Source organism: Sceloporus occidentalis, unplaced genomic scaffold, assembly GCF_023333645.1.
Source record: "Sceloporus occidentalis isolate IW3139 unplaced genomic scaffold, rSceOcc1.0.p SCAF_9, whole genome shotgun sequence".
Taxonomy (NCBI): Eukaryota; Metazoa; Chordata; class Lepidosauria; order Squamata; family Phrynosomatidae; genus Sceloporus; species Sceloporus occidentalis.
In genome coordinates this window covers 3905679-3966688 of record NW_028316989.1, presented here as the reverse complement: position 1 = coordinate 3966688, position 61010 = coordinate 3905679, and the positions used below count along the sequence as shown (strand labels likewise).

The following is a 61010-nucleotide window of genomic DNA, read 5'->3' as shown; positions in this document are numbered from 1 at the left end:
ACAAAAGAAACAAGGAGCTGCTGGGACTGTTTGCTTAACCTTTTAACTGAAAGACCCGCAGCAGGCTGGGAAACTAGACCGAACAGGTTGAAGAACAAAGCTGAACTCTGTAGGAGAGAATGTTTGTTCTACGGAGTAAACTGCCAGGGAACCTTTTCCCGTTTCACCTCCCCGAATGGGGCTGTGAGACCTAAATATCCTAAAGGCAGTTGATCCCATCTGATCTTGGACACTAATAATAATTTAATAATAATAATTTGTTTTATTTATATACCGCTATTCCAAAGATCATAGCGGTGAACAGCAAGTAAGCTAATTAGCAAGTAAGCTAATTTGCCCCCAACAGTCTGGGTACTCATTTTAGCGACCTCGGAAGGATGCAAGCCTGAGTCGAGCTTGGGCCCTTTTGCTGGTCTTGAACTCGCAACCTTGTGGTTTTGAGTGAATGGCTGCAGTACAGGCATTTAACCACTGCGCCACCAGGGCTCCTTTTGCGCCACCAGGGCTCCACTAAGTAAGGTCTGCTCTGGACAGCGCTTGAATGGAAGAGCACCAACAAATATCAAGTGCTATAGGCTGTATTTCAGAGGAAAGGATTGGCAAAACCACCTTTGAGGATGCCGTGCCTAAGAAAACCCTCATGGGGCCACCATAAGAGGAAGGGAATTCATACAGTCACCATAATAGGCACCTTGAAGGTATGATGCAGACACAATAGGGTTGCCCGCCATCTTTTGTCTCCAAAACCTCTAATGCCTCTTTAACATATGAAGAATTTCAGGCATTTAAAAAAATGAAAACGGATGGACAAAGTACTCCTTCCCGCAACATTAAATGGGGAATACTTTGTGTATTCCTGCATTGCAAGGGGCTGGACTGGGTGGCCCTTGTGTATTCTTCCATGATTTTATGATTTTTTTGCCCTAGGAACACTCCTTTCTCTTCCAATTGGGGAAGTGTCCAAGTGTGTTGTGGAATCTGGCATCCTACATCGCCCAGTCAGCTTGTCTGTAGACTTACCTCTAGGATCTCAGCCAGTGACCCATCCACCCATGATAGATACTGCATTGCAACTGAGGAGACCTGGGGAGAAGATGCCAAACCGCTGACCACCCCCTCCATTCACTACACCAATAAGCTAAGTGACAAATGCATCCATCACCTTTGTGCAATGCCCCAGGAGTGCATGAGAAGTGCAGGCATACTCACCGTGAACACAAATCCGGTGGGATTTTCTTCCCTTACTTCCAACATTGGCAGCTGACTAAGGGGATCAAACAGTGGTTCATCCAGTGCTGTTCTTGGCATCTCTGAAGCCACAGTTCCCAGCTGCCAACACCTTTGGGAAAGGCTTCCCTCAACCACCCCATTCTCTATGCAGGCCTCTTCTGTTCCCCCGACTCTTCATCTTGAACATGGTTGGCAAAGGAAGAAGAAAACATAACCAAGACCTCTTAGGGCAGGCTAAAGCATGTTGACCTCTAGGGGCTTATTCAGACCATGAAAACAATCTGGGTTGAATCCGCAGACTGAAAATATTTCATAAAAATATACATTTCAAAAAGCAAGTCTTGATTTTGCCACTTTATATAAGGGACACCATTTTACCACAACATTGTACATAATGGGACTTAAGCGTCCATGGATTTTGGTATCCACAGAGGGTCCTGGAACCAAACCTCAGAGGATACCATGAGCCCACTCTATATTAAAATGGTGCCCCCTGATATGAAATGGTAAAATCAAGATTTGCTTTTTGGAATTTATATATATTTTCCCAATATTTTCAAGCCATGGATAGTGGGATCCGTGGATACAGAGAGCCAACTGTATGTCTATAAACTGTATTTGTGTTTGCTGTTGTGCTGTGCCTCCAGGGTAAAACAATTGAGGATGACTGTCTCAGAGACATGTCTTGAAATAGTGCTAACATACAGTTTGGCTGAGTTTCTTTCAAAAATCTACTTAACTTTCAAGTTTGCTTAGAGAAGTACCTGGCTTACGACCATAGACACTGTATGTTTGGGATGGACAATTCAAGTGGCTATCAAATTCCATTCCACTTATGAAACAGGGGTGCCATCTTCCAGACACAAAGAAAAGAACAGATATTGCCCGCAATTTGGCAGAGCTTGTGGTGATGCCCTCATTTGGACTACCTTTCAAGCGAATCCCTGCCCTCCTCTGGCACAACCACCTTTTGTTTTCAGCTTGTTCCCTAGAACAGGTAACGTGAGTCACCTGGACTTTGCCCTTTGCCTCTGAAACACAAACTGCCAACCTTGCCAGTCCCAGTTAGGCATAGCTGAGCAAAAAAGCTATTGCATGGCCAAGGAGAGAGACAAATGTTTGCGTAACAAAAGATGAGCAGGCCAGCCCTCTTTCCCATGCTCAGTTCCGGCAACAAGTTATGCATTTACTAAAGGGGTGGGCAAGTGTGGAAGGCTAGCAGGCTGCATTAAAGAGGCAGCAGGGCATGGTGGTTTGAGCATTGGACCATGTTTCTGGAGATCAGGGTTCAGTTCCCTGCTTGGTCATGGAAACCCACTGGGTGACCTCGGGCGAGTCTTGAACACTGGCTGCAAATCTCCTAAAAATATATTTAGTTCCTACTGGGGGGAAAACTGATCAGATTTAGCCTTATGAACTGCATGGAAGATCACTTGGGAAGGAGACAAGAGGAGACATCTCAGCAAGTCAAGTCCCAAGACACTATGGGGCAGATCAGCATATAACAACCCCATCTGCCCAGGTCAAGGTTCCTATAGTATCCTAAGACAGACTTATTTGGGCTCCCAAGGCACGAACTCTCACAAGCACCTCTGCCCATCCATGTCAATACAAGCAAAAGGATATAAAATGTAATCATTAACAACTTGCTGCCTTTTCCAGACATGTTAAACCTGCTGCCCAAGGTACCTGTTTCACCTTGCACAGTGAGAGCCACATCTATTTCTGAGCATAATGTACTCCCCCACTGACAATCACTGAAGTAGGTTTGTTTGTTTTTTATGGTAAGCCCAGTAAACAGTTAATGGGCATCCTTCTAAGACAGCTCCTCCAGAGTATCTTATGCCATCAGTTTTTAGCTGATGAGATGAAGATTCTGAAGTGGGTCACAGCTGTGGCACGACCACCATTCATTTTTTAAAAGTAGAATTAAAAAGGAGAGCAGAAAAGCAGTAAATACATAATGAAAACATATTGTCCTAGTCTGGATGCTAGGCCTGAAAAGAGCAATGCTACTGCCCTGGAGAAACTAAAGGAGGCAGCCAGTGCACGACAACTTGATTGTGGGATGGCACAGTATTACAACCCATGGAAGGAATGCTCCCCAGAAGCATTTTACAGATGCCCAAATTGTGGAATTGTAAGTTGTAAGGGGAGAAAAAAATACACAACCCAAATGCTGTTATTAGCAGCCGCTATAAACACTTGCAGCTTTCTGATATGCAATACATTGTTCGTTCATCTAGTATTGTCTACTTTGATGGGTGGTTTGTGGTTCTTTAAGGACTCACTCCTTTGGACAAATCTGATTTTTTAAAAGACTCGTTGTATATTACTATATTCAATCGTCTAAAGGGAACAGTAACAGATTCCCAACCTGGATCTAGCATCAGCCTATACAGTAATCAAACATCACTTACAAAGCAGCTGTGCCCTCTGCTGGTAACATTATAAGGCAGTTGGTAGAGGCTCCAAAGGTGCTGCATAGAAACATAAGAGCTGGAAGAAATCTCAAAGGTCACCCAGCTTCTGTTTAAAAACCTCCAAAGAAGGAGACTCCACCACACTCCAAGGCACAATAGTTCACTGTCAAACAATTCTTACCTTCAGGATGATGTTCCTAATGTTTAGGTGGAAACCCTTCCGTAGTTTGAACCAATCGCTCTGTGTCCTGGTCTCTGGAGCATCCGAAAACAAGCTTGCTCCATCCTGAACATGACAGCCCTTCAAATATTTACACATAGCTATCGTGTCACCTCTTAACCCTCTCTTCTCCAGGCTAAATATACCCAACCCCCTAAGATGCTCCTCATAGGGAATGGTTTCTAGCCCTTTCACCATTTTGGTCACCCCCCTCGGTCCATGCTCACAGCCTTCTTGAATTATAATGCCCAGAACTGGACACATACACTGTACTGTATACAGGGAACAGTGAATTAACTAAATGCCACCCTTCAAATGACAGCCAGTCTCAGTGTTGTACTAGGACCAGGGTTTGAATCCTTTTTCAACCATGGAAGCCCATTGGGTGACTTTGGGCAAGTCACACACTCTCAGCCTGAAGAAGGCAAAGGCAAAATTCTCTCTGAACAAATTTGGCTAAGAAACCCTTGTGATAGGGTCAACACAACTCTTTAAATACAAACCACCCTCTTCCCTGATCTTTCTATCAGTCAAAGATGCCAAACATGTGAGGTTAAAACAACTGATCAAGCTTTGCAATGAGCTGCCATTAAATATTTGCAATCATATCTATGAAAACTCAAACCTGGTTTGGTTACTGAGGTGTTACTCTGCAGGGATTCCCAATGAAATACCTATGTTTCATCTCTCTCCCTCAATTCTGAGCTTTACTTTCTTTCATAATGTCACCCCAGATAAAGAGAATTTTAAAATGAAAAGGAAGTAGGCCCTGTTAAATAAGAGAACAAAACAAACAACACACAAGGGGTTTAACTCTTCTATGTGAACAAATGCACTCTGCTGCCCTTTCACCATCCCCAAAAATGACACTGGAGCCACAAAACTGTTGTTTTAATTTTTTAACTTTTTTTTCTTAAAGATGACTTTCCAATTTACATTAAGACAGTTCTAACAAATTCGTTCCTTGTTCACAAAAGAGAAATTATATTAAATAATTTCTGCCAATAAATAACATTGTTTTTTCACCATTCTTCTTTAAACATAACTAAAAGGAGAGCAAGAAAAAAGAAAGGAGGCAGTCTCCAGGCAATGGGCAAACATCACTTCAGAACCAAGAACCTCAGTCCTCACCACACATTCCCAGGGGATGCCATTCCACCTTGTTGGGGATGAGCCCAGCTGGCAAGGTGCTCCGAAGTCGGTAGTGGAATCGAGTGAGATTAGCTAAAGCCGGGGAGAGGTGAGTGGGCTGCAGCATCACAGCAGGGCAGGTTCTCTTCAAGGAGGTGACAGCACCTTTGTTCCTGAAGTTTGGAAGACCCATTGTGGACTCCCCTCCTTGTTACATGCACCTTGCTTTTTTTCCTTGTCATGCAAGATAAAAGAAAAGGCTGCTTATAGGCAACCTCACAGTTAAGGGGAGAGTTAATATTTGGGTACTCCATAGACTGGTGGGCTGTTCCTTGGCGGTATGCTTTTATTTTTGCTGCTTTCGTTGCTCAAGATTGTCCCTGGAATCAAAACAAACACGCACCCGCACACAATGACAAGGGAGAATGGAGGAGAACAGGTGGGAAGAGGGGCAGAGAAAAGGTCCCTGCAGGCATTCATATCTCGTGCTCAGCTGGTTTTTCAGAAGATGACATTGGTGGCCAACCCCACTGTGTTCCTTCTGCCCTTGTTTCTGTTGGGATATAAAAGAAATCTAATGTTTCAGCCTCCAAAGCCAAGTGGCTCTGAACAGCCAATTGTCCTCTTTACATCTTCACCACAAGAGAACAGGACTTGCATGCCACCGTTGGGTTAAGAACGGCTCCTTTCATTGTGCTGACTTCGTAATTTTGTTATCTTCTGCGTCTCTTTCTCTTAGCAACGGTTAAGAGATCAGAAAAAGCTAAGCAACCATGTGGTCCTTTCTCTTAACCCTGATCTTCTCGTGTACAAATACTGGACAGATTGTCCATGGTCAACACCAGCTTCATAATTTAAGACTGGCAAGAAGCCTTAGAGAAACTGGTGCTATGAACATGCCAGAAGAGGGCAGCCATGACTGACAATTCTCTCCTAGGTCTGGGGGAAAAAACAGGCCAAAGGAAGCAAGAAGCTTCAATGTTGAATATTAAAAGCTGGTTTCAATACTGCCTTTTTCAAAGTGTATGGATGGGAGGGAGGGAGGAAGTGTCTTAAAGGAATGTAAGTGGCTGGCAAGACTGTTCCCTTTCCGAGATGAAGGCCTGTCCCTTGCCACACTTTAACTCTCTTTCAGTGAAAACAAAGCCAGTTAAGAACACGTTACAGAATCAGCGTTAGCTAATTTGGGGAATAATTAACACCCACACTCCCATCAAACCATGCCACTGTTCAGTCTGCCGCCTGCCCACCAACATGGCATGCTGTGCTGAGGAAACACTGCCAGCATTCCCTTTGCAACTGGCACCTGCCCTGGCCCCCAAGAGCCATATTGCCATTGTATGCAGAACCTGGAACACCCTTTTATTTCAGGGTATCAGAATATTCTATCTTTAAAGGAAGCAGGAAGAACAAAAAACCCAGTAGGTCCTGTCTGTGGATGTGAAGAGGCAAATGTGCCTCAAAACAGCATCTCATTTGAACAGCTGTTCTTAATGAGAGCAGAGCCTCTCTGACAGATGAGGGGACCCTTTGGCACTGCCATTTCAGCATTCAGGCTGCTCTCCTCTCATTCATGAGCACGATGCCATAAAAATGAGTGGGGATGAGGGGCTGAATCGTTCCAGATCAACTGGGTAAAGCCATCACAAATGGAAATTAGCACTGGCTTTAAAACCACTATTTTACTCAATAGGAGAAAAAACTGGAGAACAAAGAGATGCAAGAGACAGAAGAGTTGCCCAGCTAGTTTGCAAGCATGGGATAAGAATCCAACATTTCAGAACCTGAATGTCTCCACCTCTGTTTAATACAGAAGATTGCGTGCAAAGTTGCAACTGTGTTTAGAAGGAAAAAAGAGAGGCCATTATAAAAATCACCATTATAAAAATCAAAAATTCTCCAAGGCGACAAGAGGAGACAACAATCAGATTTCTTCTTAGGAAGATACTGCCAAAGACAACAGAAGACTCTACTACTTCTTACACAAGGCTCAGAATTTCATGGATGAGATTCTGTCAACATGATTGTCATAGCCTTGCTGTACCTTCCAGAAATATATGGAGACTTCCACACACATCTGGGCTTCCTTGCATATTTACATAGTCTATAATGCCTACCCCCTTGGGAGGGCCTTTACTTGAATGTTATGTAAAGACAACAATTAAGCCCAGCCACTTGAATAAACACTTCTATACATTTCTGGAAGCCTCCTGAGAGCAAACACCAAGTGAATGGCAGTAGCTATGTCACGTAAACAAGGTGTGAACTACCTTTTACTCTGAGTGATCCAGAACTGGATGTGGCTCTCAAAGTGGAGGTCTTTAGCTAAAGTCTTGCTAGACTGGAAGCAACACAAGATCTCCCTTGCAAAAGAATTATTCCTATCACCACTGTTGTTCTGTGAGAAGAAGTGGTCTTGTTAATTCCAACAGAAGCCGTGAGAGGCATGTACAGGTTCAACATAAATAAAGTCTTCATCTTCAAGAGGAACACATCTTCACATTGCCTCAAAAGCAGATCAGGTAAAATGAATGGCTTAAATGCATAGCTGCCAAATTGCACCAGCTCTAAAATGCAGGAAAAATTCCTAATTCTCAAAAGGGAGGTTTCTGAACAGGAAAAAGCCTAAATCCAAACAGAAGGACAGCTGCATAACAACCAGGAGGCATTTCTTTGGAAGAGAGCTCTTACAGATGCCTTGATTCTTGCATTTGCTTAACCCACAAAGATACAAGAGGCTACAGAAGGAACAGCTTAGGGAAGACTGATTCAACTCTTCACATAGAGGGAACTCATCTTCAGTGGACAGTTCAGCTGCTGTTCTTTGGCACATTCTGAGACCATCTCTTTGCTCTCCAACTCAGACATGCAACCATTATACTTCATAGAACAAAGACCTGCTGGCCAACCATAATTTCTTCTCCCCAATTCCCTCCACTCCATTCTGCAGAGGTTTCCCTGTGCAATGTCATTTGGTTATTAACTCATGTTTAGAAAGTACAGAATTTATCATAACTGCTCTGCAAAGCTTTGCCATTTTAACTTTTCCCTGCCACACCCATCATCCGTAATGCCCTCCTTACAGAATAAGCACATCAATAATTTCCACAGGTCACATCAAAGACAACTCCAGGTCCTCATCAGTATAGCTCAGGTTGGGCTTTTACAATTCTTAGTAAATAACAAGGCTGAGGTATTTTGTTACTCAATTTACTATGCTTTTTCCCACATGCTCAAGAGAAATATGGAAAGGTCTTCCATTTGGGATGAGATAAACCAAGATGTGCCATCTTAAATCTTGGAATGCTGCATCACTGACATAGTTATACTTGCAATGGGTATTGCAGCAATTCCTGCAGTAAATATAAAATATGAAGGGCAGACTGGTGCCTCCAAAGACACAGTGAACATGTGCAAGAGAGCTAGAGCCCAATAAGACTTCCAGGCATGGATGAGCTGCGTTCAGGGATCTGTGCCTGTCTGCAAACACTCTTTCCACATACAGCATGAAGCAACGATTGCTTTTAAGACTGTAGTAAGCTGAGATAAGCAAGTGGTGTCTTCTGCTCCACAGCAAATCATAGTGGGTTTCCAGGTCCAACCTGTGAAAATATTCTGCCTTCTCAAACTCTTGATGTCAAGTGAAGATCCTCTGAACATGGAAACTCAGTCCATACTTGCTGGTCAAAATAATAACAACTCTGGAATCATATGGACAGCAACTTTCCCAACTGCTTTGAAGGTCTGGATAATCCACAGGTTGTTTACTTTGACAATGCACTTGAGATGACTGAGAAGCCTTCTATATTCAGCCCAAGATAACATAATTCCAAGCAGAAGTCAAGCACAGAGCTGCTTTCAGGCCAGATGTTTCTTGTTCTGCCGTATGGAGACCATCAACTACTACTTTTCCATAAGATATCTGGACTTCCTGCCTGTATTTATGGCATTTGCATGCCACCACAGGCCAGTCATGCAGGTTGGACAATACAGAAAAAAGAAATCCTACCGATGGAGTAATGTCTACACAGAAACACTGTACTTTCTTCCTATGCCTTATAGTGCCCACATTACTCATAATTCTATAGCATTCAACTGGGAATGCAGGAGGGTCCTATGTCGACAAATGGCAGAACTTTATGCCAGAGCTCCCATTACAGAGCTATTGTAAAGTGTTAAGGAAGGGAAGATGTAGGCTGAAGGACGTGGGCATCCTCCACCTCATACAGCTTTGCATGCTAAAAGCATGACTCTATGATAATTTGGGGAAGATTGCTTCTGTATTAGAAAAGCAGAAATAAATCCCACCTGTGTGATGTTGAAGCATGTTAAATTGAGCTATGTTTTTATAAAAATATGAGAGATATGAAATCAAAGGAGTGATGCTTTCAGATGAATGGAGACTGCAGGCGTGCGTACTTAAAAGTCCACCTATTGTGTTATTCCAAGAGAGTTCATTTATCCAATGAAATTGGATTCCTGAAGGAAAAACAATGTGAATATTTATAGGGACAGAGGGAAAAGCAGGAAGATTCTCATTCCTCAGTTCCAACGACATCTCTAGAGCTGGACAAACTATCTGCAATGCAATGTTTGCTCCTGACACGGGGTTACCAAAAGGAAAGAGTTTACCAACTGTCCTATACAACGTGCCTTTAATGGAAAATCAACTGCTGGAGCATCAGATGCAGTGGGAAATAGAAAAGGGGGGGAGGCATCAAAACCTGGTAGAAGAAAAAAGTTGTTTTCAAAGTTAAAGATGCCACTTTAAAAACAAAGAGGGTAACTTAAAATGGTTCCAAATAAATCAGACACCAGAATTGCCCTGGGCTGCTAGACTCCCTCCCTCCCTCCATCCCACCCCACCCCAGGCTTCTTTCCCTATCAGCAGGGGCTGGCCATCTGTACAGAACAACATTTTATATAAGCACTAGTTATTTAGACCCATTCCTAAATTTAAAAAAAAAGATGACTTTTTATATATTGAACATAAAATTTAAAAAACTTACAAAATGGTCACCTCTCTTACAGAATGGATGCAAACTGGGATTATGGATGCGCCTCCAGGCTAGGTTGGTTTCTCCCCCCCACCCCACCCTGAACCCCCACTTTCATAATAAATAAATAAAATCCATTAAGTTTTGGATCCTTTACTGGGTGCTTGAACTGTTACTGGGTTTTCTTCCCTGTCCCATTCTTTTCCGCAGAGTTTGTTGAGGTTAAGTTCACCGGCCCATCTGGGTGCTTGGCATCCTTGCGTGGCGGCATGCGCTCATTTACGCGGTCCAGCCCCCTGGCTTCTTCAAAGCTGCGGATCTTGTGCTGTGGCGAAAATCCGCGGATGGCTAGAGTAGGGCAGAAGGAATGGGGGAAAAGAAATTGGAGGTATTTCTGAACTGAACTACTATGTTCACACATGCCACGCTGCTGCTCAGCAGAGTCGTGGCTAGAGAGCATATGTCTGACTTTAGAAAAGAGTAGAGGTTTTGTTTTAACCATGGGGTACTATATGCTGTTACAACTGCTGATAAAAAAATGTATTTCTTTAACAGAAGCTGATAACCTCCTGGTTGTTGTTCTCCTGCAGAGCTCAGGAAAGTTACTTTTCTTAACTGCAACTCCCAAAATCACCAGTCAACAGGGCAAACAGCCACACTGGCTGAGGGCACTGTGAGTTCTACTCCAATTACAATTTTGCCAAATTTGGTTCCTCATCCTTTCATAATTAAAGAGGTTTTGGAAGGTGAATATCTGCTTAGGATGATCAAAGAGATCCAACTGGCTTTTAGATCACTTTTATTGGATCAGAAGCAACCATGGGACAAAAGATATATATATGTACCACCATGGCAACTGTTTCTCCTTCAAGCCAAATCCAACTCTCAAAACCAGGGGGCCTGTCCCCAACCCAAATTACTTCTGGGCAAGAGTGCTCCCGTAAAGGAATGTTCACTAAGTACCCTGGAGAATCAAGTCAGGGAAAGTCAGACACATGCTCAATAATGGGGGCATTAATGCTGTGAAACATCAGGACAGCTTTGAAAACTGGGGAAAAAACATAAATCAAATAATAGTGAACTAAATCAAAGTCATGTACTTCAGGACAACACCATACACACCCTCACTCCCACACAAAACACACCATGAAAAGGGAAAATGAACAATTTTTTAGATAAACAACAGTACAAAAACATTAAAAACAAAAATCTTGCATGATCAGGAACTGCATATAGAGGGAAGCATCAGGTGTGGCGAAGCCCTTTATCCCTTTGATAGAGCCTTACAGTTCTCACATATCAGCTAGAGGACCAAATACAAAACACTCCTTCAGCAGACTGATTTTGACAGATTATTCTGTCAGGAGACTGAGACACACTTCTAGCCTCTGCAAAGGGCTGGCTATACTTCTGTGGCAAGTTGGCATATTAATTGCTACCATCTCCTGTTGTGATTTCTGCCTGAGATCTAGGAATGCTGTTGCCCTTTTGGAGATAATGGTTTAGATGGGCTAATGGTCTGACAATTTAAGCCAGGGCCATCCATAGCATAGGCTAAATGATCTGATCACTGTTTCATAAAATGCATGATTAACTTCTCAAAAAGGCAGTAACTTTCATAGATCTCAGGCAGAAATAACAAGACACCATTTACCATGATGGTTGGAAGATTCTGTGAACTACAGGACAAAAAGGAAGAGTGTGTTTCTGAGCTGTGTATGGAATGCCATTCCAGAGCACAAAAACTAACACTGCTTCTGGAATGACAGGAGCCCTCTGAACTGTGCCAGCCCCGGCGGATGCAAAGTTTGTCCACTGTGTTTGAATCAGCAGCAGTTCAGTTCCACTAATCCAGCATCCTCAGAAATAGTTCAACAGTTGTATCCAATCCCACATAGTAGTCTTGAAGTCAACAGAGAATGGAAGGCTTGGTGTGCAGAAAAAGGGAAGCCACAGCATGGAGCATTACACCTCTGGGGCTGTTTGAGACTTCCTACTTTCCCTAGTTCTAACAGTGAGATGAAGGTCAGCCATTAGTGTTTACAGTAACAGAGCAGACAGTTGGCAGGGTGCTTTTGTCCTCTTACTTCAATTGACCTAAAGAGTGAAGGGTGTTCACCAGGCCAGAGCCTCTTTCTCTTCAGCCCTGTGATGCAAGAAATAAAAAGCTTTGTACTGTTGACAGTAAGTTCAGGGTAGGGTGGGGCAGAAAGACCAGAAAACACACAAATCATCACAATTCTCACAAGATTCTAGCCATACCTTCCCGTGCCTCTACCGCTTCTACTGTGGCTGTAATACAGAAGGAACAGTGGCATGCAAAAATGAAGACAGAAAAGAGTGAGTGAACTTAACATTACCATGGTTGTTTTGAAATCTACAACCCTCCCAGTCCCAACAGAGGAGGACTGTGAAGATGACCAGCCAGCAGAGAAGGATGGCAACAGGACAGAGAGACGGAAGGGAACTTATGATGGGTTGCTAAATGGCACTGCATCATGACCCATGGAAACAGAACAGAGAATGACAAAAGCTGGGTTTTTCAAGACTGGGGCACCCAACAGTTGTCTTGGAGGAAGCCTCTTCCATGTCTGGGCAGGGAATAGCAGCACCCATCATCTTACACTACTGCATTTCATCAACAGCCACAGCTGTAAGTCAGCTAAGCAGCATTTCCCAGAAGGATGTCTAAGGGGAAGGAGATTTGCTTAACATCAGCCTTAATCCCAATCTTGGCAATGCAAAAGTAAAGCAGGGAATAGCATCAGCTAAACCTAAAGTGCTCTTCTACAACCACAGGAGAGCTTGGGCAGCAAGAGGCCTGCTTCCTCCAACAGCTTAACACCAAATCAATTCCACTTCCCAAACGGGCATTACTTTCAAATAACCCACCATGAGTATGAACAAATGCTTTCATCTTTTGCCACAAGAAAGCATTTGCTATGGCTTTGCAATTGGAGTCCCAATAAGACAAATAGTTTTGTATGTAATGATTATTTTTACCTGCACATAGATCTATATCATGTACAAGACCTGTTAAGCAGTCTTTTGGGCTGGAGCCTGTCTTTGAAGCACCTGACATTAACTCTCCCAGAGATGTTCTTACAGCTACTCCAGAAGCAATGCTAAAAAATTATTTAGGACCACTTCAGCAGAGTGTCTTTTTCTGAATTCTGAGGCCTTGCTTTGAAAGACAGAAGTTTAGATTAATGCAACCACTACTTTAGTATGTGCAAAGTAAGTGCATGACCTCCCTAAGAAAAGCATGGCCATACAGACCACACATCCAGGCTGACAGCTGCTCAGGCATATATTATCTACACAATACAGACAGTTGATCTCACCTTCAAAATTGTGTTAAAAATCCAGTGCTCCAGGGTGGCATTCCTAATTCCAGTACACTCCATCTGTTTGGGATTGCAGCTCCCACCAATCCTCATTACTAGCCATACTGACTGGGCTGCTGGGAGTTGGAGTCCAAGGCATCTGGAGTATACTAGCTTGGGAAAAGTTGCTCTAGGGAATGAGATGAAGGGGCAAATACTTAGCTGGACAACCAAAGTTGCCTCTGTAGTCCACTGAACTGAAATCAAAACACTAGAGCGAAGGAATGAACCCTTCCAGAAGGACCCAGCTGCAAATCATTCTGGTTTGCAGAAGAACAGCAAAAGGGTCATCAATCAGAAACTGTAAAAATCTGAGATAATTATAACCTTTCTTGGGTGAGGATGTTTTCTGCAAAGCATCACACTGCATGGATCTGTGTCTAATCATCCTCATGACTGTTTTAAAGAACACTGACCCATGCCAGATTGCTTCCAATATTGGAGATATCTACAGACTGCCTTTAAGGGCTATGCTGACATCACATACTCTTCCTGGGCACTGGGAGATCAGCTTGAAATCTCTAGTGTTTTATACATGATTGAGCTTAGCTCCTACTCAGCACTGTAATGTTGAAGATAAGCATATTCTCTGCACCTGAGTAAAGCAGCCCTGGTGAACAGCTCTTTAATTCTTGGGCCATAATAAAGAGGGCATGGTTTTTATATTCTGTAGTAGGGATAGAGCCAGGTTACAATACTAGGACTGCTGGAGTTCACAAAGGGAATTCTTCCTTCCCAGAGCAAAGACTAGATAAGCCTTTGGCCTGATTTGGCATGGCTCTTTGTATGTTTTGAAAGGCAGAAAGGAGATATTCCAATTGGCACACTGGGACAAGTTGCTATGTTATATAAATCCTTGTACCTCGTTCAAGAAGTATAATCTTTTGGTCAGCCTAAGAGTCTGCTGAGTTTAGATGTCAACAATGAACAAGTACATGGCAACAAGTACCCTAGCATCAGCAGGAAGAGTAAGAATTGCATCTCCTTCTGCAAGCCATCCTGAACCAGAATTCTTGAAAGGTGAACAAGGAGAGGTCCATGACCTTCTCTAGCATACTTTCTCAAATTGGCTTTGGGGTTTTGTTTTTGCTAATTCTCTTTGGCCAGTGGTGAGCAGTACTCCAAAAGAAGAATGCTTGTCTCATATCCCTCAACTTATGGGTTTAAGATTCACTGCAGGCTTGAATTTGTAAAAAATTAGTGTCTGGTCCTGATGGAAGTGTTGTGCTGCTCCTCTTCCCAATTTCTTCCTTTCAGAGTGGAGATTCTCTCTTGTTTTTGAAAAATGCATTGTAAATATCTGTGTAATTCATGGTTAATTTCATCAGCATCTCTCAACAGATGTGAAACCTGGCTATGACACGACAGTAAAAAATGGGAGAGAGAAGGTCTAGGTAGGATCAGAAATTACCTAATATTTTGCTATCTGTTGTACCACTGTAAAGGTTTAAGAGTGCAATTGTTTCAACTTAGGTTTTTAACTATTGGTGTTTCCTCATCAATCCTGTAGTTCTAAGAGGAAGGTGCATGCATAAGGAGGGAATGAGAAGTGTACAGGATAATTTCTTGATTCATAAAGGACAATACTGAATGACATAAAAGGCATGAAAGGTGAGGGTCTGGACACACATTACACCCCAAAAGAACCCATTTGGGAACCACACAGAACCAGCACAGATATTAATGCTAATTAAGTACGCAGCAATATAATCGAGAACTCTCAGCTGTTAGCTTTCAACGTTAACACAAAGAACAGATGGACTTAGTACAGAGGGGATTAAAAAAAGCAGACTGATGATATGCTCTTAAACAGAAGCAGAAGTCTAAAGGGCAACTGCTGTTAAGGAGAAGGAATCAGAAGAGTTATTTAAAAAAACTGAGCCCAGCAATACTACCCATTCTTTAAGCATCAATTCTCAATGGGATCAGTAGCTATGACAGCATGATACAAATACTTTGGGTGAAATGCCTTCCTCAAGTACCCTTGTTAGGTTTTTACTGCATCAGTCTAAATGGTCTCAGCTTCTACTCTCTATTATTATATCTCTGTCTTTTATTTAGGGCCACCTTTGGAACATCAGAGAATTAGTCCTGAGATGTCATCAACAAGTTCACATTGCCACTTGAGATCCCATTTCACTTGTGGCAGAACTCTGGCATTGCTAAGGGAAGGGTACCTTCAGCTACTCTCCGAAATCTGGAGGATCTTTTAAGGTATGTCACAGGGACAAATTCACATATTTGGCCTTCTTACCCTGACAGAATATTTTTGAGACACAGGGCTTGGTTTCTCACAAACTTACCTGTCTGTAGAGTCTGCTTTCCCCCTGAGAGGACTCCCATGGGCAAAGTACCTGTGGGAGTCAGGCCTTTGAGCGTCAGCACGCTCTCACTCTCCTCCCTGAAAAAGAGGCAAAATGACCAGTTTATACCTAAGCACAGAAACAAAGAGCAGCTTAGAACTGCACCATACCATATGGTAACTAAGGTGGGCATGTAAATATCTTGTTTTCATTGATCTGCATTCAGAAGGCTGATATATGTGACATGTTTGCAAATACACAAGTCCTATATCCACACACAGAGCTGGGACTGGCTATAAATCTTAATCAAGTACATGCTTAATGGCCAGGCCTGCTTGTATGCAAGGAAGACACTATACCTCTTCACACAGCTCAGATTTAGTTCCTGGCACCTCTGATTACAGGGGCGGTGGATGTGGAAATGTAATGTGTAGCCCTGCAAAGTTCCACCAATCCTAGGTGGCATATCTAATGGTGTGAAATGCTAGGAACAGCAAACTGAAAACATCTGGAGAGCCACACTTTGCTCTTCCTTGAATTAAAAGGATCGGGTAGCACATAATAAGAAAGATTTCTCTCTGCTTCATCCCCTGGAAAGTTGAGGCCAATCAAAGAAGGCAATATTAGATTAGCTAAACAAACATTTTGATGTAGTATAAGGTAGTTTCCTATATTTATTTCCCCACAGTGAATAGAACAGACTTAACAGGCAAATCTGTCAGAGGCATATTTCAGCCATTCTCCCGCCTCCCCAAGTTGGGTTCGGAGTTTACCTGAAAGCTAATTTAGGACAAGGATCATAAGATATCTAAGTAAAGAAAAGGAATATTTAGCATTTATGCATACCACATTTCATATGCCTGAGGCCACCTAATGAGTATGTGGCAAATAGCAGCTGCATAGCAGCTTCTTTTATATACCACTTCACACAGCATTAAAACAGTCTAAGCGGTTTGCAACTGTAAGCTAATTGCCCCCAACAAGCTGGACAGTCATTTTAGTGACTTTGGAAAGATGCCAGGCTGAGTCGACTCTGAGATCCTGGCTGGGATTGAACTCACAACCTTGTGGTTTGTGAGGGAGTGGCTGCAGTGTTGCGTCACCAGGCGAAATTGGATCCAGGAACTGCCAAGATGACAAGCTTCCTTCTTCCTCTAGTGTTGGTTCATAGATAGCCCCCCCCCCCCCCCAATAATCCATTTGGCAAAAGGCTGTAATCTTCTCCACTTTCCAGCCAACATTTCCAAGAAAGCACAAACTTACCGAAGGACGGAAAAGACTCGTGCCATCTTCCCAATGGCCCTGATCTTATTCCTGATGATCTCTTTACGGGCATTTGTGCCTCCTTAAGGAAAGAAGAATCAAAAAGGTTTAAAAGGATGAGGCATGAAAACGCGTACAGCTCAGGCGATGCCATTATGAAGCATCTGCTTGACTCTAGGAAAGAGAAATCAGATTACAACTTCACAGCTAAAGTCCATCAGTCACAATCATGGAAAGGTAATGATCAGAATGGAAAAGGGAGCAGGTGACGGACAGAATGATACACAGACAAGAAGTCTAAATGGAGTGGGGGTACGGGCGGGTGGGGATAAGTAGGACCACCAGAAGTAGTAAGACAAGTGTTGCTCAGAAGCAGCAGAACTCTTGCCCCCGAAATGGGTTTGACCGCATTACACATGGGATGTAATATGAATGACTCAGCCAGAGAGACACAGTTTGGCAAGGCAAGAACACATATAAAAACTGACAAGACCAAGTGAGGGTGAAGACATCAGGATGCTGGGCTGTGCTTGCAGAAAGGAGAGCAGTCACACAAGCACCACATTTGGCACAGACCCAGACAAAGAAATGGCTGGAACCGTGTGGCTTTGCTCAAGCCCATAACTTTGTACAATGCACTCTGGGGAAGTATTCTCCCGTTGACTACACAGGCCAAAAATGGACTGAAAATCATGGAGGTGTTGGGGGGCTCAACTGTAAACTGAAAGACACATACATTTCCTCTCAGCTTATTTTTTGTTTTGTTTTATTTTGTTTTGCATTGTTTTGTTTTCAATGGACCAACTATGTATTAAGAACAGGACAAGCCAAACTGGAGATCTGACATGCACCAATGGATCAGCCATGCATAAGGTGGCTGCATTCAAAAGTCAAGAGAAACGTGACCCCCGCCACTCCCGCCATCGTTTAGGTTCCTGGTGGAACACAAGAGGGTTAAAAAAAGAAACAAAACCAAACGCACCACGTTCATGTTAAAACTGAAGGGGGAGAAGGGGGGAAATGGCGAGACTTTCCAACTAGTCAGCTATTCAAAATCCACTCCAAGGAAATCTGGTGGCACAGGCAGTGAGAATTAAGCTTTTAGCAAATTCTAGCTGGGTACCTTTCGGATAGCTTGAAATGTAGTTATCTTCAGGGAGAAGAGACACCAAGTAAACAAGGAGATGAAGATAGAGATAGAAGAAACAAATTTAATTTCCACGGGAGGGAGGAAAAACATTTTTTTTAAATGCAATGGGACAAGAAGGATTTGTAGATAGTTCTCTTCCGCACTTGTATCATGCTCACTTGGCTAAGTCTTCCTCTCTTTTTCTGTTACTCTAGCCACCAAACTCCGGGTGGACAATCTACTTGCTTCCCTGCTGCATCACATAAAGATTACTAATGGGGCTCTGGGCTGGGGGATGAGTTGGTTTTATTTCTGAAGACTATGCATAAATGATGAAAAAGCCAATCCAATGACCAGTGACTGAAAAGCTGATCTGATTTTCAGATCTTACTGCAAGATCGCTTTTTCACTGATCTTACAGTAAAAAATAAATAAATATTTTTTGCATTGATTAATAGCATCCATGCCAGCTAAACAGTGCCAAAAAGCCCCAAAACATATTACAACGGCAATGAAGAAAATTGGCCTTCAGCTTCAGCCATTAAGGAGTTGTGTTGCCCTAAAAAACAAAACAAAAGACAAAAGCTCCCTGCAAACCCAGGTGTTGCAACTTGAAAGACTGCCTACATGCAAGAGTCTTTCTGGGAGTTGGGACAGTAGAGCAGAGCTGCAAGGATCCATAGCTATGGGACTCCTGTAAGTGCTTCAAGTTGTTTTCTGCAGAAGCCAAAACAAGCCCCCAGAAGCATGATAACCCTATACTCATCTTGCTCTGATTATCACAGGTATATATAGTTCCCGATGACAAGCTCCCTGCGCCATGTCCAGACTACTTCTGGGAGAAACGTTTGTTAGTATTTTTTTAAAAGGTGCATAGCCACACCTGTACTCATGGTACACTTTTCCTTAGATGTGAAAGTTATTGGTCCAAAGGTTTTTGTACTATCTGATTCAATCAGTTTTACAACTCCTATCAATTTGAGAGTAGAAAGCAGTACCAATTACAAATGACAAAAATGAGCAAAGAGGCTCCCAACCGAATCATGCTTCCCTCTTCCTAACTCTCCCATACATCTTCATCACATCTGCAAAAATATCAAGCCATTGGTGCTGGATCAGGAAAACTGCGAGGAGGAGGATGAAGAAGAGGAGTGGTTGGCTCTAGCTGTACTAAAGAAACAATAACCTATAAATAGCCAAAGATGGTGAGCTTCAGCTATGAATGAAAAAGATGGCAATAAAACGGTGCTAAGAACAAGGCTATACATCCAGAACTGAATGTCAATTTCGTTGGATTTCCTTGAAAACCCAAAACCTAGCCACACCCTTCAAATGTAAAAAAAGTATTTTTTTACCGTCCAATGTTTCATCTCCATCTGAAATAAGCTCATCATCAGAACAGATGTTGAGGATGTTAACCAGCATCTCTGTAACTGCAGGAAGTAGTGAGAAATGGGAATAGTGATTAATAACCACACTATACATGAAGAAGCTGCACAGTACATAAATGGGCTGGTTCATACAGAGTTATAATGCTAGATGAACCACTGTGATCACAGGCTCCCTTCAGCCCTGCAACTTGTTCCAATTTAAGAAATAAATTTCTCTTCAGCAGAAACCAGCATTTGCCACTGCATCTGAATTGAGAAGATACATTTGCCTTCCAAATCAGGACTGCAGACTCACTTCAAGCTGTGATTTGCGAACTTGATTTGGAGGGCAAACACAGGGCACAGATTGCAGTCAGATGCAACAAAAATGATGTGTTGTGCTGCAGAATTAATTCAATTAACTAGAGAAGTGGAGGAAAGAGTGTGAGAAGACAACCTGGATAGCAAAAGGCATGGTTTGGTGTGAGGAACGAACCAGGCCAATTTGTCAGTTCTTATGGTGTCTACTGATTGTCCAAGTATCAAAATGCAAGCTATAAGTACTGTGTTACAATTCACATTCAAAACAGCTGAAATTAAATTTAAATTAGGTAAAACCTGTTAAAAGGTTAGAAACACTATCTAGGCCTCCATCTCGCAAATGCTTGAACCGAAAACCCTAGCTGTATTATCCAGCTGAAGTAAAACATATGTTTGCCCAATTAAATTTATGTGTTTACCCCCCATTAGCCTTGTCTTTCTCCCTCCTCCCTTCCCTCCTTTCTCTGTGTTGCTAATCTCTGTCAAAATGTATATTGTAAATACTCTGAGGCAGTAAAACATCCCACCCTTTTAAAACATCTTATATTACTTTGTAAAGCATGATGATGGATCCACCCCATAACTGCTATCAAACTCTAAGTAAACTTCTAAACCATTTGCTTCAGCAGTAGGCAAGCTTGCAGAATGCAATAATGCCTTTCAGGCAGCAAGACACAACTTGGGCTACATATAGCTCAGAGGAGCAATATTATTGCTCTAAAGGAATCCTCCCCCTGCTCCTTGATATGCGGTTTTCCTATCAAAAATGTTATAATACAATTTCTCTCTTACCTTTTTCCCCTACAAAAGGCAAAGACCATGTGAAAACATCCATGAAATTTGGAAGCCAGTATGGGTGTGGAGAACAGTTAAACTGCCTGATGTTCATGACATTATTTTCATATTTCAGCACAGCAGCTAGAAGAAAACAAGAGGGAGGAAGGGAGAGAGATCACAACAATGCTCATTTAGCTTCTTCCCTCCAGATTAACAGAGCTCTAAATGTGCAGTTACACAGTTCCTCTTCAAACAAGACAACAGCACATAAAGGTTCATGTTGAGAGGCAGACTGGCTGTATTTGGACATAATGCTAAATGGGAAGAAAATGTAGTTATAGTTTGAACTAGAATTTATCTAAACAAGCTAAAATCAAACCATAGTTTACAACCCTGGCTTGTCCAGACTAAGTATAGGTAAACTAACCAGTATGTTCTGATTCAAGCATGAAGTTTAGTTGAAAACAGAAGCAGAGGTTTTCTACCTCATGTGTGAAGCTGCATGGCAGGGTGGGAGAAAGCAGGCTCACACATGTAACACAATATTATGGTTTAGAGGTGTATCTAAAACAGGACAGTTACTACTTTGAGATGATGAAACACAGAAGAAGGTAAAATATAACGGAACTATCACAGAGCTAGGGAGCAGTCACTAAGAAACCTCCCTCCTGCTTTCCCATCAGCCATGCCTGTGAGATGGAGAGGAGAACATTCCCTGAAGAGCTCACAGCCCAGTCAGGCTCTTGAGAGGCAAAATGGTATTTCAGATAACTGGGAAATGAGATGCATAGGATTCTACAGGTCACAACCAGCACTTCAAATTACACCAGGAAACAGAATGGTACTGGTAGAACTGTTGTAACAGAGGGACAGTTTTTTCTTGTAACTAGTCCGAGTCAACAGTCTGGTTGCAGCTCTGTGGACCCACTGGAGTTTCGTCAAAGGCAGGCCCCAGGTGGATCATATTGCAGAAAGAATGGCTTGTGTCAGAATGGCAAGATCAAAAGTCTCCAGAAATAGCTGCAGGTGGTGACTTCCCCAGAAACCAAAGCTTTCCAGCTCAGGATTGAATTTAGGAGAATGAATTATGAATTTATGTCTTTAGGACGAGTGCAACCCCATGTAGTCCAGCCTGAATATTCCTTGATCTAACCTTTCAATCAAGAGCACATTTTTCTTGTCTGGCTTAAGTTTCAATTAATCTGCCCTCATTCAGCCCATAGACACTTTATGGTTTAGAACTGAAGCAGCATCCTTAAATCAAGGTGGAAAGAAGTAGAATTGGATGTTATCAGCACACTGGTAGCAATCAGATCCCAAAGCTCCAGAAAGTCTCTCTCAGTAGTTTCATGTGTATGTTAAATAGCATGGAGGACAAAATGAAACCCTGAAGAGCCCACAAGCAAAAGGCCAAGAAACTGAGCAGCAGTACCAAGCATGGCCTTCTGGGTTCATCCCTCCAGGAAGGAATGGAGTTCCTGTAACACAGTGCATCCAAGACCCATCCCTGCCAAAAGCCAAGGTGCTATGGCCAACTGTGTCAAAAACTATTGAGAGGTCCAGCAGAACCAACAGCAACAGAGTTCTCCTGTTCAGTTCCCAGGATAGGTCATTTACCAATGTGATCTCCTTTGTCTAACCAGGCCTGTAACATACAGGTTTCAAAAGAACTACATATAACTGATTCTTATCCAGTCTTGACAACGAATGGTCAATTTTCTCACATCACAGATATATACCACCCTGCCTCCAATGTGCTCAGGGTTACATGTTCTTCTCATGTATTCCAACAAACTGTTTGAGAGCTTGACTAGGATTTTGGGAGATCAAGGTTCAAGTCTTCACTCAGCCATGGAAATCCACTGGGTGACCTTGGACAAGTCATACTCCCTCGGCCTCCGAAGGCAATGTCAACCTCCCTCTGAACAAATCATGCCAAGTAAATTTCTTGATAGGGTCATCATAATGTCGCTGTAGGTCAGGAACGAATTAAGGCACATAACAACAATCCTTGTAACAATCCAGTGAGGTAAGTTCATCTTGCAGACCTCTGGCTGTATAGAGATTTGAAAGATCTCCCTACCCCGAAACTCTCTTTCCCCATCTTTGATGAAATGATTTCTGTATCTTGTCAACAGGCCTAGAGAACAAGTCATATTACCATATCAGACTCAGATGATCTAGGATGACAGAAAAGTGCCAGACAAGGTCTGCAGAATGGTTGCAACACAAATATTGCAGAGACCTTAATCACAGACATAGAACTAAAAAGCACCAGTGTGAAGACTGACCATCCAAGGAGACAGGATGAAGTAAGACAGGAGAATACTGCATAATAATAACCCATGTAACACTCTCAGCCCTTAACCCCAGGCTGGTTAAAATTTCAACTATTAAGATACAGGGAAAGGCAAAAGGAAAAGAGGAGCAGGATATGCTTTTAAACCCACCCCCATAAGAGGCTGATTTCACAAATCTATTGGGTCTCAGCATTTCTGATTGAAAAGCTAAGCAAAATTTGGTTCCCTCTTCTAAGAAAGTAACATATTAAGTGAAGAAAAGGATGAAAGGGAGATGTTCTATTAAGGAAAAAAATACAGCTGTATGCACACATACTGGCAAACACACAAAGGAATCAGGATCAGTAATTAATTCACCATGGTCAACCATGACACACAGCCCAAGTCTTACCTTTGTTGTTATAGACATCTAGATAATTTGGTGCAGAAAAGATTGTGATTAGGGATGGAAAACCTGTAGTCTGGCTTTTTCTGTACATTCGGTACCTGCAAAAGTTGGCAGAGAATAGGTGGGATGACTTTGCAAAATACACATGATAAAGAAGCTGTTCAACGCAAGTCTAAAGTTATTTTGAACCTACCCAGCATCCTGGGCTTCATGTGCTCGGATCACAGATAATAAATTATTGTTTTGCAAAAATTCACAAATCGCGGGGTAACTGAAAAAGAAGTTTAAAGGCATGTTAACATGTGCTGAAGGAAATTATCATCTCTGTATCTCAGTTTTTCTTTATGTAGCTCAGGATACACATGGAATTACCCCAATTTATCCCATCAATCTTGCAAGTCAGTTAGTTTGACAATGAGCGATTTGGTTGAGCGTCATGCTGTAATCTTTATGGCTGAGAGTGGAGCTTTGAACCCACTTCTTCCTGGTCCATGTCCAACATTCCATCTGCTGTCTCTTTCTTTCCAGGGGAGATCCAAGAGATTTAGAGAATGATCCAACTCTTGGAATCATGGGAGAGTGTAATCTCCATAAACAGCCAAGAGCTGCCAGGCACCCAAAAATCAAGCTAACTTTTACAGAAGCTGTGGATCTAACACAAACCTGAAGGATACACAGGAACCTAAGAAACATATGAAACTCAATTCAGAATACACTCCTGTGCCAAATTTTCTGTCGCTTGTCAGGGGTTAAAGTCCTGGTAAATCCAAATACTGGTACATTTACTGCAAAATCCCCCAGTTACTTCTAGAATGTTTTAAATATATTAGACAGCAGTATGGAAACTGTACTTGGGGGTCTTGCATTTAGGAGTAAAAATTCAAGGGGGACTTTACCATGAGCCAAAGTGTATTTTTAGAATAGAATTGCCACACATTTGCTAAAAACAGAATTCTCCACAAAGCCCTGGAAGTAGAAAGGACTGAGCACAGCAAAAAAAGTTCCTGACATTTATTTTTCACTTTACCAAATATTCCGTTGCAGATGTACCTCACCTGTAGAAATAAGAGCAACCTCTAACAGTATTGTGGGTAAAGTGTTCCAGTGTCTTCTCATTGCCATAATCCTCTGATGGATCAGACCACAGGAGGTCACACATGGGACCAAAGGCTGGAGGCTCCTTAAACCTGTCTAACTGGAAAACACATACACAAAGACAATTACAGGCATATAGCTATAGGACTTATTAAAATATACTGATAGGCACTAAAAACAAATATCCATTTCTGTGACAGACATATACAGTGTACATATAGACTCCAGGGACTAAATATTTAACACATTCTTCTTCAATCAGCTCTGACACAGGCTACATGAATAATGACTTGCATGGGAGACAGATTTAAATCAAAGGGGATTAATCTTATGGAATTCATACAGAAGTTGTCAAACTTTATGATTACTCTGTGTTGTCACCCCTTTCAACAAGAGGTCTCCCCTCCCTCCAAAATTACAACCCACGGACCTTGTTAGAAAAAAGAATTGGACCTCAGTAGAAACCTCCAACTAAATCACATCAGCAAGAATTTACCTGTGCTGGGTTATGGAGAAGGAACAGGAAGGTAAGAGAAAGAGAGTTCACTTACTTTCCTAATGTCATCTAGACATGTGATTTCAGGAGACAGCCCTCCATGCACACACAAAAACTGCTGGTTCAAAAGGGCAGCAAGAGGAAGACAGTCAAATGTATCCATGCATGCATCGTATACCCGCTCTGAATACTTGATTCGACCTACAGGAAGAAGAAATGAAACAAAAGGGACACCTGTTATTTACCAGCAAAGTAGCACAGACTGACTGCAGGCCTCCTTGGGCGCACTTGTCCACAAGCTTCTGGTAAATACAATGACATTTAAAAGCAAAGAAAAAAAAACTTCAGTTCAAAAGGACTTTACAATGTACTGCACACGTTCTCCTTTCTCCATGTTGCTTCTGTGTTCACACTTTTTCTTCATGGTCTTTCCATATCAAGAAATTTGCTGAAGAATGCCAATAGATCTTCTGCAGACCCTAGTATATTGTACAAGCAAGATCAGGGCATTATTCTAGGGGGCATAGACAATTCACACAGGACCCGAGCCAGGCTCACCATCATTCTGTGTGAACTGGAAGTGTGTACTAAAACATACTCAACATTCCCTTGCAGCTATACATTGCATAAGATTTGGAGCGACAGGCTAGATATCTTCCAGGGAAACTTGTTCATGTGCTGATTTTCTCACTGAAGAACGCCTGATAAGTCTCCAAGGAACAGTCTAAAAACAGTGCCTTAAGCTAGGCTCTCCTGCAGAAAGGACTGCCATATGGAAAGCCTCTGAAAGCAGTCCTGGATTTTACAGGCCTTCTTTAAGTCAGATGTCCATTACCCATCTCTGGTTACCTTTTCTTTTTTAAACAACTCATCAGATGAACAAACATCTTTAAAGTGAATTATGAAAATCAGACAAAGCAACATATTCAGACTAGTACCAGAAGAGAAAAAATAAATGAATCAGCATCAGTTTTCAAAAGGAAGAAAGATCTCCCAAGTTCTTGATATTAAGCACCTCATTATTCTACAGAAGTGCTAAACGTTGCTCATACTGTAGACTGAACATTACAGATTTAGGTACCTTTAGCCTTGTATGCTTTACAATTAAGCTTCTGATGGATTAAAAAAAGAAAATAGACACAATGGAATGAGCTTTATTTAGAAATACAATGCCCCATGGCATATATAGCCACTGTATTCTGAGCTTTTCCTGGAAAGGCAAAAGTTACAGTGTAGGAAACAAAGCTAGATCAGGTTAAGGCTAAAAGCCAACCTGCACACAGATCAGGCCTAATATAAGGAGAGTGAGGGAAGGTTACAGTAGGGCAGAGGAAATACTACAAAAATGCAAAACCTTTAATCAGTTTTTTGTGAGACTGCTAGCCGTCTCCTCCTGTCTTTTAAGGGCAAAATAGGAGGTTAGAACTAGATGGATGGGGTGGTGATGGTCTTAAGTCCAAAGGCTAGGGAAAGGTATTAAATTCCATGCTATACAGAGTGAGCTATGACAAGGAAGACCAGAGAAAACTGTAGAGAAATCTGTGCAGTGCAACAGACAATGAGAGGAGGAAGTACAACTATGGTGGAGAGCCTTAAAGGTCAAAGGCTTGAAGCTGATCTGCTAAGTCAGGGAATTAGTACTGAAGAAGAGGAGAGTGTAGTGAGCTGGGCCTCTGCCACCAGGCAGATGGGTTTTGGAATGTTTCTTAACATCAGGGCCAAACATTAACAATTGTCCACTGTAGTGGAAGAGTCTACTTGTATTAGTGACCTTTTTTATATTTTATGCATTAGCCTGACAGTTTGTGGATAACCTGCTCTCACAGTTCTCATAGCTATGAGGGGATGGTGGGAGATGGGTCACACGTGTGAATTATGCTTTTCTTTGTTTGCTCCTGCATTATAAAACCTTTGGGAATCCATTTTTCATCAGCTTCACTTATTTGTGTGTATAATGCAGCCCAGGCTCCCTATACAGACACTGATGGGGAATTTGATCACCAGCCAGGGATAGTCTGGATAGAATTAATTCAGGGGATGAATTCTACTATTGGCTGTGAGGGGACACTAGACCCCCATCAGCTGGACTGCTTCTCTGCTGTGTACCATCTGCTGCATCATTTACCACCAATAAAGCTTATATACGATAGCAATAACATGTGTCAATGTTCAGAACCAAATGAACTCTCAAGGAAGTGTGGAACTACAGCCAACTCCAACACAGAATAGAGGGTGAGTGGAAACCGCTAAGGAAAAAAGCCATCTAACAATGGAGGTGGGGTGGAGAAGGATGGGACAATGGTGGCATTTTGAATTTGAACGAAGGGTGAAGTGACAGGTTCACCTTAGTACAGTTGGCCCTCCATATCCACTGATTCTTTGTCCACATGTTCAACCATTAATCGTTTGAAAATACACACACACACGCACTCAGCCCTCCATATCCACTGATTTTTTTATCCATAGATTCAAGCATCCACGACTTAAAAATATTTTTAAAATATATAAATTCCAAAAAAGCAAACATTGATTTTTCTGTTTTATATAAGGGACACCATTTTACTATGCCATTATATTCAATGGGACTTGAACATCCATGGATTTCGGTATCGGGAATGGTGCTGGTCCTGGAATCAAACCACAGCGGATACCAAGGGCCCACTGTATTCCAGAAAGAAAGCCTGGATATTACCAAAGCGACACCATTTTACTATGCCATTGTATTTCGTGGGACTCAAGCATCTATGGATTTTGGTATTCACGGGAGATCCTGGAACCAAAACACAGTGGATACCAAGGACCCACTGTGCCATTCTCACATAATTACAACAGGTTTTGTCTATTCAAGTCTCTCTCTCTGTCTCTCTCACACACAGAGAGTGGAAGTCACTTAGAAACCTCTGCTAAAGGGGAAGTCCTCGATCTCCCTCCAGTTCTTTCACCAGCTGCATAGTCTGGAACTGAAAGCTCTTGGCAGTAATTACAGGGTGTTGGGTCCTTAAGCTGATGGAGGTGGGAGGGAAAGCTTGTGCGGAGTCAGACTGTCAGGGAGACAGTAACACAGGAACAGTGCTAACAGACTCTGTGAAAAAGGAATTAAAACGCCCTATCTACGCATATCGGAGGAGGATAGGAGGCCAAGGACATGCGCATAACCACACCAACATCTCAGTCTTCTCGTACCCAGCCCACCTGTAAACCCCATACTTACATTCCTGCTTAAAGGTGAAATATTCTGTGAGGTGCCTGCACTCATGGTTCCCTCGGAGCAGGAATAGTGTTTTGGGGTGGTTTATCTTTAAACTCCACAAATAAAGCACGCACTAGAAGAGAGAGATTAAAGACACCATATGAGAAAACTCTTTTGCAGGGATACCACACTCTGAAGCTTTGTGAAGACTGGCAGAAATAATTCAGGAAGATTTTTAATTCCTGAAAGGTAAAGGAAACGGTCTGGCTGCAAGCAGGGGAAGTGGTCTATCAGGTCAACCTGTTTTTTCATGTAGCCCTTTACTGTCTCCTCTAACTAGAAGTCGTTTATCATGGATGTGGGTAAAGAGAAGTTTTTCCCATCAGCTGCTACCTGATCCTTTTAACTGGCGATACCAGCATCTGGATCTAGGATCTTTTACAGGGACAGAATTGCTACTGAGCAGACAACAAACAGGATCAGTAAGGACCAAAGGCGATGCATAGGTGGAACACTAAATCTAGAGATACGGGAACTCAGCCATGCAAGACACACACTCCTCTGAGAAAACTGAAGTCTTGTATAGGTACCCTGCATGTTTTCAAACATTTTATCCAGATCCAGGAGGCCTTTTAAGAAAGTTGTACTCTATAGACTTTTCGTGCAGTTTCCTTGTATGAAGTTAAAAGTTCTACTGATCTGGAGAACAAGAAATGTTTGCCAAAATTTTACTTACACCGGATCTATACCAACTCCCCCACAATGCCTTTTGCTAGGCAACAAAATGAAACTGAAAGAACCAGTAATCAAGGTATAATCCAATAAGCTTTCCTACAAAAATGTCTTCTTTGGAATTACACTGTGGGTCAAGGATTTATTTTGCATCAGGTCCATCCATCAAGATACAATCTTGGTAAAGATATCTAATGACTGCCAGCACTGCTCCCCAAACATCTCCTAAGTATGAGAAGAAGAAAAGTTCCATAGTGCTTTTGATCTTAAGATTTCCAGAGTCCTTGGCAGTTCACTTGTGGAAAAAAAGGGGAATGTTAAAGATGGAAGAAGGAAAACTTGACAGATGGTATTTGCTTTTGTAGGAGGCTAGGATGAGAGGCTAGTGAGGTTTAATGACATTTACAGGCAGACAACATTCAGCTCTTGGTGGTTTGCAAATAGACTCGTTATCCAGATTTTTTGAAGCTTTATGCTATGGAACCAATTACTAGAATATTGCAATATTACAATATCCAACCACAGATAATTAAGAATTACCAGATTTAAAGTGCCTTACTTTACATGTTCTTGTCACTCAGCTTTGTATACTAGAACAAGAACTCTGCTATGCATGGATCTTTCCTAATAATGTTCACATTTATTATATCTTAAATCTGTTAACTGTTTATTGGTGAGGGGGCTTCTATTTTTCTCACACCCCAAATCACATGCTGGATATTACTGCTTAGGAAAAGAATACCAAGGGTACTCTTGCTGTCCCTCAAACAGTTTTCAATGAAATAGACAAAAAACAGCTGAACAGGGCTATCGAAGTAGTCTAACTGGATGTTATGTTTTTATCTTCTTTGTTAAAATAACTTTTAATTGGATATTGTTTTGACTTTGTGTTGTTATTTTTAAATTAAATTAACATTTAATTGTTTTTTTCAATTAAATGTTTTTAAACTGTACTCTTTGGAAGCTGCTCTGGATCCTATATAAGGAGAAAGATGGGATATAAAGACATCAGTTAAGTAAGTAATAAATCATCAGAACATGGGCAACTGTAAATATATTGTCTCTGTCAAGTCTTGCTAGAAGGCCAAGCTGGAAACTTGGTCCTTTAGGGAGAGTGCAACACAATTCGGAATGGGCTTAAAACTACCTGTCTGCACACTGAAACACCCGCTAACAGCATTTTTGCCTTTTTCGGTCTGAGCTGCTGTTTATAGCTGATTGGATATATTATCTGTCTTCCCAATTTTACTGCCTGGCTTCACCCTCAGTGTTAGAAGCCATTGCTAGATACACCTGAGCAGATAGCTTTTCAATGCAGAGAGAAGTACTGTATATGCAGCAGGGAGCAAAGGCGTATCTTTGTGCTCAGAGGAAAAGCAAAGCTTTTCAATGCCATTTTATCAAGTGACATTTAAAGCTGCCCCCGCGTGTACTAATCAAAGCCCACCCTTGCTTTGTGGAAGATGAATACCTGATGGATAAAAAAGGAACAAATGTACCATGGGCACTCTCTCCACAGTGGACTCCAAGGAAGAAGAGGCCAAGAATAACATGAAAAGGCTCCACACTGGCAGCGTACAAAGAATGGTGATTCCAAGGAACTCCTAAAGTTGCAAATGCTAGTTGGTTCAGCATGGCTCTTCAATATTTTGGAGGTGTTCCCGCAATATCCTACTGCACATAATTTTCTGAACAGCTCTTCAAGCAATAATCTCAGCACAATTTCCTCCGCCTCCCTATATCCCAACAGCTCAGCACAATTTCCTCTACCCTTCCTCAATTTCCAACAGCTCCTTTTGAAAGCTCTCCTCCCTCACATAAATACTGCTGAGACAGAAAACACACAGATTTCTTCCAGGGCACCTTTATGAAACCTACGGCTCTTTGAAAGTTGTGAAGTCAAGTTTTAATTCCTTTCCTTTAAAACAGGAATTAAAAAATAATACATATCTCAATGTCCCAAGTAGCTTTGCCCCTATAATTTTGCCAACAGAAAGTGCTGAAGGAAGTGTGGGTTTTCATCTTCAAGCAAAACAATCAAAGGAATTCTGAGGAAAGGAAGATGAATTTTACATTTGGAAGTACTGTAGTCACAGAATTCTGTCTACAGCAAAATTGAAACTGAGTTCTGCAAGCCAAACATCTAACTGATTTTATGTGAAGCAAACAGCTTTGATAACAGCAATGAGAATTCCAAGAAGAGATCCCACAAATGCCTAAGTTATATAAACATGCATGAATGCATGACACAATGGACTTGATCCATTTCTTTTTTTTAAATTGAAAATTAAATATTACATATACCTTAAACATTATACGTTTCCATATTTTTCTTTCTTTTCCATAATTGTCTTTCTACAAAGTGTATCTTCTAGACAACCTAGATTAACTCTAGAAAAGCATAAATCAACACACTTCCATTTGCTGTATAGAGTATCTCTCTCCACCTTTATTAGCTACTTTTAATTATTTTCTACTATTGTGTGGTTCTGACACTTTCTTGCAATCATACTCCTCCTCCCCCCCTTATCTTACATTCTCTCACTTTCTGTTTTAGTTTGCTGTTTGGGTAACAATACAGTTTTACATTAGAAGCACTCACAATGGTATGCAGATTCAGTTGTTTACTGTTTCTTTTAAAAAATGAATTCCAAACTGTGGAGGTTTTGTCCTTTGGGGAAACCACTACGTCAAAAAGTAGACTTTAAATTTTAACATAAATACATAAAGAAACCATTATAAACTCAGTTTAGCCTTTTTGATGTATGCAAACTATGGCTCATTTGCAGTTTTCTTCCCCCACCAGGAATGAGTTAACCCAGTGGTGATTAGTTTTACAGAAATGGACTGTAGTATTCCCTACAATTTAACTATCCTGCCACTGTGGTTCTTATATTTTTATGTGTTCATTCCAAGAGAAACCCTGCTTCATGTGAATCCTCTGAAAAAAACATACTGGTCCCCCAAAGTGGGATGCAAGAAGAAAAGGTTCCACAGGTTTAGTGCAGACTTAAAAGTGCTAACCCCCAAAGGCTCAGTTGAATTGTCACCTCTATACTGAAGTAGCCTCTGTCCACGTAGTCTCCCAGGAAGAGGTAGCGAGTGTTACTGGGTGATCCTCCAACTTCAAACAACTTCATCAGGTCAAAGAACTGCCCATGAATGTCACCACACACTAAGGGAGGAAGGACAGCAAAAAGAGGGACAGGATTACATGCTAAGAAGAGAAAGGCCATAGAACTAAAAAGGAGCATGGCTTTGCTTCAGCCTAAATTGTTGTATTATACCAAGCTCATATAGTCAAGCTGCCAAGATACAAATGCTCTCCTTCCTTTTCCAAGTTTACATAATTTTGTGGTTCTCAGCACATTCGAAAGAAAAGGACACGCAACAGGAAACCTGCAGGTTTGGACAGCCAAACATTCAAGGTGAGCTTCAGGAGACCACAATATGATAGAAAGTGCTCTCTGACCTGTGATTGGAGCTTCTACTTCAATCATTGTCTTTTCGTGCCGCAGAATAGCAGCGCCATCATTGATTATCTTGAGTGCTGCATCTTCTTCCAAGCGTCCTTCTTTCACCAAGTGGTTTTTTAAGACCTCCAACCTGGGTTTCCCATCCTCAAAGACTTCTTTCAGGGTTAGCCGCTGCGTAGGGGGAAAGGGGACAGCTGGGGAGAGAAAAAGAAAGAAACATTAGAAGAGCTCCCAAATAAAACAAGAGCCCTTACAAATTCTGTCACCTGGAGAATGAGAGGGAAGCTGCTCACTGTTAAGAGATACACTGAAAGTTATTCAGATCTAGGCGATGCCTCAAGAAGGGTGACAAAATATGTCCTATATCAACACAAAATGTAGCAGGAGGATACACAAGGCTGCTAAGTAATTCCAAATTCTTCAACACCTACTGCAAATGTTTGGAATCTACATGTGGCAACTTTGCACAGAGTTGAACAAATATTTCAAATTCCCAAAGCAAGCATCACATTTCTAGGTAATACAGTTAAAATACCTTTTCAAAATGTGCATTTCTATTAGATTTATATGACTGCATTTCAAAATAAATTTTATAAAACCCACAAAAAAGCCAAGGGTAGCTTTATAAAACCCACAAAAAAGTGTGGCGTAATGATTTGCGTGATGGACTATGACTCTGAAGACCAGGGTTCAAATCCCCAATTGGCCAGGAAAACCCACTGGGTGACCATGGGCAAGTCGCACACTCTCAGTCTTCAAAATAGCTCTGCCACAAGTTCTGCTTAGGGGCCATAATAAGTCAGAAATGACTTGAGGGCACACAACATCATCATCATCATCATTAATGAATATTAAAGGAAATAAAAAATAACAATAGGTGGTTGAGAAATATATCCCTGCTCCCGTTTTATTCTTCACCAAACACTGATAATGAAATAATTGACCTAAATAGACAGGCTATGAGGTCTTGAGTAACAAGGAACTGATGCAGAGTTCATATTATATAATTTGCTCAGACAAAAGGCTTGCTCTGCAGAAGATGACACAAGTAATTTCATCAGCTCCCCTCGGCTTATTCCAGCCTTGTAGGTCTCCAAAAAGGGAAGTCATGCAAACATTCCAACCGATGCTTCAAAGAAAGGCAATTCAGCCTTTCCTCAACAATATAAGCCTAGTTTTAAAAAAATTCTCTGCAGTTGGCCAAGATGATCACCTTTATAACACCTAGTTAATAACATTTGTGCACAACCTGTACATTTGAAGCCCTTCACACACATTATAATTCTTAGAATAATCTCTTAAGTGATGCAGACAATATTAAGATTCTAGCTATGCTTTCCAGCCCAAACTATCTTCCTAATGCTACTTCCCTTTGTTTTGTTGATTGTTATTGTGTTGCTCCCTTTGCTTCCAACATTGAACCTATCATAGTGTTTTCTTGGCAAGATTTGTTCAGAGGTGGTTGCATTTGCCTTGCTCTGAGGCTGAGAGAGTGTGACTTGTTCAAAGTCACCCAGTGGATTTTTCAGGGCTGAGCGGGGATTCAAACCCTGGTCACAGTCCAACGCTCAAACCATTATATACCAAACTGGTTCTCTGCTTCCCCTACCTTGGTGCAAAAGCAAAGAGAATGCAGCTCAACAGTTTACTGGAATACTGAATTATCTTTAACAATAAAACAAGTCAAACTTATGCTCAAGCATGCATGCATTTCAGGTACATGCACCTGCAGACATACACCTCCCTCATAGCAATGGAGCATGAGGGTGAGAATAAACTAAAGGAGGAAGAAGGATCTTTAAATAAAGTTTCAAGGAGGGACATCCCTACCACCACTTCCCTGGCAGCTGGACGAATGGTGTGAAAATGGGGTCTGGGAAGGGCTTGAGCTTGAAAGAGACATTCCTGAGTATACATGTTGTCATGCTCCCTGCCTCCTTTAACTGAATTCTGAGCCCCATGTGGCAATGGGCTCCTAGCTGTATGTTATACTCTTGTCAACATGCCCTGGCAACATACATTCAATACAGATTAAGCGATCTTTGCCGCTACTTGTTTTCGGCAAAATGGCATCTTTACAAGGGGAAGGAATACGAAAAAATATCCATCATATGTAACTACTGGTTTCTACTGTCACCACCCCATTATTTCCCTCCAGCATAACTGTTTCACCAATAAGCAGAGTACATCAATATGCATGTTATTTGTTGTTGTTGTTGTTGTTGGCTGCCTTCGAGTCGACTGTGGCCCATGGTGAGCCCATGAATGACAGACATTATCCTATTCTCAGCAGCTTTGGTCAAGTCCTACATGTCTCCTCTGACTCAATCTATCCATCTGTGTGGCCTTTCTTTCTTCCAACTGCTTTCCAACTAAACAAGCATTATTGTCTTTTCTAATGAGTAGTTTTCTTATGATATGTCCAAAATACAACAGCTTCAGTTTAGTCATCCTCTAGGACTCATTATTTGTCTTTGTAGCAGTCCGTGGTATTAGCAGACTGTTACAGAGTATTACACATGTATAGTGTGTAATATTGCTTACTTGGTCTACTCATTTAGCAAATATTTCTCACCAAAGGGGGAAACAAATATAGAACACATTCCTCTCTTGACCCTAATGCAAAAAGCAAAGCAGAGGAATAAACTGCCGAAGAGACAGATGGCACGTGTATCTGTGTAAGACAAGGCTTAATTTTTATCCCCCAATTCTGTGATTAGAATGAAATGCCTGAATTCACAAAACAAATGTAAGTATCTTTAACAAAATATCGATACGCTGAATGTTTTACCAGAGAAATCGCTCAAAACTCCTCTCCAGGAAAATTAATTCCACTTGCATTTTGTTTTTGGTTTGGCTGGTTGGTTCAATTTGATTCTGCAGAACTTGGCTTGTGGTTTTTGTTTTGGCTGATGGTTGAGGATTTTACAACTTTATGTCTTTCCCACACCATTACTTGCTCTCCTTTCAAATAATTATGTGCATACTAAAACACAGTACAAATGTTTCTTATTTGCACGAAACAGATCTTTTCACTCCCTTCCAATCTTTTGTAACTGGCTTTGATGCTTCTTTTCAACTTTCAACAATGTTCTACTGTTTCTTTTCTTTTTTTAATTTTAATTTTTATTGTTATTTTCATAAATATACAATAGACAAAGTAAAAATCCACTTTCCAATTGTTACATCATATTTTACATCCTTATATGTTCATCGAAGCTTTTGTGCAAATTTCCTAACTTTGTAAAGAAGATCTTCATTTCTTCCTTCCTTTTGTTAAAGATCCATCTCTTCCTTCGATGCTTAATCGGTGTTTAATCTTAAATGAGTCTTTTTCTTAATTATAAACCTTTCAGCTATCATATATCTCAAATAATCTCCCTCCCTTTCTTTACATTTACTTGCTTTATGGCCTGTTCCTCATAGATCTATATTCCATTTATTTTCTATATATTTCTGAAGAGGGTCCCATTCCACCTCTCTTTCCTTTTTTTTTCTGTAATATTCTCATTGTGTAATAGCATAGCACAGTCTAAGTCCCTAATTTCTAGCGTCTTTAAGAGCCATTCGTCTTTAAGAGCCATTCGATGTTCTACTGTTTCAGTTATTTGGATCCAACATTTTAGGGGGTCTAAATGTTTACAATTCAGTTGGCCTGTTTCAGCCTTCCATTATTATTTTCATTTTACAACATTATGACAGGGAAACCTTTCACCACTTTTCCATAGGAACATGCTTTCATTAGTGCATGGTTCCGAATTCTTCCTTTTTAAATGCAAGTACACAAAGCAGTTTCTGTGTTCAGAAAGAACGTCAAAACTATGATTTGTATGCAAATGTTAAATTAGCAAGGTGAGGCTATTTTCTCAGGCAGACTTTCCTAAACTGGCACCCTCCAGATGGGTTAAAATTAAACTAACTTGCTGTTACTGTAGCTTCACCCATAAAAAGGCACGTGCCAATGGGATGGACACAGCAAGACTTTTAGGACACAAGAAGCTGGAAATTGGAAGCTTAAGAGGAATAGCAAGCGCTATATCCAAAGGGCTTTACAAAGAGAAGGTCTAGGTACAGGTTAATGCGTTTTATTTTATTTAAATAAAGGCAATCACCCAAGGCAGGATGCAGGTTTCAGATGGGAAAGCAAAAACCTGATAGCCAAACCTATGTGTGTGAAACAAAGACCTATGGGATAAATATGACAGTTTAAAAATGTACCCAATGCTCAAAGATCCAAATCCACATACTGAACTTGCAACATATGGCAAAGGAATTACTGGCACGAAGGATGAGTGACGGAAACTTATTCTAGGCATATGTTGTCTCATCTTAGTAGACAAAACATTTCCTATTCTACTCATGGTTAGCCATTAGGTTTCAAAATCTTTTCTCCTCCCACTCCTCAAACCATACCAGAAATTAGTTTCTGTATTGCTGTGCGCCTCTCTCTCGTCAATGGAGAGCTCCTGGTGATAAAACTCAACTTTGGGGACGCACTTGGCCCTGGTTGAGAGTCCAAGGACTGAGAAATATCCACAACATAGGCCTGTTACAGACTGCCAAAATAAAGCTGCTTTGGGTCTCTTTGGAGGTATGCTGTTTAAGTGATGCATGCATCCTAAGAATCCGGAAGATGTACCAAAGCTGCACTCCAGTGCTTAGGAATGGAGTGTGGCTTTGGCACGACCTCCGGACTCTTAGGACCCATGCATCATTTAAATAGCATACCTCCAAAGAGACCCGAAGCAGCTTTATTTTGGCAGTCTGTAACAGGCCTTACTATTTTAAAAGGGCCATTGAAACTGAATCTGGAATCAGTTATTGCACTAGGTGATACCCCACAAAAAGGCAACAGTTTGCTAAGTTCTGGAGCCTGATTGTTTAATAGGAAAATTAACATGTAAGAAGTTGATCTTACCAGGAAAGGAACAGATTTTCTGTAACCTGATTTACTTTCTGAGAGTACTGGGGCACACTCCTAGAAAAAGCCAGCTTGAATTCATTCCGCTGATATTGAAATAAAAAGGTTACTTCATTGTATTGATTTTACAACTTGGTTGCTATGGCTGAAGCAGCATGGAAATTCCTCAGACACATTTTTGCTTTTTTAACCATGTCTTGTGGCTTGTTTTCTTCTTCACTCTTTGGTTTTATTCTGTATCTTGAATCTTTTAATTTATTATGCCATGTGCTTAACAAAAGGGGGACGGCAGATTGTCAATGCAATCCTCTATGCTTCCTTAAAAGCAAGGCTCACTGAATTTAATAAGAGTTTATCTGAACGTACGTTGAGGACAAAACTACAACCTAAGGCCTAAATCCACTTGCCAGTCCCATCGAGAGGACGATCACTGCACCAGTTGCTCAACGGTAAGTCAACATTTTATGACATAACTGTTAATTCAACATTAAGCAATTGATTCAGTGGGTCTACTCATTTGTAACAACTGGATTTAAGCCTCTGCTCTACAAGTAGCAGACAAAGATAAAGACCCAGCAAGGTGCTTGCTAACAGCTGGTTCTTCAAAGGATAGCTTGTCATAATATTTAGCAAGGGCTAGAAGCTAAAGCAGAACTTGAAACCACACTACGTTCTTTAGTGCTGCCAGACTGAGCGAAAGAATGAGTTGAACCCCGTCTGACCCTTAACATTTAAGCTGATCAGATTCAAACCTGTGTTTAATTTGCTGTTGTATTTATAGCTATAGCCCCTATCCCAGGAATAATCTTTACCTTCTGAAGCAAATGTTACCCTCTGAACCACATAATAATGTCTAATAAAGCCATAAGGAATTTTACCATCTTCAGGGGAGACAGGAGGGTAGGACTTCTGAGATCCTCCAATAGCTGTCCATTTCAATTGAATTTGCTGAAGAGCAGCAACTTTAACTCATGTCAGTTAGTGCAATTGATACAACAGCAGTGTGTATATTTTGCTGCTTTGATTTTTATTTAGCTGAAAACCAAGTAAGAAATGTATGTCAATACAGTAAACAGATAAATGTCAGGGAATAATGTAGGTTTGGGATTTTTTGTTTGGTTTGGTTTAAATGCATGCTAGGTTCAAATGCGCTCTACACATAATATTGATGATCTGGTATGCACACATTCTCATTCTCTCTCTCTCTTTTTCTGCTTGCCTCTAGCATTTTTAAATAATCTAAGGCCCCATACAGACAGGCCAAAATAAAGCTGCTTCAGGTCACTTTGGAGGTATGCTGTTTAAATGATGCATGAGTACTAAGTGTCCAGAAGTTGTGCCAAAGCTGCGCTCCAGTCCTTAGGACTGGATCGTGGCTTTGGCACAGCTTCTGGACTTTTAGGACACATGCATCATTTAAACAGCATACCTCCAAAGTGACCCGAAGCAGCTTTATTTTGGCCTGTCTGTATGGAGCCTAAGATTCCTGGTTTAACTTGATTTATTGAGAATAAATAGTATGTTGGTAAACACAGCCTATTGAAACATACTTCCTTCACATGAGGAAGTAAAACGGAATAGAAGCAAAAAGTCTGTTGTCATGTCCAAACCCTGATCTACCTTTCACACACAAGTCCCAATTCATAAACCAAAAACAAGCACCGGCTTATTGCTGGTGTTACGATCATGGATGTTTGAGAAGAGCAAACCACAATCCCAGGTTCGGATGTCACAATAAGTTGCAGTTTCCTGGTTTGTTTTACCAACATGTATGAATAGGTTGTTCAGTGCTAATTCACGCTAAACTTAGATAACCCAGAGATCCCAGCTTGCGATGTGTAAACATTAACAAGGCAACTACCGAGGTTCCCAAAAGTGACTAATCTGCCACCATTTATGGCTATCTATTTATATTTCATCGCTCCAAAAATTGTTGGGTGAACAGTTTCTCTATTTACAGAGTAGTTCTTACCACAGAAAATCAAACAACTAGCTATTTACAAATCTGGTTTAGCTCTCTTGGCTTCAGGGTGGAAAATAATGTGACAATAATGACATTATGGGTACATAAATGAAGAAGGCAGACATTTTAAAATGTCTTGCACTTTGAGTCTCTCCAGCTGTGGTTTCTAAATCACCTGAAGACATTAACAGCAGGGCACTTGGCCACTACAGTTGGCTGCCATTCCGGAGCAAAGACCCACCTACAAACAAGATCCTCCCGTTGCTCTTTATCTGGGTATAAATAATCCCTGCCAGTAGCAATAACCTTGGCTGAAAGTCTTAATCCCCTGCCAAGTCCTTCTTCTGCGGAGGACTTTAAAGGACACTGGGATCTTCCAAAAGAACAGGAATTTTGCACATGAGCAATTTCAAGCGTGTACTGAAATGCGCAAGGGAGAAACTGTATTTCAGTACAAATGCACCCGCATTCACAGGCAGCCTGAGGCCACATTTCTGGTGAGTAAAAATAACAGTAGTCCAAATGAGTGCTAAGCAGTAAACCCCAATACTCCTCATTCTTTAAAAACTGAATGTTGATTGGAAAGGAAAAAATACATTTTGCTTTTGCAACTTCAGTTATAATTCTGGGCTGGTTGGTGAAAGGGAGGAGAATTGGTCAGCAAAAAGAAGTTAGTCTCACATACTTTATGATGTTAAAACAAATCAGACTATCTTTATCTGGACAGAGTGGGCTCCTGGATTCAGCTCTGAACCTGGATGCTCAGATTTCAGTTGCTGCCAGGAGTGCCTTTTGACAAATTAAAACTAGTAGGCCAAATGCACATATTCCTCAGCACATCTGATTTAGCCATGAATACACATCTTGGTTATATCCCATCTGGATCCAGGTGCCATGCTGTATATGTACATATGGGGCTGCCCTTAAAGCCGTGGTTCCCAGGCTTTAGTCCTCCTGATGTTTTGGACTTCAGCTCCCAAAATTTCTAACTCTTGGTCAAGTTGGCCAGGGTTTCTGGGAGTTGAAGTCCAAAACACCTGGAGGACCAGTTTGGGAATCACTGTCTTAAAGAACATCTGGAAACTTCAGCAGGTCTAAAGAGTGGCAGCCACACTGTTAACTGTGGATAGTTACAAGAAGCCCATTACAGCAATTCTACTGGTTCTTTCTGAGCGGTTTAAAGAGTTGCTTATGACCAACAAAGACCTATACAGCCTGGCGCTCAACTATCTGAAGGAGCCTGAGCTCCAAGTTTTTCAGGGCAGGCATTTCTTTCAATGCCACCACCCTCACAGGCATGTTTAGTGGAAATGAACCTTTTCTCTGGCTGCTCCAAGGCTGAGGAACTTCCTTCCAAGGGCTAGGATAGCTCTCTCCTTGCTGTCCTTTTACTGATAAAGACGTTTTTATTCCAGCAGATTTCTGGGGAACTCATTGTCTTACGTGGAAAGGGATTTTCTTAGCATGCTGTACTACATTTCTTCTCTGCTTTTAAATCAATTTTTTAAAAAAAGCTTTTAATTCTATACATGTTTAATACGACTTTGATCAGAACTTTCTGTATGCTTTTAGCTACATGTGTTTTTACTTGTATTTCTTTTTATCTTGTAAGCTGCCTTGAGTCCCCCTTTCTTGTATCTGGGAAGGCAGGGTATAAATAGAATAGAACAGGCTCAACTTCTTAAACTCCACAGATTAGTTTCCCCTCCATTGTGGTTAGGATCAAGGGGTTCTAGCATGAACTTATGTTCTCCCTGCCCTCCATCAATGCTGTAGGGATTATTTTACCACCTACTTTTGATTTTAGTGCTGGTTTTTAGACAAACTATATTGTTTCAACTGTTCATCATAATGTGTTTTAAATTTCACGAGGTTGTAATGATTTTTAAAAAGATGGTGAACCTCACTGAGAGCCTGGAACAAGTCATCCTCGGCCAAATTTTAACAGGCGTAGTGCAGACTCAAATGAAATAGTGCAGGCTGTGGAATGTATTCTTTGCAAACTTGAAAAGTATTACCTGAATATAAGTTGGTTATGTGGTTAATATTTGGATGGGGAACCACTGGAGAACACCATATAGATCTCCTTGAGGTGGCATATAAACACAAAAAATAAAGAATGAAATAGTTTGCCAAACAAGTGTGGTATGTGCGTTGGTCGTGTGCGTTCAAGTCATTTCTGACTTATGGTGACCCTAAGGGTGAAATAATCATAAGACTGTCTTGGCAAGATTTGTTCAGAGGGGGGTTGCCATTGCCAGCCCCTGAGGCTGAGAGAGTGTGACTTACCCAAGATCACGCAGTAGGTTTCCATGGTTGAAGTGGGAATTGAATCCTGGTCTCGAGGATCGTAGGCCAACATTCAAACCACTAACTGGCTCCTAAAGAAAGGTATATCTACTGGCAACTGCTTCTTGCTCAGGCCAAGTGACCAATTATGTGGCAATGTCTTCCAATGAACACAGGCATAGGTTCTTTACAGCTAGCAATGCACAGGACTGATTCTGGCTGGTGTCAGGATTTTTTCTTACACTAAGGTAAGTGGTGAAAAGGGAGCTTCACGCCCAGATGACTGCAGTAGCCACCATCTCTGTCCTTCACCCTGCCTCTGGTCCCATCTACAGCCATTTGGGAGAGAGATCATGACCACAGCAAAGTCACCAGTCTAGGTGATTAAAGAAGATGCTCCTGCCTGAACTGACATGACATTTCTACTCTTTACTGTTGCTGAAAGAAGATGTGCTGGACTGAGGAATTCTAAAGCAATGTCCTAACTAACCTACTCTTTCCATTACCAGTCAGCTCACTGAGTGAGGGAGGATTGCTCTGCATGGAAAACAGCTGGTCAAGGTTCCCTCAGACATAGAAGTGGGCTTGCATTTGTAGAATATACACAAATGACTGTACCATACCAACTTTAGGATTTATGACAACTTGGGTTCTCTCTCTTCAACAAGAGAACCCACATTTTACAATATGAAGAACTAGATGTGGAAGCACAGATTCCGGAGCCAGCCATGGTGTTTTTCACATGAGGCAAATATTCTGCATCTTGGTATCCGCTGGGGTTTGGCTCCAGGACGCACGCCCCTGTGGATACCAAAATTGGTGGATGCTCAAGTCCCATTAAATTCGGTGGAGTGGTAAAACAACACCCTTTATATAAAATAGCAAAATCAAGGTTTGCTTTTTGAAATTTATATATTTTTAAAACATTTTCAAACTGTGATGCTTGAATCTGTGGATAAAAAAATCCATGGATATAGAGGGCTGGCTATGTATGAACAAGAGGAAGAGCACACATTATAGCACTCCTTTTAGTCTAACAGCTTACCTGCGGCATAGGTATAGGTCAAGTGCTCAAAAGACATAAAATGGTTTGACAAAGAGTCAAAGATAGATAGAAAGATAGAAAGAATTAAAGACTTGGGAAATGAGAGACAGGTGAGCAGCAAAGGCAGTAGGGGAGAATGGTCATGAAGGAAACTGAAACCTTCAGCTGGTGCTATTTGCTACTTTTGCATTAGAAGTCCTAGTAGATTCATATGTAAATTGTATATATGTACATTGGGTATGCGCTGATATGTAGTTTGGTGTAGTAGTTTAGTGTGTATCCAGGACCTGAGAAACTCTCCTTCAAATCCTCCCTCAGCCATAAAGATGTCTATCTAGGTGACCTTGGGCTACTCAATGTCCTTTAAGATTAACACCTTAGTTGACCTCACAAGGTTGTTGTGAAGGAGGAGAAACAGGATGTCAACTTAAACTTTTTGGGGGAAGAGCCAGACTATAAATAACTGGTTACATCTAGGAGCTTTTTGATGCAATAAATTTTCTGGAGTTTCTGCACAGCATCCAGGGTTGCGCGATGCTCCTTAGTGTTTCGTAGCATGCCATTTCACTACATTAAATCCCATGGATTTAAACAAATTTTTGGACAAAGCTTTCTTAGTAAATCACTCCTGGGATCTATCCACCCTTGCCTATGTTTTCGCAGCCAAGGCTTTTTGCAGTCTCAAACAGCCAACAGCCCCAAGGAAACAGCCAAGAGTAACCTGAAGCATAGCTTTAAAACAATTCTGGAGACACCACAGGTCTCAAGACCTTTTAGGCGGTTAAAAATATACTGGCTACTCTAAAACAATCATTCGACGGCGCATCAGCCAGTGTGAAGCCTGTCATCTTTCTTTCATCACTCCGATGAGACTGAATGTTTTCCCCGACTCTAACTTCTCTAATCTTGGCCGGACGGGGCAGGAGGAGGCTTCGTGCCTACAGCAAACAGCTGCATCTACTTTATAAAAGGAGCTAACCAAAGAAGACAAGAGGGGATTCCTAGATGTCAGCAGGCAGGGGAACTCAGCACCTGCTTTCATCAGGTTAGCAAGCTGACAGCAAGCCCAATAATAGATTGTTAATAGATACAGATATATAAAAACCCATGGGGCCTTTTGTTTATCCAAAACATGTCCTCTCATCTATTAGCAAATATAATTCTGGACTTTACAGCAGGTGGTCCGAAGGGGTGTGTGTATGTGGAGAAACAGGGGGGGAAAGTCTTGTTAAATGAAGACGATTTTTCACATAGTGTACTTGTCATAAAAGCCAAACCAGCACGAAGGCGCAGACTGACCTGTTCTGTACAAGAAACCTAAACAAAGAAATAGTCAGTGGCACGCACTTCAAAGATCAGTGCCAACTGTGAGACAAGGAGGAAGGAGCCAGCCAGCGAGCCTTGAAAGCAGAGATCTGTGGAGCGAGTGGCACACTGTGCTTCTATTAACCTTTTTTTTTTTTTTTGGACATGTAGCACACACAAGGCAGATGTCTCAATTTCTCTTACCCTTGAATGTCGACATGTGCGTCAGGCTTTAGAAGCTGTCTGACTCTGAAACAGTCAAGACCCAAGAGTTCTCAAAGTAGCTCCCCTCATCTTCTTGGCACAGCAAGCATGATACTCCTTGGAGTCCTCAGATAAGGACTGAAAAGCTAGTAATTCTGAACACTGTTTTCCAGGTGGTCTCTTTCCAACACTGCGTTTCAACTCCATCACCCTGAGAAGAGCCAGTGGTGGTCCCCTAACATAACTATTGGTTGCCTCAATAAGAGTAGCATGTGGGGCTGAAGATTCATGTGCAATCAGGGATGTGGCGAAACGTATTTGACATAAACAGTTATGTGGACACATTAACAGCATGAAACTCCTCAGCTCCTCTTGTATGCACCACATAAGGTCAACATCTCCCTTGATCTCAAAAACAAAAACAAGCAGAAGGAAAGGAAAGAGGCTGAACAAGAAGTGAATCCTTACCCCCTAAAATGATTGTATACGCAGTTAGTTAATTTTGACCATAGATTGCAATGTGTAGAGGGGTCTTATACTATCTTTGAGACTAACTGAAAGAAAGAAGTTGGACACATGAGCTTTCGTAGACTTAAGTCTACTTCCTCAAATGCATTTGGTCAATGCAGCTTAGGAAGTAGACTTAAGTTCATGCTGCTAATTTCTTCCTTTCAGTTAGTCTCAAAGGTGCTACAAGATCTTTCTACTGACTCATTTTACAGACTAATACAGCCATATCTTTGAATTTTACCATCGTAGATTGCAATGTACAAGATTTGTCACATTTGTTCTGGCAAAGCCACAGCCATGTTGTTGGTGCAGTGTGAGCATCAAAGCAGTCAAAGAGAGGACAAAAAGAGCTCCTCAGTAAACTAACCTTAAGTGGCAAACAACTCAAATTAATCACTCCTTCTGAGAAGCAATTAAGGTATGATATAGGATTCCATTTAAGCAAGTGCATGCTGAAGCTAAATAAATAAATAAAAATTTCACATATCCACTGATAGGATCTGACTGGCTGTGTCTTGGAAAGGGATCCTGGGGTCATGGCAGATAGGACAATTAAATGTTGGTCCCGTATGAGGCTGCTATTAAAAGAAAAAGGCAAATGTCATGAAAAGGGGAACTGAAAATAAAACTGCCAACATCATACTGCCCTTACACAAATCCATGGTGTGACCACATTTGGAATAGCAGAACTGAAAATGGTGAAGAAAAGGGCAACCAAAATCATAAAGGGACTGAAGCAACTCTCCAACAAAAAAGGATTATACCACTTAGCTTAGGGGAAAAAAGGTGAGAAAGGGGATATATGACAACATATGTACACATATTCAGCAGCAGACAGGTAGGAAATAGCTTTTCTCTGTCACTCAAAATGCCAGAACCTGAGGTAATGCACTTAGGGTAAATGGTAGGGGTTTCAGTATTTCTTTACACAGTGGTGGAATTCACTGCCATAAGATGCCCTTACGGATGTGAATCTGGAGGACTTCAAAGGGGAATTTAAAATTCATGGAAGAGGGGGCTATCAATGCCAGGATTTGTATATATCATACCCAGTACCAGAGGCTATATGACCCTGTCAGTTGCTGGGAAATGTGAGATGGAAGGTGCACTGTTGCATTTGCATTCAGGTTCTACTGGCAGGCTTCCCATAGTCATCCAACTGGCCACTGAGTGCTGAATGCTGGACTACATAGCCCATTGGTTTGATCTGATATTGAACATGCAAAAGGAAAAGTAGGAATGAAGTTAAGATATTTATTTCAGAGAAAGCTATCAACTAAACCAGCGTTTAAGGTAACACGCATTTATTGCTAGAACCAGGAGGAGTGTATCAACATCTAGTTTAGCTTTCCAGGAGGAAACAAAAATCTACTAGACATGTCAGGGCATTATTACCCTTCAGTGACTGCAAGGGAGAAGACAACACAAAGAACACTCCCACCTGCTGCATGGCAACAAATTTAAGAACAGACAAGTAGCATTTTATCCATCCTTTCCCCCCTCAAACCTCTGCCGAACCCTTCGAGATCTTCAGCTTGCAATAAATTCCCTCCCACTCCTCCTTTTCATCACATCTGTATGAAAGCCCTGGACCGCTGCTTTGACAGAAACAATATGCCTGTCCCCTCCAGGATATCTGCACCGCTCTTTGCTCACACCTTGTTGAAAGTATAGTACCTCATACAGACTAGCCTGTTAGCCTCTCCTGGCAGAAGGACACTAATACTTCTGCTTGTCTTTACACAAGCTGATCCTTTTGCTTCAGCTGTTTTGTAAATGCCTAATACATTATTTAAGACACTCTATGTGTGTGTACACCTTCAAGTCCCCCGTCGACTTATGGCAAGCCCATTTCACAGGGTTTCCTTAGATAATAATAATATAATAATAATGATATGTATTTTTTATACCCTGCTCTTCAGCCAAAAGGCTATCAGAGCGGCTTACAAATTAGAAATACTCAGAAGTAGTTTCACCAGTTCCTTCCTCTGAAATATAGCCCAAAGCACCTGGTGTTGGTTGGCAGTCTCCCATCCAAGCACTAAGCTGGGTTGATCCTGCTTAGCTTCCAAGATCAGATGGCATCTTGTGCCTTTATGGCATTTCGTTTTTACCTATTTACATTAACAGTACTGTACTAATAAACCTAGCCGGTAGCTCTCAAACCCTTCTGCTGGACTGGAAAGTCTTCCATAGGAAGCAAAGCAGGGATAAACGAAAGGCCTCTACTGTAATGGTCTACCAGTTAATATCTTTAGATTAGCATGTGGCTCTACCCCCATGATGACTCCAGGATTTACCTAAATAGCTCAGTTCATCACAAACACAGGGCAGCCTTCAGGTCTATTTTAAGCCAGCACCCTGCCCTACTTCCTACAAGCTCACTTCCTAAGCCAAGAGCCTGCCTTCCTTCTTGCTCTGAACAGAAGAGCTAAATATGAAGTAAATAACAACAAGCAGCCGTTCTAGTGCCTGCTGCACAGTGAATTTTGTCATCACCGACACATGGAGGGACTGATGTGGCATGAAGGTGTATGACACACTCCCTCACTAAAGAGATGTCAACATTATCAAGCCTTGCTAAGCTATACCACTTTGCTTATTTCAGTTGGTTCAAAGCAGAACCTTTCCCATGGTGGCATAATCATTTATTGTATATAGTCATGTATAAGTCTAGAAATTTTAACTCTTTAATTCTTATATATTAAAAAAGAAACCATTTCCCAGTGAAAGGCAAGAGTGTACTCTGTCCCAAAAGCAATGACCCCGGATCTTCTCCATCCCAGCCTTTATAGTATGAGCACAAACATATTTATGACTGGTGGAATTTTGCAAGTTCTTTGGCATCGCTTTCCTTTGCTTCATCCTTTAGATCCTTGGCTACATGGCCCTGAGTTTTACCCTCGACTTATCCATGGGTCATATCAAAATCCGTAATACAGCCCACTCCCCCAAGTTTGCCCTCGACTTATACATGAGGTTGGCTTATAGTCAAGTATATATGGTAATTACTTATTTCCCTGAAAGATATGGTAGGCCTGCTTCTTGCTGACTCTTGACCCAACAATGGTAATATGGATCAGCATCTTTCACTGTACCTGAGGCCACACAACATGGCACAACCAGTTTTGTTCTCCAGTTATCTCACCAAAGGGACTGGACCAGAACCCAAACACGGCAGCTCTTTCAATGAAGAGGACAAGACGAACACCTGGCATATAGATATTCTTATCAATACACAGCAGGCAAATAAGCAAGCTATTAAACGCAGACATTGCATTTACAGAGTTTCACTGCTACATTGGTTTTCGTTATCACTGTGTACATTCAGCTCTACAACAATTACTACAGCTGATCCCTTTCATAACTAGGGAGGGATCTGAGCCTGTTTGTTGTCAGCATGTAACGCAAGAAGGCCAATTTAATTAATTGATCATCTTGATTTTACTGCAGCCTAATAGTTCTAATTGTAAGCTGAACACAGCCATTTGAATGTCACAAAACTCATCTAAAAAGAGCTTTTCAGTGGGGTAGAGAGCTGTGAGTCACGGTAGTCTTTTGATGATCTCTAGTCTTTCTGTAGCTCAATACAGGAACCGTGACCTTTACTAATTATTTAATGAAGCTATCAAGATTTTGCATGCTAGCCTCTTGCTCTTACTTTGGACATGTAAGCAGAATCTGAGAGCCTTTTGGGGTGATAGGAGGAGTAGAAACGTTTTCAATAAATAAAAAAATCCAAAGATGAAATACTTTTCTTTTCCTAAGCTAGGCTGCAATTTATAAAAGCAGAAGAACAGAAATGGGGAGAGTAAACTAATTTGATTTTCTGTATGGAATCCATGGACATTGCAACAAACCATCGCTTAAGGTGCCATGTAAACATAGTCAATATGATGGAAGTGCCAATTACTGAACTCCCACTGTTTTTTTTAATCCTTTAAAGCAATTGGAAAACATCCAGATCTACTTGAGAGTAAGCTGAGGACCAAGAGAATAGGAGCTGCAGGCTTAACCTCTGCTTTCGCAGAATTCTAGAGGGGAGGAAGAATAATGGAAATGTTGGCCAGTTGATTGCAGCATGGCTTACCCAAATTGGCCCTGATCTGAGACTAGCAAAAGAAGAACTAGAGCACATGCATAGATCACTGAGTACAGAGCCTCAGTCATGACAGCAAGTCAGAGCAAGAAATGTGATTGTGATCTGCAAGATATCCTCATAAAATGCAGGTTTTGAAAATGCTTAATGCTTTGCCAGATCTACAATGTGAGGATGTGGACATGAAAGTATACTAGGATGTCTCTGATGCTCTTAAACACCACAAAGAACTCCATCCATTCACTCAGCAACTTTGTATTAAAAAGGCATTCACTATTAATGTGGGGGGGGGGGGGCCCTCAAATTCATAATACCAAAAACCTTGACAATGGCTTCTGCATGACAGATAATGACAATATGTGAAGGCTTGGATATTCTACCCTCTAAAGAGTTTGAGAAGAGAAGTAACATCAAGGAATGTGACCCCAGATGGGAAGCAGCTTCAATGAAAAAGAAGAGGAAGAGTGTGCAGTTGCAAGCACTTTATTACTCCTTATATTGGGTAATCCTGAGGCACTGAAAATGATTGTGTGGCTCTTCAAAACTAGATATAATTTAATCCCCCCTCGCCATCCTCTGAGGGTAGCTGACCAGTAGGTCTGGCAACAAGACCCCCCAATAACTGGGAGGGTCTTCCTAACGTTGGGCTGATTATGTTCTTAGTTATAGTGCCAAAACACACTGCAGAAATAATCCAGTTTGACATTGCTTTAACTGCTGTGGCTCAATGCATAGGAACTGTAGTTTTGTGAGACATTTAGTCTTCTCTGTCAGTGAGCTCTGGTGCCACAACGAACTACAAATTCCAGGATTCCCTAGGCTTGAGCCAGGCCAGTTAAAGCAGTGTCAAATTGGATTATGTCTGCAGTGTGTTTTGGACCATTTTTTGCTGGACACGTTTGTTTAGATCAGTGTCATCATGGACCACTCCTGCATGCCATTCATAATACTGTTAAAATCTATGATTTAACAGTTACTGTTAATTAAATCTTACGGTCCTGACTCTCACATCCATCCAGACTTTTGTATGAGCACAAATAGTTATGTCTGTTGGAATTTTGCAAGCTTTTTGGCTGTTTCCTTTTGCTTCATCCTTTACATCCTTCATTACATGCCCCTAACTTTTACTCTCGACTTATCCACGGATCATACCAAAATCCATAATTTTGGCCCCAAAAACTATAAATGAGGTCGATTTATAGTCAAGCATATATGGTACATGAGTAAAGAGTAGCTATTTTGCTCCTACGCAGAGTCAAAAATGGTTTTTTATTTATATGTTCTCGCAGACAGAGGATTTTGCAGAGGGGTATTGCTGCCGAGGGAGTGATTCTAACAGGGAGACGGACATCAGTCGAGACAGAATTGCAGCATTTTCAGAACGGGTTAAGCAGCAGTTTGAACTGTGTGGGCTGATCTCGCACCATTTGGTTCATGTCTGGAGGGGAAAACACCTGCTAGACAGAGATTATATAGCTGACTTACTCGTCAGTGCGATTTAATACACATCCTCAAATAGACCACATTTTGGCCTTTCCACAGCAGCACCGTGGATATCACACCATGCTCCACTCTTACTAAACTGTGCAGAAAACACAGCACATATGGGGAGATTAAATACAAGCTTGTTTGCTAACCAATATATCTCCAAGATGATATCACCAATTAATACATAGATAATGCTCACCCAAATATAAACAATAGGATGCATTAAACACTGTTTGCAGAGGTAGTTTTATAAGTGAATCAACATAAAAAAAACACATAGGAAAAACAGATACCAGAATGAATAACTCAAAACTGATTCCTTATCAAGGCAGCATGAAAACAGTAAAAGTACTAAGCTAGCTTCTGAGCTTTCTGCTAGAAAAGCTGAGCTAAAGATGTTGGATCCAGATAAAATTCACATACTGTTGCTTGGTCTCAAAAGGAATTATTACGGGTTTGGAAACAAGTTCTCTAAAGCATTAGCCAATCTGGTAAATAAAAGAAAAAAGGAGGACAAATATTCCAGCTATAAACAAAAAATGATAATGGAAGTACAAAGAAAGAGAAATTGTAGATACTTTTGCCAGACAAATTATACTTTCAGAGTTTTATGTGCAATTCTAGAGTCAACAGAGGAGGAGAACTTTCAGCACTACTTGCATTTTTTGTAACCAAACCCATCTGCAATGAACACAGAACGGAGTCCAAATTGCCTGGGAAGCAGATCTTGGCATTACAATCACAGGTGAGCAATGGCTCAAAATTAGGTCTTCACTCTCTTACAGCTCCATCGCTTCCAGCAATAAGGAATGCATATTGAAATTAGTGCATTGATAGCACTGGATTCCAGACAAAATTGCAAAGATTGCATTTGATATTTCTCCCTTGTGCTGGAAGGGATGTGGCAAAAGATGCACTTCAAAACACTCTCGGCTTGAGTGCCCTAAAGTTAACCAATTTTGGAACAAGGTCCTGCAACTAATTATCAATGTAACAAATCAAAATGTTAAGTAGTGCAGTGCCTTATTGCTCCTATCCATCTTCAGTGGTGAAAATACAGTTGGCCCTTCACATTTGCAGCTTTGACTTTTGCAGATCTGATTAATATGTTCTCTCTACGAATCCCTAGGTACTCCAGCGCAACTCTGCCAAAAGTTGACCATAGAGCAGTGCTGGGGAACCTAGATGTTCCTAGAGAAAACACTTCTCTAGGCATTTGTAAGTCCTCTAGCATGATTCCAGGATCAACTTCTGGCAGATGTTGACCATAGAGTTGCATTCGAGGACCTGGAAAGTCCTACAGAAGTGTTCTCTCTGGTAAAAAGAATAGTGGTTTTTTTATTTGCGGGTTTCCCACATTCACGGGGGTCCTTCACCCTAATCTCAGCCAATGTACCAACTGCCACTAAAGGGAGTTAATATCCCTTCTGCTCTTGGTGGCACACCTGGGAATATCCCAACAGTGGAAGATACTAAATAACTTGTTGGACAAAGCCAGGTCGATTGAACTGGGGCTGAGAAACTCATTCATAATTCAAAGTGAACCAAACGACTGGAGACAAAAGACAATTTTGAATATGATAAAAGGTCATTAAAAACATTGATGACCACCACTAGAAAGCATTCATGCTGTTTATTCAAAAACAATACTCTAAGAAAGCCAGTGTTTCATAAATCCCCACACCGCTCACGTTTCTTCCTAAGCCTGTATATCAGCTTCACCATGGCACTAGTTATTCCATATACATTCAGCGAGTTACCTATTTCGGGATAATCGCCCATGCTTGTACACATTGAAATTGCAAGAATCCATAACACAATAATAATGCCTTTTTTGGATTTCCTATGTGACAGTTTCAGGATCACAATAAATGTCCATATCCAGTCATATTTGCTGTATAACTCTCTCCAATAATGTTCCATAAACATTCTTCATGTTATTATTACTATTATGTGTCTGTCTTCACGTTTTCTGTCGACCTATGGCAATCCCATTAATTTCATAGGGTTTTCCCAGGTAAGGAATACTCAGAAGTGGTTTTGGCAGCTTGTTCCTGTCTGAAAGATAGCCAAAAGCATCTGGTATTCATTAGCAGGCTCCCATCCAAGTACTAACCAGGGCTGACCCTGCTTAATTTACAAGATCAGATGGGATCTGGTTATTTCTACTAATTGAGCCCCAATAGCAGAAAGTGTCCTTCTCATCTGGTAACATTACTTTGCACAATTATTTAACTACAGATTAGAAAAGGGATATTCCTGGGCTCCGACTAATATTTCAAGCCTTTAAAATGGCAGTTTGACAAGGATTCATAGAATTGTAAGAGTTGGAAGGGATGACGAGGGTCATCTGGTTCAATCCCCTGCCATCCGGAACATACAACTGAAGCACCCCTGAAAAATGCCCATTCAAATGCTTTTGTAATCTCTCCAGTCTCCTCTGGTGGCATTTCCTATTCCTTTTCTTCACATGGATCACCTGGACTTGGCATTTCTTCAGTCAACAAAAGATTGGAGCTACTTGCCCTTTTTGCCATTTTCTTTTCAGCTTATCAAGGTTTACTAGCTACATCAGAGAAACCTCTGGCTTCTGTCCAAGACATTTTGAGGAAAAGCTTAAAGTTAGGAAAACCTCATTCAGAATTTCCCCCTCTGTGTAGCTCCACACAGCGAGTGCAGCATCTGGTTTCTGGCCCAAAACTTCTCCGAACAGCAAACTTAAAGTGTGCCAAGAAGCATTCTTAGCCATCAGAGACAGTGGCATTTCAATAAGTGAAGGATGTGAGTCACAACATTCAAAAAGATCTCAAGTGGAGGGAGGGGATGTGAACATTTTCTCAACAAATAATTAACAGAAATGCTGGGAAAGATTAGTATTTATGGCCTAACATGATTGTGTGTCCCTTTAGAGCAGATTTGTTTAATTGATGGGATTTGCCTACTTGCCAACTCACCATTCAATACTTGGCTCAATTGGTTTACTCTAGGCGGAACTAACAAATTAGAGTTGGGTCCATGTAATACTCTTCTTATTAACGCACTTGTAGAAAGTGCGGGATGAATCCTTCCTGAATCTTCATTCGCAAAGTAAAGCCAGAGAGAGAGAGAGAGAGAGAGAGAGAGAGCACTACCATAAATGACACCTCTAAGGATATAAATGTCTTGTGTATAACCAAGTTAGCAAATAAAACTGTTCCCACTTAGTACATTTGCAAAATTTAAAACGTATTTATTCAAATAATAAACACAAATATACCACGTTAGGAACCGTGCTACAAGTTGCCGTAGTATTTATTTGGAGCATTTATCGTCTGCCTTTTCATTACAAAGGCTTCCAAGGCAGCTGGTAAGAGACATAGTATGACAGACCTTGCTCTCAGGTATAACCATTTGGATTTAAGATATGCCACATGAGGAATAAGGGATGGGGAAGGAAGGGGAAAATATTAAGTATAATGTTTATAATCATGTCCTTGTTTTAGTAAGAATTACGTCCTTATTTTTGCCATTCGGGGATACAAAAAGGAATAAAATGGAAGCCATCGATAGGGAAGTACACAAAAGAAGGGGTTGTTATTTGGACTAAGAGACAGAGGCATACAACCAAAGAATCACAGAATTACAGAATCACAGCCTCTGCCTGGATCCATTCCCACCATAGCCTGTTTTTTCCAATAGTTTACCTGATAAAGAAAGCTGGAGATCAAAGATTACATGTTATTGCAACCCTGAATTGGCCTAACAGAGCTATTGCCTTAATAGGGGTTTTCATAGAAATTAAAGAAACAAAACCCCTAATGGGTGAATGTAAGTCCTTGGGTGCATGCTATATACCTCTTTTGATCTTCACTGAGATATAAAACACATTCCCAGGGGTCTTGTGCTAACAGAGCACTGTTCTGGCTTCTTTGCAGAACTCTCTGCAGACCTCTTGCGTTAAAACCATCATATAGGAGGCCGTCTGAAAGGTTCGCTAAGTAGTACTGGCCAAGCAACTTGGAAGAACCAGGCTCTTCAGCAGAGAGCATCATTGTATTTTGCATTGAACTGTATTTGCTAGAAAGAAACAATTCCACTTCCATTTTTGTTAAGAGCAGCCACCCGGCATAATCAAATCTTTTGCGCTAATCCCACAGTCATAGCGGATGACAGAAAATAATGGATTAAAAGAGAGCTTCCCGAAAACTTCACACTGACAATTAAATTACAGTTCAAAAAGCTACAAGTCAAGGGCTTTACACTTGCAAACGGGGTTTCCTTGCGACGCTGCAGCATACATCCGGGTTTGGAGGAAAGATTTACCCCTCGAGCCAAAGCCATCTCCCTTGCTAATTAGGATAATGTATCAAATCTTCTTTCCCATCTGTCTTTGCATGATTCCTTATGAAAAGAGATGCCATTATACATCTGATTTGCATATATGGCATTCCTTATTTTGCAAGCATAGGGAGAGGGGGGTCACGTACATAAGTGTATATAAAGTAACTGCAGGGGAACAGGACATCATGCAAGCAACTAGAAATTGTACTGTTAAACAGCCCGTTTTTGCTATACAACAGTCCTTATATCATTAAACAAATCACATGATTAATACTGTTTTAAAAAATGGACCTTGAAGGTACCAGGTTTGAAGAAAGTAATTGCCATGCTGTGTTTTGGCCATATTGTGCCATGATAAGGCCATCATTTATAGCCTGCCATGAAACAAGAGTTTCATCCATTGTAAGGAAAGCAAATGTTAAGGATGAGTGTACTCCAAATTCCCAATCCTGTTCAATTCCTATGTGCCTTCATGTTGCTTCTGCCTTACGGCGACCCTAAGGCAACCCTATCACAGGGTTTCTTGGCAAATTTGCTCAGAGGGGACTTCCTTTTGCATTCCTCTGAGGCTGAGAAATGGTGACTTGCCAATGGGTTTCCATGGCTGAGCGGAGGAGATTCAAACCCTGGTCTCCAGAGTTCTAGCCACTATTGGTTCTCATTCAGTTCTTATACTCACATAAAGATGCAAAATGGCATTATCAATGCCCATTATGTTTATAGGTGCTTCAAATCTAGAACAGACTGAGGCATCTAGCTAGCTCTTTGCAATTGCTGACTTCTGTAAGCTTCCATCTAATTTCACAAATGATCTGGATGTGTTCCTGAATCTCTTTACAGTAAGACCTGATATGGGCAGAGGGAGATATGAATGTAAATTTGCTCTTGAGTTGTCTTTCTTTCTTTTTTTGGAAGAGGATGTGTAATCAGTTCTGCTCAGTTAGTTCCCAGGAGCTTCTTCAGAGATATTCTTCAAAGCAATTCAATACGTTTTTAAAAGAAGACACTTGCAAAACAAGGTCCTGACCCCCAACACAAAGCTATGCAAGAGAAATGCTTGGCATAGGAAATGGGGGAAGAACTACAAGTAATATAGGAGGAGGGTGGGTGATACTTGTAATAGGAATTACAAATAACATGGTTCTATTCTGTTAAAGAGAGACTGAATGTTTGCAAAAAAATGCAGTATTAAATCTATAGAGCAGATACAGTTATATACTGAATACATGGCGATGACTTCAGTGCAAAAATGATCAAAGTTTGGATTAATCCTCAGATTTCATGCCTGGCAACTGCAGCAAATCACCTTGCAATAATTTTATCTGAAGGAAAGTGTGCCATCCATCCAAATTACCTCAGATGGGGGTTTCTGTCCACATTGGAATGGATGAATAGGAACCAAATCACAACCAAGCCACATCAGGAACGGGAAACAGTATTAAAATGGATCACTACTTCCCATATGGCCTTAATCATTTTTCTGAATCTGCTCTGGCTGGCATCTTCCTGGGTCACTACATTAATGGATGGACTTTCTCCATGGTTGTGGAGAAGCGATAAACGAAGGCAAATGAAACCTGCCAACTCCAATTATTAGCCTTTTCATATAGTGCCTTATTTCTTCCATGGCTCCTTTGCCCACAGCCTTTTGCCTCTGGTCTCCTGCACCACATTGGAGACTTGCCAGCTCCAAAGTCTGATTTATGATTGAAATCTGAGTTATGCTTACTCTAAAAGTAACCTCCACTGAACAGACTTAGATTTAGATATACCGCCAAAGAAGCAGCCAACCATTACAGTATTCCTGGTCTTATCAGAGGAGGGCATATTTAAAATGGTCAGTTTTACCATGCTTTGCTTATCCTTTGCCCATACAATCAAGATAAATACACGAATGCTGAAAGGCAGGGCACCTCTGCCCTCTGGAATCCTTTTAATGCATGTTGAAAGAAAGTTCAATGTCTACAAGGGTCAATGTACTTGCATTTCTGACTAACCCATATAAACATGTTCTAAACACATGGCAGGAGAGGAAAGGGAAGGGTTTGTTTTGACTACAACTAAGCATTGTCTAATCTGTGTGTAAGGTCCACAAAAGTAACATTTAAAGGAAAAACAGTGGAAAATATTCAATATCACTGTAAGACATGATCAATAATTAAAAAAAAAACCTTATTCAAAGCGCAAGGCCACAAAAACAGTCAAAGGCACATAAATACCTGGTTGCATGCGCACAATACAGTGCCAAGCGTTTCAGAGTGGGGCTGGAACAGATGATAACAAGGAGCAAATAAAAAGCCTCAGGAGGATGTTCAACAGCTCTTACAAGACTATTTGTCAGAGATTTAGTTAACAGCTCCAACAGAAAAAGATCAAGAAGGTGGCCCTAATAATTTCATGTTCCCAGGTGCTCCTAGTTTTTGCATCTCGAACAGCGAGGTGCAGAGTATACAAAACAGATCTTCCCGCAACAAGCGGGTACGGAGATGGCACCAGATTAATTAGGACAGCTAAATCTACATTGTCAAAGCCTTCTGCTAATCCAACAGCTTCTCGATTAACATTTTGCCCTCATGCTTATTAACTATTTCCAGTATCATTGGTTATTTTAAAACACCATGCGCCGTCCCAGGCACACAGTTTTGAAGGGGAATGTGGACCCCTGGCTATTCACACATAATGCAGGCCTGCAAAACCGAGGGTCATAAAGGCATTGTTAAAAAATGTATGCTGGTTTTAGGAACTTGGCCTTCTAAACCCAAAATTGACCTCGTATTTGCTCCTACGTCTACTTTTTTCACAACTTGCTTTGACATTTCGATTTGTAACGTATGACTGAACGAACTGAATGATCCTACAAAATAGCAAGAAAGGGTTACAGTCTTCTAATAAACTTCCAAGATGCTTTCATTCACTGATATGAAAGACAGAAATCTGTTCAAAAGCACTAAAGCTACTTGCACCGGAAGATCAGGGTCCACACTTCATCAAAGCTGAGCAACAACTGCATTGAGTAATTGAATTCAACACCCAAAAAATACGTTAAAACTGGTACAATGCGGGCGGAAATTCATCACAGGCCTAAAATTCATCAAGGCCTAACGATTAGAGATAGCCATCTCTAGTCTGATTCGGTATCAACAAGAAAAGGTAAGCTGCACACTGGAGACTGATTTCAACATGAGATATACAAACAAGGATTGAAATCCACAAAAGCAAAAGATGTTATCAGTTAGGTCCAAAACACGCTGCAGAAACAATCCGCTTTGAGACTGCTTTAGCTGCCCTGGCTCAACGCTAGGGAATCCTGGGAAGTGTAGTTTTGTGAGACATTGAGCCTTCTCTGTCGGAGAGTTGTGGTGCCACAGCAAACCACAACTCCCAGGATTCCCTAGGACTGAACCAGGGCAGCTAAAGTGGTTTCAAAATGGATTGTTTCTGCAGTGTGCTTTGGACCACGAGTCTCCGAAATGTCACTGTCACAACAGAAGGATGTCAACCATTGCGTACAATCAAGCCTCCATGCAACTCTCTGGTACTATTTCCTTAATTCCCTCCATGCCATAGCAATGTTTTCTTTCCGGCGCACAAGAAGAGGAACTTCACATTCCTCATTGCAAACCCAGCTTGCAAGGCCAAGCTCACGCAACTTCCAAGACCAAGGGAGCCAAGTCTCCTCCCGCTGTTGCCATGCTGTTCTTCTTCAAAGGAAGCCACAATCTCAAACCCTGCCCCACATGCTGCATGCGCTTCAAGGCTTCTGCGGAGCCTCAGGTCGTCTGTCTGGTGATGGTGACCCCCATAAACTTCACAGGGTTTCCCCTGAATAGGAATACATATAACGTTTCCTCCGACAATGTAAGTTGCAGCACTTGGGCCAAAAAGAATGACAACAAGGATATTGCTTTACCATTTTGTCGCATGGTCTTTTATCAACCGTTTCCGATTATCTATGCTGGATGTTCTGCCCTTTGATGGAAAGGCTGTTATAAATAAATGAGTGTTGTTGTTGTTGTTGTTGTTGTCAATGTTGCTGTTATTGTACTTCTTCCTTTTGAACTGGGGGGCCCAGAACTGGAGACAGGATTCCGGGGGAGGTTTGGCCAAAGCAGGATGACAGAAGACCCCCTCCTCTTTTACTGGGAGGACGAGAGACGCCCCCAGACCCCTTCAAGCCCACCTTGCCCCCATCCTCCAAAGGAGGAGGAGGAGGAGGAGGAGAGGGTGGCACCCAAGCCTTCCAGGCCTCTTCCTTCCCTCTCCCTCTCCCTTCTCTCCTGCCTCTCCCTCTCTTCCTCTTCCTTCCCCTTCTCTTCTTTTTTACCTTTCCTTTCCTCCTCCCATCCCTCTTCCCTCTCTTTCCCCTCCCTCTTCCTCTATCTTTCTTTCTCCTCTTCCTCCTGCTCTTCATGCTCTTCTTCCTCCCCTCCTCCTTCCTCTTCTCCCCTTCTTTTCTCCCTTTCCTCTTCCCTTTCTCCTTCCTTTCCTCCTGCTCTTCCTCATTTCCTCTCTCTCTTCCCGTCTCCTTCTTCCTCTCCCCCTTTCCTTCCTCCTCCTCTTCCATCCCTTCCTCGCCTTCTTCCTCCTCTTCTTCCCCTTCCACTCCCTCCCTTCCTCTTCCTTCCTCTTCCCCTTCCTCTTCCCCTTCCTTGGGCCAGAGAAGGAAGGCCCCGCTGGGGACTGACCCTTGACGATGCGCTCCGTCGTGGAGAGCTTGCCGCTGTGTCCTCGCCCGGACATGGTCCCGCCTGTCCCTGGGGCTGCTGCCTCCCCTCGGGAGGGGACCGGGAGCCAACGGCGGGCGACGGCGAAGGCGACGAGGAGGAGCGGGCGGCGGAGGGGCGAATCCTCTCAGCGGCGGCGGCGGCGGCGTCTCTCCTCCTCCTCCTCCTCCTCCTGACCCGCGCCTGGCCCTCACCGCGCATGCGCAGGCGCCGCTCTCCGCTGCCTTCCCTCCGACGGCACACAAGCTGTCAAGGCCTCCCTCCTCTCGCTTCTAGAGCGCAGGCGCCTTCCGCCCTCCGACGCCGCCGTTGCGCATGCGCCGCGACGGAGCGTTTCCCCCCTCCGCGCGCTGTGATTGGACACCGCTTGCGCATGCGCACCAAGGAGGACGAGACGGGCTGCCGCTCCCTTCGGTCACGTGACCCACGACGGCCTCCTCCTTCCTTTCTCCAGCCGCCATTTTGAAAAAAGGAAGGAGAGTTGCTAGGAGACGCACAGCTGGGGCTGAAGTTTGAGATGGAGAGAGAGAGAGAGAGAGAGAGGCCAAACATGGAGGGAATGGGCTTTCATGTGACATTATATATGAATTATATTAAAAGATATAGCATGCTCTAGCAGGGTCTGCCATCTGCACTGCAGGGATAATGCGGTTTGAACCCGCTTTAACTGCCAGGACTTGGTGCTAGGGAATTCTGGGATATGTAGTTCTGTGAGGCTGACATCCGCACTGGAGAAATAACCCGGTTTGGCAACACTTTCAACACTCTCTGGCTCAAGGCTATGGAATCCTGATTGTTGGGATTTGATTGTTCAGGGATTTGGTTAATATGTTCTCTCTAGGGACATCTAGGTCCTCCGGCGCAACTCTATGGTCAACTTTAACCATAGAGTTGCACTGAAAGACCTAGAGATTCCTAGAGAGGACACTGCACTAGGCCTTTGTAGCTCCTCTGACGCAACTCTATGCTCAGAGTTGTCAAAATCTGCCAAACGTTGACCACAGAGTTGCCCTGGAGGACCCAGAGGTTCCTAGAGAGGCGTCTCCTCTCAGGTAAAAACATGGCGTTCTTGTTACTGGCGGTTTCCCCACTTACTTCCACGGGGCTCTTGTGCCTCTGACCCAAGTGTCTTTGGCTGATTTTTGCCCTCCTCCTTGGAGGCCCACATGCTAGATGGATGGAGGCCATGGGCATGGGTTTACAGGAGCAGAGCAGAGCAGCAGAGGGCAGGAAACTTGGAGGTTAAGAGGGGATGTGATAGCCCTGTTTCAATACTTGAAGGGATGCCATGTTGAGGAGGGAGCAAGCTTGTTTTCGGCTGCTCCAGAGAACAGGACCCAATGGAGCAATGGATGCAAGCTCCAGGAAAAGAGATTCCACCACAACATTAGAAGGGCTGTTTGACAGAGGAACACACTCCTTCCTCGGAGTGTAGTGGAGTCTCCTTCTTTGGAGGTCTTTAAGCAGAGGCTGGATGGCCATCTGTCGATGGGGTGCTTTGACTGAGAGTTCCTGCATGGCAGAATGGGATTGGACTGGATCAGGGCCCTTGCGGTCGCTTCCAACTCTATGATTCTATCTCATCCAAAGTCGGAGACATCTCGAAGACAGTTAACATCGACAACAAAATATTTAGCCTTCCGGTGCCATGGCAAACGACAAACCCCAGGATTTTGTGCTGGCCAAATGGCCGTAATAAAGTTGTTATTATTATTATTATTATTATTATTATTATTATTATTAATCCCAGGATTCCATAAGATGCAGCCATGACAGTTAAAGCAGCGCCAAACTGCATCAGTTCTGCAGCCTTAGCAAGAGAACAAAATACAATTGGGAGATGACTGTAGTAATGATAGGAACTTCTTGCATAGAAGGTGCTAGTAGTACTGTCTCCATAGAAACTGCACAGATT

At 41.8% G+C, this 61010-nt stretch overlaps 1 protein-coding gene across 6 annotated transcripts; it reads right to left on the bottom strand.

Moving 5' to 3' along the window:
* Nucleotides 1-9642: 9642 nt before the first annotated feature.
* On the bottom strand, nucleotides 9643-59379 carry PPP3CC (protein phosphatase 3 catalytic subunit gamma). Of its 6 annotated transcripts, XM_089538358.1 has the most exons (16): nucleotides 59057-59379; nucleotides 32224-32421; nucleotides 31802-31926; nucleotides 28041-28152; nucleotides 24885-25030; nucleotides 24294-24433; nucleotides 23432-23509; nucleotides 23242-23336; nucleotides 20566-20691; nucleotides 19438-19515; nucleotides 18077-18103; nucleotides 16954-17035; nucleotides 15691-15788; nucleotides 12264-12293; nucleotides 10159-10349; nucleotides 9643-9728 (listed from the first exon to the last, which is right to left on the bottom strand). In XM_089538358.1, exons 1-15 carry the CDS (start codon nucleotides 59109-59111, stop codon nucleotides 10174-10176), a joined length of 1566 nt encoding a protein of 521 aa, XP_089394484.1. In that variant the 5' UTR covers nucleotides 59112-59379; the 3' UTR covers nucleotides 9643-9728; nucleotides 10159-10173. The 6 variants fall into 6 exon arrangements, with proteins under 6 accessions (XP_089394484.1, XP_089394487.1, XP_089394488.1 ...); XM_089538361.1 differs by lacking the exon at nucleotides 59057-59379 and adding an exon at nucleotides 58282-59015 and having other exon boundaries at nucleotides 9643-10349; XM_089538362.1 differs by lacking the exon at nucleotides 59057-59379 and adding an exon at nucleotides 56591-56844 and having other exon boundaries at nucleotides 9643-10349.
* Between the last annotated feature and the right edge of the window lie 1631 nt (nucleotides 59380-61010).

Bases quoted from the DNA above. Each gene is read 5' to 3' on its own strand.
- PPP3CC (XM_089538358.1), bottom strand. From the start codon at position 59,111: ATGTCCGGGCGAGGACACAGCGGCAAGCTCTCCACGACGGAGCGCATC. The intron at 20,692-23,241 runs GTAAGACTTGGG...GTTTTCTTCTAG, and splicing joins AGATGTCTATAACAACAAAG to CTGCTGTGCTGAAATATGAA. The intron at 17,036-18,076 runs GTACCCAGCTAG...TCTTTCCTTAAG, and splicing joins CATTTCAAGCTATCCGAAAG to GAGGCACAAATGCCCGTAAA.